This window comes from Adiantum capillus-veneris, chromosome 1 (genome assembly GCF_014529385.1).
Source record: "Adiantum capillus-veneris isolate H3 chromosome 1, ASM1452938v2, whole genome shotgun sequence".
In the NCBI taxonomy this organism is placed as follows: domain Eukaryota; kingdom Viridiplantae; phylum Streptophyta; class Polypodiopsida; order Polypodiales; family Pteridaceae; genus Adiantum; species Adiantum capillus-veneris.
Genome location: NC_140931.1, coordinates 7,723,478 through 7,795,566, shown reverse-complemented (window position 1 = coordinate 7,795,566; position 72,089 = coordinate 7,723,478). Strand labels below are relative to the sequence as shown.

At 44.3% G+C, this 72,089-nt stretch overlaps 2 protein-coding genes, 1 long non-coding RNA gene and 1 pseudogene across 3 annotated transcripts; 1 reads left to right on the top strand and 3 right to left on the bottom strand.

The window, feature by feature from the left end:
- Window positions 1–17,033: 17,033 nt before the first annotated feature.
- LOC147464269 (uncharacterized) lies at window positions 17,034–20,445 on the bottom strand. The gene is made up of 5 exons (XM_086525246.1): window positions 20,239–20,445; window positions 19,098–19,301; window positions 18,576–18,819; window positions 17,560–17,922; window positions 17,034–17,293 (listed from the first exon to the last, which is right to left on the bottom strand). Exons 1-5 carry the CDS (start codon window positions 20,443–20,445, stop codon window positions 17,034–17,036), a joined length of 1,278 nt encoding a protein of 425 aa, XP_086381372.1.
- Window positions 20,446–21,790: 1,345 nt separating this feature from the next.
- LOC147464266 (uncharacterized) lies at window positions 21,791–65,948 on the top strand. Its single transcript, XR_015187569.1, has 6 exons — window positions 21,791–21,995; window positions 22,089–22,201; window positions 64,963–65,215; window positions 65,309–65,419; window positions 65,508–65,746; window positions 65,826–65,948. It is a non-coding gene; the product is annotated as an uncharacterized LOC147464266 (long non-coding RNA).
- LOC147464268 (uncharacterized) lies at window positions 42,606–43,208 on the bottom strand. The gene has a single exon (XM_086508679.1). It carries the CDS (start codon window positions 43,206–43,208, stop codon window positions 42,606–42,608), a length of 603 nt encoding a protein of 200 aa, XP_086364805.1.
- Window positions 62,342–62,931, bottom strand: LOC147464267 (uncharacterized; annotated as a pseudogene).
- Window positions 65,949–72,089: the final 6,141 nt, after the last annotated feature.

Genomic DNA, 72,089 nt, shown 5'->3' with positions numbered 1-72,089 from the left:
AGGGAGAAAGCTACACAATCTGATGATGAGAGAAGCATGAAAGTAGAGACTAGCAAGAGGCCATCAAGGCCACGATGGAAATTAGGCATCACCAACTTCCAGTTAGGGGCAAGTTCTAGGCCCTATGATCTAACATTGGATGTGGCAAAGCAAGGACCAAAGATTACATGGCAACAGCTGCTACATCTCGCATCAAAGGTAAGGCGGTAATGGTCCAAAATGGTAAGTACAAGGTACTCCAAAGCAAAGGTAGCCGGATCAATTTTGGGTTGCAACATGGATGACATCCTTCCAATTGTCAACATCAACATAAAAGGTAAGAGGGTTGGAAACACCTACATTGATGGAGGTGCACAAATTTGTGTGATGAGTGAAGCTATGATGCTTCGGCTAGGGCTCGAGGTTGACAGCCTTCTCCATGCAAGGCAAAGATGGCAAACAACGCAAAAGTAAAATGTGTAGGTGTGGTAAGTGCTGTGAAGATAAAAGCTTTCAACACTGAGGTAGAAGTAGATGTTTTTTTGATGCCTACTAAGGGGGAGGGCTATCCATTAATCTTGGGAAGGCCATGGTTGATGGCCATGAAGGCAAAGCAGGACTAGGGCACTGGCCTTCTATGCATGACTGGTAAGAAAGGGGAGACAATCTACTACGACATGAAGACTGGCAAGCAGAAGCAAATGGACCTAGAGACATTAGTAGATGAAACCACTAATGAGTCTTCCACTTCTGAGGAGGAGACCACATCCACCGACGAAAGCGACAGTTCCATCGATGTGATGGGTATCATCATGAAGGATCCACAAAGGGTAAGCACCACTGGCGACCCGTCACCAAAAGGGCTACGCAATGAAGAGGAAAGTAAATCACCTGGCCTAGGAGAAAGTAGGTTAAAGGGTATGTTGTCTACGGAATTAACAATTGAGGAGAAAGATAATTTTTTGCAAATGTTGATGGGATTTCCTGACCTTTTCATTGACAACTATTGAAAGAATCACAGGTATTACAGTAGTGGAACATCATATTAAGCTGAAGGAAGGGGTAAAACCAGTTGTGCAAAAGCTACGACGGCTGGGGGTCATATAAGAAAAGGCACTCCTGGCTGAGGTAAGGAAGCTACTAGAAGTAGGATTCATCTATCCTATAGAAAATTCAGAGTGGGTGTCGCCTGTAGTAGTGACACCTAAAAAGAATGGTAAGTGGAGGGTCTGCGTTGACTACAAATCACTAAATGTAGCTACAAAGAGGGACCAATTTCCTCTTCCTTTCTTGGATGAAATTTTGAATGAAGTGGCGGGTTTTGAATACTACACCGTGTGTGATGGTTATTCTGGGTATTTTCAAATATGCATAGCCTTGGAAGATCAGCTGAAAACCACTTTCATTACACCATGGGGTTGTTTTGCATACAGAGTTATGCCATTTGGTCTCACAAATGCACCTGCCACATTCCAAAGATACGTCACATATGTCTTTCAACCATTCTTTGGAACATCCATAAGAGTGTTCATTGATGATTTTTGTATATATAGCCCTCGCATTTCACACCTTGAAAAGGTAACTGAGGGTTTGGAAAGGTTGCAAAGCCTAGGTGGGCAATTAAATGTGGACAAATGCCACATTGGGGAAAGTAGAGTCATTCTGTTAGGCCATGAAATTTCAGCAAAAGGTATCAACGCCGATCCAAGTAAGGTGTCTGCACTCATAGCCCTACCTTCACCAACAACCACACGTCAACTGGTCTCTTTTTTACAAAAGGTGAAATACTTGAGTAGATTCATACATCTACTATCACAACTTGTTCTACCACTGCAACAGCTCACTCAAAGATCAACTTTCACCTGGGATGAGGAGAGCGAACATCACTACAACAAGGTAAAGGAGGTCTTAGCCACCCTACCAACTATCTCACCACCTAAGTGGGATGAAAAATTCCATGTCACCTCAAGCGTGGGTGATGACTCCTTGGGTGCTGTGCTACTCCAGAAGGATACAGCAACATCGTTCATGAGGCCAATTTACTTCTCCAGTGGAATGATGACTATAGAGCAGAGAAAGGTTTCACCCATGTGGAACACCTAGTCCTAGCTCTTAGATTTGCAACTACAAAGTTTAGGTCATATTTGCTGCCTAAGCAATTTGTGATTCTAACCATGGATGAGATGTTTCCCTATGTTGTACAACACATGGATGTTTCTTCTAGGTTTACTAAATGGCTAGTTCGTCTGCAAGAATTTGTCTACACGGTACATGTGGAAAGCACGACAAGGGCAAGCTTGGGGGGACTTATGACCTACCAAAACTTTGAGAAGAAGGTGAAGCAATCTAAAGGGGAAGGAATTCAATCACTTCCAAAGCCACTGATGGTAGAAAGAGCACACTCTCTCTACTTTGATGGAGCCTACAAACGAGCATCTGACAAAGCAGTTGCATGCATAATGGTCTTTGATGACAAAGGTATCAAGGTATTTTCACTTGGCCATTTGTTAGAATCACATTCTAACAATGAAGCTAAGTATGCAGCACTAACCAAGGGTTTACAATGGTGCATCTCGCAAGGGGTAAAATGCCTTAATGTATTTGGGGATGCTCTACATTTGGTAAGGCAAGTAAATGGAGTATGGACATGCAAGAATCCTAGCTTGAGGACTCACTTAAGCTGTGTAAAAACCTTGTTAGGTAAGTTTGAAGAAGTTCCATTACACCATATCCCAAGGGCTCAAAACCATGAAGCTGATGCCCTAGTAAGCGAAAGACTGCAGGAAGTGGTGGTTGGGGCTATAAAGCTAAAGCTCCCTCTATTCCAAGGTAGTGGCGCCTTACCTGACATCATGCATTTTTTGGAAACAGGGGAATGTCCATTGGATCTAACAAAGGGACAGAAGCAATGGCTCACCCGAAAGGCCACAAGGTATCGACTTATCAATGCCGGTTTGTATTGTAAGGGTAAGGAACAAATACTTAGGAAGGTCCCTCTCTCTCATGAAATTACGGGGGTAATTGCCAGTTGTCATGACGGTGTTTAAGGTGGTTACTTTGCCCTAGATATAACAAGTAGGAAAATATTGCAGGCTGGTTTTGTATGGCCTAGCCTCAACCGTGATGTACACCACTAGTGTAAGACTTGTAAGTTGTGTCAAAAGGCCGGCCTAGGTCACTTATGCCTAAACCACAAACACCTATCCTTTCATATGGACCATTTGAAAAATGGGGTATAGATGCCATAGGACCATTGCCTAGGGCCAACTCAGGGAAATTCTACATCATCATGGGAGTTGACTATATGACTAGATGGGCGAAAGCTACAGCCACTACTAGAATCACAGCAGTAGAGGTAGCTAAGTTTGTCTATGAGCACATATGCTGCAGGTTTGGCACACCATTAGAAATCATCTCTGATAGAGGGCCAGGTTTCAGAGCACACTTGGTAGGAGAGTTAATGCAAAAACTAGGCATTACAAGGAGGCACTCATCACCATATTACCCTCAATGTAATGGCCTAGTTGAGAAAGTGAATGGAATGGTTTGTAAAATTATCACCAAGCAGGTTAACAATCATCTTGGGGACTGGGATAAGTATCTACTCCCAGCTTTGTGGGCCTACATAACCTCATTCCGTACATCTTTGGGATTCACACCGTATCATTTGGTATTTAGCAAGGAGGCAATCTTGCCCATTGAGGTGCAACTACAAAGTCTCAGAGTGATGGCAAGCCAACTTCAACGGCCCAACATGCATTTGAGAGATCACATCCTCGACTTGGAAAGACTACAGCTGGACAGTGAAGAAGCAATCAATTATTATGCGGCACAGGTAGAGCATAGACGGCTTAGTTTCAACCAGCATCTTTGGCACAAAGAAAAAAGAAAGGAATGTTGGTGCTCCACTACGACAATCGCTTCGACACATGCAAAGATAAGAAGCTCCTACTCCGATGGGAGGGCCCTTTCATCATCAGGAAAAAGTATGCCAATGGAAGTTACCAACTTATGGAAGCTGATGGCAAACTTCATAAAACCAGGGTAAATGGTTGGTGGCTCAAACTTTATTTTCTTCAATTTGATCAGGCTCCACCTATCGACATTCTTGATGAGGATACACCATCAACCTCCACCTCCAACGACAATGATCAAACAGATGAGTTAGAGGCATGAATGCCCCTAACCTTAGGGGGAGGGCTAATGACATCGGGTTAGCCGCACCGCCCTCTAGCTCGGCCTTTGAGTTTGAAATTCTCGGTTTTCGAAGCCAAGAACCGCATGAACCAACCATTTGGGGAGCCGGAGGTAAAGAAAACCACAAAAAAGAAACATCTTTCCCTATTATCACTATCACCAAACCCCAAAGGGCGCATAAAATAGCAGGGATCTCTCTATTGATATGGCAAGTCGCCGTTTTTTTTCAAAGTCTCTCTTCCTCTTTCATTATTTTCAACACTCTCTCTCTCTCTCCCCCCCCCCCCCCCCCCCCCCCCCCCTCCTGGCTCCACACACGCCCCTCTCTCCTCCCCTTGTTTTCTTTCGACCGGCAGGCGCCCCCCCCCCCTCTCTCACTATCTTCTCTCCCCCATTTTCTCTCTCTTCTTTCTCTCTCTCTTCCTTCTCTCTCACTCTCTCTCCCTCATTATCTCTCTCGCTGCATGTGAACAGCCCGCAAGGGAATAATAATAATGTACTCTCTCTCTCTCTCTCTCCCTCATTACCCACCCTTTGACCTCATTAACTCCCCCCCCCCCCTTCCTCGCTCAATGTCGGTCGAAAGCAGCAAGAAGGCCCCCCAAGCTCTCTCTCTTTCTCTCGCGTGCTCTCTGGACCAGCCTGTGCAGGCACAAAAACAGGCCCTCTCTCTCTCTCTCTCTCTCTCTCTCTCTCATCCACACCCACTCCTCACCTTCTCCCCTCCCTCGCCACCTCACCCCGCTCTCCCGCTCGCTCTGTGGCGGAGGTCCGAAGGCACAATAAACCAGACGAAGTCTCTCTCTCTCTCTCTCTCTCTCTCTCTCTCTCTCTCTCTCTCTCTCTCTCTCTCTCTCTCTCTCTCATTCTTATCCACACCCACACCCACCCTCGGTCACTCACACACTCTCTCTCTCTCCCTCACCCTCTCCCTCGTTCTGTGTAGACAGCGAGCCACAGGCATAGTTTTTTAAATATTATATATATATAAATATATATATAATCACTCTCTCCCTCATTCCCACACACACACACTCTCGATACACACACACACACACTCACACACCCACATTCAAAATTATATACATACACACACCCACCCTTGGTCACTCACACACTCTCTCTCTGTCCCTCACCCTCTCCCTCGTTCTGTGTAGACAGCGAGCCGCAGGCATAGTTTTTTAAATATTATATATATATAAATATATATATAATCACTCTCTCCCTCATTCCCACACACACACACTCTCGATACACGCACACACACACACACACACACACTCACACACCCACATTCAAAATTATATACATACACACACCCACCCACAAGAATGCTTATACGCACGTATATAAACACATACATGCACACGCATATGCACATACGACTGACACACTTACACATATACACATACATGCGCACACGTACGCACATACGACTGACACATATACACATACATGCACACACGCATATACACACCCACAATAAAAAAAAGCAAAGGAAAATACGACATCGACACCATCCGCAAAGAAGACGGCCAGCTCGCGCACCGCCAACACCAAAACAAGAAGTGGCACCGAAGGCACGTCCCGGCCGGCACCGAAAGAAGGTAACACATAACATCTCGGCTTCTCGCAACAAATACAGATTCTGGCAGCCCTAAACCTCACACCGACCACCCGAACCATCGACAAAACCCTTGTAAATACCCCAAACCCCCACTCTTCCCTAATAACCTAGCCATGGCTAGTGGATTGTAAGAAACTCTTCCCCACCCCACTCTTTCCTCTCTCTATCTCTACCTTCTCTCTCTCTCTCTCTCTCTCTCTCTCTCTCTCTCTTACTAGAGAGGCATCTAGACCTTCTAGAGCAACCAGTGGATATTAGCAAGGACCATTGGGTAAGGACCACCTCTCAAGCCTATATAAAGAGGCCTCCGCTAAGCACAAAGGGGGACACAAGTGAAGGAGGAATACACTAGCTCCATGCATTCTACATTGTAAGCACCACTAAGCACATAATGCACCCTAAGCTAGTGAAGGAGGAATACACTAGCTCCATGCACTCTACATTGTAAGCACCTCTAAGCACATAATGCACCCCAAGCTAGAGAGCTCATGGCATCATGTTGAGTTGCAAGCTTGGGCATTTTAGCATTGGCAACACCACTATTTTCCCCATTCTCCACCACACCATGGTTGAGTTACTAGTCACGGCCACTGCATGCACATAAGGTAGTCACTACTCTCCCGCAAGGCAACATGAGCACGCTTGGATTGAATGCATCGACACCATGCTACCTTGGGCTGCTCTCGATGTTGGTGATTGACATCGTCGATGGCTGCATCATCTTGATGTTTTCTCTCAACTAACCTTCCCGCTAACTCCAACTTCGCCATGCACGATATGGCGCTCGCATTCCATCATGCATCCCTAGTACCAAGAGCCAGGTTTGTAACCATCAAGACCACCATTTATAAGTATCATCATCGCCAATAAAAGGGTGCTATGTTGTATTGATCTTTGGGGTCCATTCTTTGTTCTCCTTAGTTTTGTTTTCCCACATTCGCGGGATGTTTCGTCTCCTGCTTGTGGTCCATCACGTGTGGCCTCTCCAATTAGTCAGTGAGCTCCATTCCGACCTTGCCACATATCTCCCTCGTACACACACTGCTATAACTGTTGACCAGGCATTTTCTACATGTGGACGTTTATTGTACCATCATTTCATGTTGGTTACCTAGAGGGCATCTCACTTTTGCTACCCTAGGTCATGTATGTCTGGGTCCTACCCACACATATGCTAGGTGGTGCCCCTCTCTACCTATAGGATTACTCCTACCTTGAGATGATTCTTGGGGATGTTCAGGCTATGTGTGGTGTAGAGGCCACCCCATATGGCATGTTATTTTCGGCCATCAGTGTATGGTCAATAGGCTTTACAGCCTGTTGAGCTGAACATCCCAACAATAGAGCTTCATGGCAGAGGTGCACAAGATGATCAAGAGGTATGGATGGATCGACTTCTTACACTAGTGGAGCTTGAGTAGAAAAGAGAAGCAGCTTACGAGTGGTATAAATTGAAAAAGATGCTTTATGATTGTACATGAATATACCATCATCTTGGGGGAGGGCTAATGATAGCCATTTTTAGCTCTTCGTAATTGCCATAGTGAGCTACCTCACCCTACCAAAATCACCTAAACACTGTGGCTATTCTTACCTTTTCATTGTACATAGGCGTGTGTGAGTTAGGGGACTTTTTTCATATCTTCTTAAAACCCTTAGCTAACTAGTCACTAGGCTACTTGAGCCCAAAAAAAAAAAAAAAAAAAGCCAAAGTATATTATGGCCCATTGGTGTGTAAATATTTCATTGTATATAGGGCCTAAAAATAGAGAATTGTCATAATTATTCTGGTATTTATTTAAATATTTTTACTGAGGTGTGTGTTATTTTCCTAAGTATGCTATGTACATTTACTTACGATTACCATAATCTTTCTTACCTATATATTCTTTCATGCAAGCTTCTCTTATTTTTGGTGTGAATCCACTTCAAGGAAAAACCTCAAAAATACCTTTCACCATCAGTCATTGCCTTTCACTAAACTTCCTATTTTTTAGAGGTTTTTTTAGAATCTCTTGTAAATAAATATACTTCAATAAAAACAAATGAGGGTCCCCTCATTTAATTCCTTATATTTTCATATATCTCTTTTTTTCATTTTATATTTATATATAGATGACACTATTGTAGATTCCACGAATTGTTTATATACTAACCTGTTTTTTCCATCATACCCATATATTATGTTTATGCATAATTCACTGACCATGCATATTTTCAAACCCCTAAGAATCAATTAGGTCATGCTCTCATGCAAGGAGGGGCTCACCTTTGGAGCCATATGCAAATTCAACAAAAGGGGGGCCACTGAAGAATTTTTTGTGAAGAAAAATAGGCATTTTGGTGGGATTTTTTATATCCATCTCCACTCTGAATTTGAAGTGGTGGTTTGAAAACAAAATGTGGATCAAGAGCTGAATAACACCTTAAAAATTGTCATAATTTTTGGAGCTACCAACTGGTGAGGTATGATTTTTTGAGTGGACCCCAGTCTGCCCACTTTTCTCACAAAGTAACCCATAGTCTTCTCTCACCTCTTTCCACACTTCTACACACACACACACATTCCTCTCAATCCCTCACTCAAATCTGCACCTTCCATGGTTTCTCTCATCTTCTTCACCATTAACTTCCCTCTTACTTCCATAGCTCTCATATGAGCTCTACATGTACATACACCATCTCTATGCTTCTCTCTATTACTTCCAAAGTACAATTCCGTATTATCCCTTCTCTATATACATAAAATTCAGCATATAAACGATGTTTAACCACTACAAATTAGGAGACCTCGTCAACCAAATTGCCATTTTCATCGTGATAATCAACCTTGGCGGCGGTGGCATAAAGAAGAGAAGAAGAAGAAGAGGATCGTTAGTCATTTTGAGAACCTATCCAATTTAGTCCAAAACTTCTTCAAGATTCACCATCACAAGGATTTCCTCACTTCATTTAACCATCTTACTTCAACCATCCACCTCATTCTACCCATTGTAAATATATCATTAACTTTCTAGTGATTACTAGCACTAACCATTAACATACTAACACAAAAATAGCCATTGACCTAACCATAAAAGACACATCACCTCAAGAAATGTGCATAGTAACGCTCTCTCTCTCTCTCTCTCTCTCTCTCTCTCTCTCTCTCTCTCCTTCCTTAAAACTCTACTTTCACCTTATCTACCATCAATATTGCTCTCTTTTGAGCCCACATCCATGAATCAAGCAGACAAAGAAGGCCCGCAATGTTTTGATATTTAGAAAAAATCATAATCCTGATTTGTTAGCTTGTAAATTAGGATTTCCAAATAATCTTAATGAGGGTCTCCAACCTATAAATAGGACCCTCTCCTTCTTGGAAAACAACCTGCAATATCTCACATAGCACCCCAACACTCTATGGGTGATGAGAGACTTAGATGTAGCAACCACTTTGTGAGCTTCACTTCTGGTGTGAGAAAAGCTTTCAAGCTACACATTGCAAGTGAGAGAGCGTGAGTTCAAAATCTCAAAACCAGTATTGTATATGTTCCTCCATTATCAATAAATTGAGGTTTGGTTCATCAAAGGCGTGATTCGACGTTCAAATCTTCGTCCTTCCACTTGTGCGATACGGTTTAGTGAAATCGTTTGATTTTGTTTTAGAAAGTGTTTTAATGTGTTTTCATTGCCAATTTTGTGTCCATTGTAAGAGGGTATTGTGGTGAGAGGTCTTCCACACCCTAAGACTGTGTGTGTGTGTGTGTGTGTGTGTGTGTGTGTGTGTGTGTGTGTGTGTGTTGGCAATGTTTAGCATTCACTAAGCATTGAGTTTGTTTTGTACAAGCTTTACGATAGCATCATAACGAACCATCTCCATTTGCAAGTCACAAATAAGGTATTATGCAAGATCCATCCCTCTAGCTCTCTCTGGTCCATTTGTGTGTGTCTTGGTGTGACGTTGATTGTGTGTGTTTTGTGGTGCATCTTCCTTGTTGTGACAAAATCTCTCTTGCGTCCTAGTTCGCATACCGTAACTAGGTGGTGCCCCTATCTTGTTTGGGTTTGGCTGTGGGTTTGTTGTTGTGTCGTGCTTGTGGTTGCCCCAGCCCCAATTGAGCAGTACGGGAGCCTTGAGGGGTGTTTAGAGGTCACCTCTCTTGTTGCGCGCCGCGGACCGCCTCACCATTTTGGTCATGAATGATGTACTAATGATGAACATATTGATGTACGCTTTTCAAAAATGAATTTTTTTTGTCACCTTTATCCAAATATAGTAAGTTTTGAGATGCTTGCACACAGCTAGATGTGACCATCTCGTCTAAATCCACCCCGTCCTAAATTTCCATGAAAATAGCTCTCTGCTTCAAAAATTACTAATTATAGCAGGTGTGTGCATCTGAAACCTTAGCTTGTCATCCTCAAGCATGTCTTTTAATAGCAACTTTCAGAATAAAATTCTGATAAGCTAAGCTCACTCTAGAGAATTAATTTTATCCTAGTAGTGCTAATCAATTAATTCCTAAAGTCTAAGATATATATGTGCATGTGAATGTATGGGCCTATGTAAGCATGGATAAGTACATGAGGTGTATCACCCAAAAGGTTAAAGAGGGACCTTGTGACACCTCTACACATGCTTTTAGCAAGAGGGGGCAAGTAGGGGAGGTATGGGGCTGATTTGGGCAACAAGGAGCCTCCAAACTCTATATAAAGGGTATTCCCACTCGGGTTTACACACACTTGCAAGAAGGGAGCTCTGTTGCTATGGAAAACAACTTGGCGAGTACCGCATTCAATCTTTGAGGGATCAATAACTCCAAAGCACATTTGGGTAATGTAATCTATTATTTAATCAAGTTATTATCAATCTCTTCTCTCAATTGGAATCCCCAATTGCTCCTGTATTATTATTCAATTGGAATCCTCTTCAATTTCTACTCTATGATCAAATTATACTCTTATTTACCTATCCTCAATTTGAAACCAACAATCATTATACCTAGTTTATGGTAATTTCTCTACATTACAAAGTAATGAAGGTCTCCTTGCTTGGTTACATAATCAATTGTGTTGACTTCATGCAAAGTTCTTCATCAGTGAATCCTACATGCTTGCATCAACTAGCTAATCATATTCAAGAATTTTGTCCAAATAAAATGATGGATTGTTCTTGCAAGTAGATATAAATGATTAGTCATGTGATTAGTGTATAGGTTATAACACATGTTTATCATAAGATTATGGCAAGATTAAGCAAGCATATGTTTTTGGTTTGATGTGTGGAATAACCATATATGTTTTGAAATTACAACACTTATAATCATTTACCCTACGTCCATTGGATTCTTATACTTTAGCTTACAACTTTTCAAGTTAAGTTAAGCATCTAATAGAGGGAATGGTAACCAAGATAACCCTCTATGGTGGATCACACGATCACAAAGCCAGAACCAGTGATGGTAAAGGCAAAGAAACAAAGTGATGCTATTACCCAAGATCAGGTAGGAAACTTCTTTTTTGTTTAATGCATCATGAGTAATTAGGAAGTAGAAAACTACATAAACATTGAGTTAGTACCAACTCAAAACAACATCAATTGAGCTTGTTAAATTCCTTTAAGTTGTATTAATATGGAAGGACTATTTGAGGATATACAGTGTCTGAAGTAGGAAAGAAATGTTTTCCTAGTAGGAAAACTCTCGAACCTTCTTCATTCAAAATCCTATACCGAGATAGTCAAATATCACTTTGATATCCAAGGAGGAGGGCTTGCGGAGTGAACGCTAAAGCAGTGCATATGGGTGCACACAACTTACGGGTTTGTGCCCAAGTTGCAAGTTAGTCATTGCGGGTTTGTAACCAAATTATAGGACAATTTAGTTGTATGGGCAACTAAAGACATCGAGAGATATAAACTCTCGCCAAGAGGAGTGAATTCTTGAGGTTGGGATATTTTAATGAAGAAGGGTCGTATGTTGTTTTTCTTCTAGAAAAGATTGTTTTGGTGCCGCTTTGATCATGTTTAAAGGGTTGTTTTAACAAACTTGTGATTGGAATCTTAAAAATGAATTTTTTGTATGAACAATCATGTGGTAGTAATTAGAAAACAAGCAAGAAAGTGTGAGTGTGGGGTGGAAAGTGGGGGCTGGCTCAGGTTGCCAGTCAAGGATGGGTGGTCCCGATTAGTCAAGAAACTCTCCACTCCTTCTTATTAACAGAAGCAAAATTAGAGACTCATTGTGCCAAGACTCAAGAAGTCCAAGTATACGTGCCCCTAAAAGCTATGGAGAAAAAGTTTTTGGATTTTCTCTCTTTTGGAAGGTGATAATTAGGGACGTATAAAATTCTTGTATTTGTTAATGCTTTCCCAAGACAAGGCTAGAAACCCTCTTCAATGGTTTGGACTCAAGCTACTTGGTGACAAGAGACCATCCATTGGAGATCAATTCCTTCTTGGCTATGTTTTCTCAAGCGATTAGGGCCTAGCAACCTGTCAGGTACCCACCTATTGCCAAATGAATATGGTAACAACGTGGGGACCTCACACTCTTGTCCTTGCACCAAGTGCAGATGAGCAATCCCTCGCTTGAGGCACATTGAATTAGAGCACTTGGAGAATGAAGGGATGTTTTTCTCTCAAAAAAGTTCTAGAGTTGATGGAAGTGTGGCCCCCCATCGCTTGAGGATGCCCCCCATTGGTCTGTGTTCAGTGGTGGTAGAGAGACTTGCAAGGTTGAAAGACCTACAGGAGACTTGGGTTGTGGCACTAGCTCCACTTTGACAATGCCTCCACACACGTCTCAAGGGTACTTTGAATTTGAGGATGATCACATGTTCAACATGGTGGATGAGTTGTTGGCACATGAAGCCAACATGTGCAAGGAGGATTCTAGAACTTGTACTAAATGAGCAAAGGCAATGGAGGACAGGTTTGTATTGAGTGCTTGAACGTCTCTTTACAATGGTGCCCAATACTCGATGCTTTGAGCATCCTTGGAGGTCCTCAACTTGCAAGAAAAAATCAGCTGGAGCAATGCAAGTGTAGATGCACTTCTTGGGTAAGTCTTATTTACCCATTTTTGCACATTAGAAATTCTTGTATTCCTCCCATTGCATTCTACGTACTAATTTTTTGTTTTGTTGTAGTTTGACATGAAAAATGCTTCTTAAAGATCACCACATACCTTCGGATCATTGATGAGCGAGGTCATATGTCACCACACTTGGCATGGAGTATAAGCGCATCCACACGTACATCAACGATTGCATACTATACTGCAATAAGGACGCACATGCTACCTCATGTCCCATATGCAGGGAAGCACGCTACAAGACCGGAGTGAGTGGGACGAACCTACCCTGCAAGGTATTGAGACACTTTCCACTCATCGCTCGAATTCAACACATGTTTAAAAGCAGGTCTACAATGTAGCTTTTCACATGGCACGCCAACCACCACTCAAATGATGGGATGATGTGTGTCCCTGCCGATTCACTAGCGTGAAGGCACATCAAGACTCATTGGTTGGAGTTCGGGCTAGAGCCTCTTCACTACCTTGAAGCTTGGGTTGGCAAGTGACAGTGTTAATCCCTATGGCACCAAGTCTACATCATGGAGCACTTGGTCCGTGGTGATCATCAACTATAATACTCCACCCTGGGAGACTACCAAGAAGGGAAATATACTCAAGAATATACTTCTCTCTTTTCTTGTGACAAGGAAGTACAAAGTGGAAAATATGGATGTCTACCTCGATCCCCTCAACGAGGAGTTGGAGGAGTTGAGGAAGGACATCCCCATTGTGGATGTTTCACTTCAAAAGGAGAGGAGAGAGGCGAATGTGAGGGGCATCCTTATGTGGTTATGGGGAAAAAGAACTCTTTGGGCGCTAGAGAGGATTTGAGGGCCTTGAAATGTCTCCCCACCTTTGTCTCTCCATGTCGATCCCCAAATGGGAAGATTTTGCTTCCTAAGGCCCTATGATTCTAAACAAAGTTGAGCTAGATTGAGTGAAGGGTTTCATTGCATCTAGTCGAACACCCATGGGGTACATGAGGTCATTAAAGGGAGCTTTCACCAAAGCAAAGAAAGGTGGAAGCGTTCAATTATATGGGTTGAAGACCCGTGATTGGCACAAGATGTTACAAGTAATTATAACTTTCTTCTATATCTTCTCCCTCGTTTTGTATAGTTATTGAATGGCATGCAAGACTAAAATCATATGGTATTTTAATATCTTAATATTGTAGTTCATTTTATCATTGAGTATGTGCATGTGCCGAGACAAGAAAGTGAGGGAAGCTATTTATAAACTCGGGAAGTTAGTAAGGTACCTCATATTTCTATTCAGCTAAACTTTTCAATATACACTATATCTTCTAGTGTGTTATCTTAGTGTACTTTTGTGTGTTATCTTGTAGGTTTGTGAGATCCAAAGAAATTAAAATAGATGCTCTCGATGCTGCTCAGTTGCTTGCCGTGGAAACTGTGTGATCCATTGAGGGAGCATTTCCTTGATCAGTTATTCTTAGCCAAATCCACCTCTTGGTTCATGTGATTGAGGAGATTTCTATATGTGGAGTAGTGCATGCACGATATATGTTCTTTCTAGAGAGGTTTTTAAAGACTCTCAAATATTTTGTGTGACTACGGGCCCAGTTAGAGGCATGCATGGCCGAAGGATGGATCGTGCAAGAAGCATTTGTTTACATTTCAGAGTATTTGGTACAAGTTGATCCCTCAATGCCTTGCATGTGGTCAGATGAGGAGGATGTGAAGATGACTTCACACCTACCAAGTGGAAAGGGGAGATTATTTAGCATGGACATGGATCTACGTCGAGTCTTCAACAACTTTTACATCCTAAATGCAAAGGTTATGATCAAGTGGGTAAATAGAAGCACAATGGAAAATGCAAGGTGTTTACAAGCGAGGGAAGCATGGAAGCAAGCTCATGGAGGCAGGAGGGCACCCTTAGTTCCTCGCCACCCTGTATGTTTCCCATATCTCATTAGTGCTGAGTGGATCCATGAGAGAATGACGGAAGCAAAGGCATGCGGAGAGGACATCATCAACAAAGAGTGGGAGTATGCACGAGGTTGTGTGCAAAAGGTATATACAGTACTCATATATTTATATATATATATACATATATATACATATATAACTAGTATATATTATTCATTTTCCTTGATTTTAACTTTGTAATTGAGTGTATAATTTTTTTGTCGTACACTGCCTTTCGTTTAGCTCAATGTGGTCAAAGGGTTGACACTTTCACACACGCCACATTGATGAGCGTCGAACCACCATGGATTGTGGTGTCATGGGTAACTTTGACACAGATGGTGATGAAGACAGGTATTGTGGGGCTATTGAAAGGATACTAAAGGTCAGTTTTAGAACCTTTTATACCTTCATCTTTGAGAGCAAGTGGTTTGCAAATGTGTCTATACAACATGAGAATGGGCTCTACATGGTGGACTCTAGTGTGTATCACACAATAGGTATGACAACTTAGTTTTGCTATGCAATTGTGAGCAGGTGAGTGTAAACCTTCTTTGCCCTTATTGGCTTGTAACATAATACCAATGTCACTCATTACTCTTTTCTTTTCTATAGGTCGTCTATATTGAGTCCATATCCCATCAATCCATCAACCAAAACTTTGGTTCATAGTTCGCATAACACCTCGAGGAAGAACCATTTTTGTCACTAATAAAGTAGAGACCGTCTTCAATCCTCTCCCACCTACTACTTTGGATGAGGGTAAGACAGGGGACAAAACGATTGATGATGCGAGTCCCAGCATCGCCAATCTCAATGGGGATGATTGCCATGATGGTGATGATGAGATGGAAAATGATGAAGCCAACGGATCCATAAACAACAATTCAATTTCTCTCTTTATTGATTTAGGAGCCATGGGCTTAGATTTAGATCCACCTACTTGTAGAGATCTTTTTCAAGATGATTTATAAAAATTTTGTATATATTATTCTATGATTTTTTTTTGGTCATGTTGCCCATTCATAGATTTCTCCCCCCCCCCCCCCCCCCCCCCCCCCCCCCTCTCTCTCTCTCTCTCTCTCTCTCTCTCTCTCTCTCTCTCTCTCTCTCTCTTTCTCTCATTTTGTCAACCATGATAATTTGACATCGAATCTGGATTTTGACATTGCCCCTAGAACTCTACTTAGTCAATCATTAGACAAGAAGTCAACGTATTTGAGAGTCAATTCCAACTAACCTAGCCCTTGATCACCTGTCACAATGGCTAGTCCATGATAGCAAAGTGTAGAGGCGCACGTCGAGGCTTTACATGTCGAGGCGCATGCATAATTCTAGGATGGAGCTTCCTCTTCGTATTTTCATCTTTATCCATCTACATAGCTATTGTTTAATGTTTTAATCTCAATTTTATTTCATTTATATAAAATTTAAATAATGTTCTCTAATTTTTTTCATAAACAAAGTAGAGGAAAACACAAAAATTTGAATGTTAAATCGCTAAAGCGGGTCGGTAATCAACGCGACAATGTGTGCAGCAATACCTACGATAATGTTCGCGGTAATATCCGTGGCAATACTTGAAATGAAAAAAAATGTGCTCCCTCCTCCCTCTCTCTTCTTTGGCCAACCCATTTTGGACTCTCTCTTTATGAAACACAGTAAGAGGTCGTGGTAAACATGTTGAGATTTTCATAGTAAAAGAAGGCAGGTGAGATAAGTCGGACAGGGCTCGCAACTAGGGGAGGAAATATACTTAGGTAATAGGGGTTTTTATTTTAGAGCGAGCAAGTAGGAGTGATAGATAAGCGAGAAATATGTATTGACAAAAAAAAATTACAAAATAACCCAGACAACAACAATGTTTTGTGTGTCCAATATCATGAACAACACCACTACCATCAATATATATAAGATATCAACTAAACCCCATCTAGGGTGTCACCAAGCCTGATCCGACTGCCACCCACAATAGACTTGTTCTCAAAGAGGATATATACGGAAATCAAAGTTTCAACACAACAACATACCAATAATTACAAACCACATAAGGGGGAATCCTACTTACTCCATCGCCTTGCAAGATACCTCCACCATCCCCCTCAAAATGACCGAAGCATCAAGCCATTGTGGCCGACCATGCACCATCCTCACAATCCAATGGTGAAGAAGAGTAACATCAAAGAACTGGGCTATAAATGATATAAATGTTTATGTTGATGTAATCAATATTATGGCTTATTGGCCATTTGTGCCTGAAGCCCAAATGGCTTCCCCCGTTTCCTGAAGGTAAAGGACAAGGTTCCCATCATCTTGTACAACGAGGTAGGACCAACAACCAAGTCCACTAGTGCATTGAGTAGGGGTCCACCAAAGTGGTTTACCATTACTATTATAAACAACAAAAGTCCCATCTAGGTTGATGCGAGCAAAACAATGTGCTCCATGCCTAAAGCATTTAAAATCTGGACATGCCCATATTGGTTTGTTTATACCACCTGACATGGCATGGTACAACACCAAATTGCAGTCATCTTGCATAGTCAAGTAGTATTGCTCATTGGGTGAGTATATGAGGTCCGGGTAATCAATGTTAGCATCTGCACTCGCAAGCACATTGATATCACAATGGTAAACCACCAAAGTGGTTTACCATTACTATTATACACAACAAAAGTCCCATCTAGGTTGATGCGAGCAAAACAATGTGATCCATGCCTAAAGCATTTAAAATCTGGACATGCCCATATTGGTTTGTTTATACCACCTGACATGGCATGGTACAACACCAAATTGCAGTCATCTTGCATAGTCAAGTAGTATTGCTCATTGGGTGAGTATATGAGGTCCGGGTAATCAATGTTAGCATCTGCACTCGCAAGCACATTGATATCACAATTCGATGTAAAGAGACCATTATACCATGGGGGGAAATCATTTAAGGCATCTTCTCGTGAAATGATGCTTGTTGTATTCCTAGCATTGAACGATGCTCGTGAAATGTTATTGGTTGTGTTGCTATGAAGAATATGTCGATGTTGAGAAGGACGTCTCTGATACGTGGTGTTGGTTGAAAGTGAATTAGTAGTTTGGTTCACTAAAGAGCTTCTTTTTCTTTGAGGAACACCTAAACATATATGAAAGTGTATTATTAGGTAGCCAAAATGTTTTTTAGCTAATACATAACTCATTTTAAGGAAAACTCTTTAATCAGATAAATGCATGTCAAATGATCACTCCAATCAACATCTTCTCTCTCTCTCTCTCTCTCTCTCTCTCTCTCTCTCAGTATATGTGTGTGTGTGTGTGCATGTGCGAGCATGCTAATATGGGTTTCTCCACTTATCACACATGTTTACTCTTTTAAGGAATGTTTGATCTCTTCTCTGAACCTCATCTTTGGCAATTTGAATGCAAACAGCATTGTGGGTCTACCACAATGTTGATACGGCTAGGGTCATATCTCTCTTACATTCTCTTTCTCTCTCTCTCACTCTCTCTCTCTCTCTCTCTCTCTCACACACACACACACACACACACACACACACACACACACACACACACACACACACACACACACACACACACACACAAATATTTGTCTCTCACACACGTGTTTGTGCATGAACACACTCACCCCACACAAGGGGTAGGTCACTATGTGTGTGTGTGTGTGTGTGTGTGTGTGTGTGTGTGTGTGTTTTGTGTGTGTAGCTATTCCACCTCCATTTTTGGCGAATGGAATTAAACTATATGTGGAAATTCATGCACAATTAGTACCTGTAACCACAGAAAGTTCATCATGACGATTAGAATTAATAATTGAGTCACCCTCTGCCTCTCCTGTGTTAGGGGTGGATGCTCCATCATCACTTGTACCTATCCTCTCCACCCAATAATAGAATTGTGCAGAGAGACCTTCTTCAACTAGGTTTTGATCACCTGCACCCTCCACCACAACTCCAAATCCAAATCTACTTCTAATTTGATTTCGTATGGTGTCCAGCATATTGTTGACAAATACCTATACATAAAAAGGAAAATATTGGGGATTAGTCTAACGTGTCAAAGCTTAACGACTATTAAAGGTATGTAACTTAAAATGTTGGATTTTTTTCCCCCTTTCTACCTCCAGTAAGGACTGTGTTTAGAAGTTGGATATTATGTAATTCAATTTCATAAGGCCATTTTAAGGTTCTATATGCTGGACTAGTATAATTCATGATGTTAATGAGATTTGTGTACAATATACAAGTTGGAGCGTGTGTCATAATTGTGAAGAGAGGAACATAGTGCCCATGCCTGAACAAGGCCGTATCCAATAATCGCTCCAGCACCTTGTCCAAAGCATTCACCAGTATTGTGAAGCATTAAACTGGTATGAAGACGTAGTGTATTCGAGATGTCGGTGTCTATGGCAGATATAAATCCTGGTGCATAGTATTGATCACTATCAATAGGAGCTGTCATAAGGTCCTCAATGTCGTTAATTGCCTCTTCCTGTGCCTGGACATTAAAAGTGAGTAACTTTAGTAATGATTGTATCATCATTTTAAGCACACACATTTACTTTATTTCGAAGGTTGGAACCTTGCATGGTGATATAATTCATTCTTTATTTACAAGAATGGGTCCTTTTTTTTTTCAAAACTCACAATGGTGAGTGTATTATATTAGCTTTACCAAAAATTTACAAACTCAAGTCATGCTTCAACCGAGCCATGATGTCTCCCAGTCATAGGGACATCGACTAACATAGGAGCCACTCTACAACTCTTTAAAAAGGACCTCTACTTTAGCAAGGACCCAATAATCTATCAAGTCAATGTAGCATCAATGCCTTATTTCACTCATTAGAATTCATATGTTTTCCTATGTCTTCAATCGCTTCCTTGCTTTTTTGTATAATCTCAAGAATGGGTCTTATCGGAAGGAATGGCTCTTATTACAAGTATTATCAATAGGAAGTTTGAGCGCAAATAAAAAGGCACATAGAACCGTTTTGAGCTAAGGAGCGGGTTCCTCTCACGGGAGCCCTTGTTTTCTTGGGGAAAACTCGTTCACATGTAGACCCTAGTTTATTAACCTTGCCTTGTTCATTGTTTACAAAAATTGACAAAGTTCAAAGATTGGGCGTTGTATTAAAAACCTTGCACCAGTTCTTTCAGATAAGGACATGATGACTGAAATTAAACCCCCCCCCCCCCCCCCCCCCCCCCCCCAAAACAACAAGAAAAATCAACGAAAAAGAAAATATTGCTCAAATCCTCGTGCTTTGATAGTCACATTAGCCTATCGAATGCTTTCTTGGTTATCACCACGATGCTAAGATTTTTACGTCCGCTGGAGTTGGTCATGATTCAACTTTGCATAAAAGACTCTCTCTCTCTCTCTCTCTCTCTCTCTCTCTCTCTCTCTCTCTCTCTTAAAACGCATGGCTTACATTGGTGTCGGAGAGGTCGCCCTGCCTGCCCTGCTCGTTAGAGAGTGCATGAGCGTGCAATATTATCAAAGGGAGCGTTATCATGAGCAAACAGAGGCGTGCGATATTATCAAAGGGATCACAAAACTTGTAAGACTCCCTGCTATTATATATGTATCCGGCATTGACCCCTGCATTTGTCATGCGCCTCCACGTCCTCTCCGCCATTCCTCACCCTTAGCTATCTGCTTAGTTTCGTTCACCAAGTGACCCTTTTTTCTTTAACAATGAAGCCTTGTCGTGTATCACTTCATCGCTATATATCAATAGAGTCAATCTATTAAGAGTTGGAGTTTTTTGTGCAAAAATTTATTTCGCTTCCTAACGCCTAGTTAAAGTATGAAACAGAGTCAAGTATGAATCTTTAACAATAACAAAGGATCCAGGTTCGATACCCAGCGGCATCTTTTAAATTTCAGTTGTGCCTCTATTTGGTTGGGTATGTAACCAAGATAGTCTTTTCTGCTTGATGTTGGATCCACTCACAAATTCATATTCTATCAAGAGGTTTCAATCAACTAACTTTTGAGTGTATCTAGAACTAGGTTCCAAGCAACTAACTTTCGAGTGTATCTTCTTGGTTCCAATCAACTAACTTTTGAGTGTATCTGAAACTAGGTTCCAATCAACTAACTTTCGAGTGTATCTTCTTGGTTCCAATCAACTAACTTTTGAGTGTATCTGGAGCTTGGTTCCAATCAACTAACTTTCGAGTGTATTTGGAACTTCCAAGGCTTTATCTGGAACTTTCATCTCACCTACTTGGATCCCTAAATTTAGTGCCAAGGCATATAATACGAATTTTTGAGTGGATCCAAGATCAAACACAATAAGGCTATCTTGGTTACACACCCCATGCATAGCATAAAGAAAAGGAAGGGAAAGGGGGACCGTCCCCAGGCGGGGGGGGGGGGGTGGGGGGGTGGAGGGGGGGGGTTGGTTGTGTGGGTTCACTCTATGAAAACTTACTTGTTCTACAACTATTTCAAAATTCCCTTATGCAAGGTTTTGAATGAATATAATATATCCTTTTCTAATCAAATCTTTGTTTTTTCAAAATACATCTAAAAAATCAATCTTTCAATATATTTCTATAACAATCCCTCAATTTTGTGTGTTTTGGAAAAAGGTTTTAAACATTTAAAATGTCCTTCTATTTCACCCACATGATAGGCATATGTTTTGCAAGTGAACACACACACAAACAACCTTTCCAAACACCCCCCCCCCCCCCCCCCCCCCCCCCCCCCCTCTCAAAAAAAAAAAAAAAAAACAAACAAACAAACAACAAAAAGGGGCCTATACACTACTAGCCATTGGGGGGGTTTTGAGGGGCTAATAATTCAGAGACGTCGTTTAACGATGACGAATGCGTCACATAGACGAGGCACATCTCGTATAAGCGAGGACATTCTTTTAAAAAAAAATTGGTCGTCGCATAAACAACGATAGGCCTTGCATAATCTACGCAACATAATCAAAATCGTTGCCTAAACGACGTTATGACTGCGCCTTCCTTAAACGATGAAAAACAGCGAGGCTGGTAGCGCCGGTTGCACACTGCCATGGCGTCTTTCATGCGAGGCACTTTCATAATACTCCCTCGCGCCTTTCAAAACGCTCGCGGGAATCTTCACACAGCAGCGCCAGTGAGGGGTTCCCCCCCCCCCCCCCCCCCCACAGTGTTCATGACTTGCTGTGTGTGTGCTCATGTGCAGGTTCGAGGTCTCTCCCTCCCGCCCCCTCTCTCTCTGTTATTTTTTCTTGGCTATCCTCTTGCCCACGTTTTCTTAGGAATGTTTATTTTGTAGGTTCTGGCATCCGAGTGCACCTGAGAGGCCTCCTTTCAGTTGGCCTCTTGGCGGCACCCAACGACAGGTTACGTGACATGTTCAAGAAGTTCCCGAGTGTGGAGGAGCTGAAGGTAGTGAAACCCAACTAGCTAGCTAATACTGGCGGCGCCGCCGGTGATCTGTAGCTCAGGATGATAAGAAATATGTGCATACACCGAATAAAGGAGGTGCTCGTGCGGTTGCTTGTGTCCGCATTTGCACATACTGCATTTTCAAGCGCATGTAAAAAGTGTGTAGGTACACAAGGTTTTGAAGATTAATCTAAGATGACTATCGAGTTTGCATTAAGAACAGTATCAATCCCAAGTTTTAATTGTGCTTGGTGCGGCAGCTTGCAAGAAATTAGGTTTGTTTTCAGTCGAGCCGACATACAAGCACCCATATTGTCGAGGGGGTAGCAGAGCTTTGGAAATTTGACCCAATTAGCATTTCCTTGAGCTGGTTGTAGCAAATCCTCGTCGCATGAACTTTGAATTTTCTCTTTTAAGCAAAGAAAAAAATAGTCTGCTTTTGCAAATGTGCAAATGCTAGCAAACCCTTGCTATGGTTGTAGACAATAGCATTCAACCCAATGATGTAATGACCTAGATTCACAATTGGTGGCCTCTTGACGGTTCAGCTCTCATACTTACATGCCTCAAGGACTCAACTGATGAACAATCCCGTCAGGCTTGTTTGTTGATCTTCTATCAACATACATCGACTCACCCACATTGTTGTCAACATACAAGCTCTTTCCCAATATTTCCATCCGACACCGCCCATGAGATAAGTGTGTATCCATGTATTTGAGTCTCGTCACAAAGCCGTCCTCCGTAAGTTGGAGAATATGTTCTCTATAGATGTCACGTGACACATCCAACCCTATGTGTCCGTGGACAAGCTACAACACGACAAGGGTTCAGTCAGTCCAGTCAGTTTAAATTAGAAGTGATCTGGTACTTTTGTGAGTCTATTCGTAGACCGTGCATGCCCAATCACTCAGTGTAGATGCATATCCTCTGGTTGCACACAGCATGATCATAAGCATTCCCATCAGAATTCTTCAAGGGAATTTTCCAGTGCATTTAGCCTATTTTTGACATTTTTCACTTATTATTTTTAAGCGACTTTTGTTGGAAAGTAGGTAGGGCAAATTGTGTATAAATAAAAACCTAGCGCTAGCACTTCATGGCAGAAGAGGCAATAGGAGCACCTTGCTCAACAGGCAACTTCTCAGCAGAACCCCCAAGAGGCCTAGCGTTTTTGCTCCACAGCATAAACCTAGCGTTTTGGATCAGATCAGCCAACGTTTTTGGATCTTGCAGATTCCTGGCGATAGCAAGAAGCAGAAGCCCCAACGTAGAAGATTCACCACAGCATGACCATTTTTAGCCCTAGCGTTTTTGCATCTGCCAGGCATTTCAGCGTTTTGCAGATCTACCGCGACGGAACCAACACAAGCACCGGCGTTTTCAGTTTTCAGTACTTAGACATCGCAGAACAAGTCCCGAACCTCGTAGATCTCACCTTCCCGCAGCAGATCCTCGCCGCACGGTCAGATTCCGCAAGGTTTATAGTTTCAGCCCGGAAAAAGCAGATTTCAGCATCTACGTTTTCAGCGCGTCGTCGTCGCATCGTTGCCATCGACATCGTCACCGACATAGAGTCAGAATTCAACAGATAAAGATTTGCAGATTTCAGCCATTAGCATTTCCAGATTTCAGCCCGTCTCATCGTCTTCCTCATCGTCGGCAAGTCCAAGCATTGTAGAGATTTGTGCAATCATAAGTAGACCGCTCTTGCCATAGAGAGTGGGGCCTTCGGAGGAGGGTTATACAACGTCTCTGGTGTCGTATTCTCTTCTCTCTCTATCTCTCAGTCTCATACACTTGCACGCACAGTGTCCATTCACTTTGTTTGTGATCATAGCACTCTCTCATTAAGAACGGAAGGCTCTCCCTTCCATAAGAACAAAAAGGAACCTTGAGCACAGTTCGGAGCACTTATCTTGAGCAAAGTTCAAACATTCATTCCGTTGCACCTTACAATAGAAAGTGTCACAAAACGGGAGCGTGCATGAGCACTTAGAAAATCTGAAAATTATAATTCTTTGCAAACATGAGAGAAGGGAGAAGATCGACACAGTATTGGGGACCAGAAGATGGGCTGGTTCCCTCCCGTAAAGAGTATTCTTTTATTTAGGGAGAATTCTTATACAAGCACGAGAACCCGAGGAAACCCCTCCGTTCTGTAATCTTAGACCCGAAGGTCGTGCTTTCCCGTAAAGGGCTTGGGCACAAGGCCATTCCTTCCCGTAAGGGACTTAGGCGCGAAGCCGTACTTTCTCGTAAGGGACTTAGGCGTGAAGCCGTACTTTCCCGTAAGGGACTTAGGCTACTTTCCCGTAAGGGACTTAGGTGTGAAGCCGTACTTCCCGTTAAGGGCCTTCCCGTAAGACGGGAGATTCCTGCAAAACAAACCACACAAACACGCGACAACAATTCGTATGGCGAATCCACAATAGATACCTGTCGCTCTTGCGCGGGAAAAAGCGACTTCCGTGCTTCGTAGTCTCGCGGTCTCTTGCGGCAGAGTCTTCTCTTGCTGACGTTGGTACCCCCTTTGAGTGAGGGCATGTGGTGCTTTTATAACTCAATAAAACCTTATAAGTTAAAACCAATGCATTTCACAACACTTCCCAGGCGTCCCTGGATGCAACCACATGCACGAATGCAATGCAAACATAGATTCCTTGCGGGAAAGCGTCTGCCTTCTCGCGATTGTTCCTGCTTTTTGTAAAAAGCTTCATTGAACCCATCTTTATTCTTGTGCTTGCGTTCTTACGCGTATTTTCTTACTCAGTTCGGATTTCCTCCTTAGCCTACGGAATGCCCTCTTTCTGATGCACCTGTCACCCATCTTGTGACGCATCAGGGGCACCCGTAACCCGGCCCTTTCCACCGAACTTACGGAAACTCCTTCGCGATGTTTACCGTCACCCATCAAATGACACATCAGAGTTGTCCGTTCCTGATGGCATTTCTTGTAGCTACAATCTTTTAACAGTTCTTAGTGTACACATTAAAATATCCTAATTTTATAAAAAGAAATTAATCATTAAAAATAAGAAATAGTCCAATTAGCAACAGAAAGTCATCTTTGTGCCCAGCTCTAGTGTCGACTGTATCCATATGCTCATGGTATCTAGCTGAATTCGATCTTGACAGATGAGTCCGGTGATCTCTGTCCCTGTAAGAGATAGGAGGGTGCATCTAGGGAGTACTGGGCCATGAGCTCTAGATATGTTCCCAGTCATAGTGCCCAGCTCAATATGGTATCCAACTCTCTCATCATCTCCTCCATGCGGCGTGGTGTCATAGAAGATCGTCAGAAGGCTGCCCATCCGGGCATTAAAGTCTCCAAGAAGGATAATCCCTGGATGTAAGGTGCAGCGGAATGATGTTGTACTTTTCTCAAGATGAGTGCTCCAAAGTGTGCTCAAGGTTCCTTTTGTTCTTATGGAAGGGAGAGCCTTCCGTTCTTAATGAGAGAGTGCAATGAACACAAACAAAGTGAATGGACACTGTGTGAGAAAGTGTATGAGACTGAGAGATAGAGAGAGAAGAGAATACGACACCAGAGACGTAAAACCCTCTTCCGAAGGCCCCACTCTCGTTGGCGAGAGTGGTCTACTATTGATTGCACAAACTCGTACAAGTGGATGAATGAGAACTGATGCAAGTCTAGGCTATGTCGATGTCGACGACGGGGATGACGAGGGCTGAAAACTGATGCACTTCATCTGCTGTCCAAAAACGCCAATGGCTGAAATCTGCTGCTGCCAAAAACGCTGTTTTGCTGCTCATAAAAACGCTGATTTGCAGCCTTGAAGTTTTCCAAAAAAAACGCTCCTCTGGCTGGTCCGGAATGGCTGAATTCTTGAGGCTTTAGTTGCTGATTTTCTGCTGCTGTGCACTGCTGAGATTGCCAGGAAATTGGCGATAATTGCCCGCTGAAAAACGCCAGCAAAGGGGGGAACTGTGGCGATGAGGCTATGGATGGAAAACGCAGGAGATAGGAGTCTAGGCGATGATGCTTGCTGAAAACGCTAGGTACTGGGGTCTTAGGGCGAAGAAGACTTGCTGATGAAAAACGCCAGGGGATGGGAGGTCGCTTGCTTGGAGGAAATCACCCAAGAGGGAAAGTCTTGCTGAGAAAGGGAGGGGGAACTTGCTGCCTGTGGCCTGTGTTCTCCTTGCTCTTCTGCCAAATAGTGCTAGCCTTGGTTTGCTTATATATTATCTTACCCAATTTGCCCTACTCAGTTCCCAACAAAAGTCACTTAAAATAATAAGTGAAAATTGTAAAAAATAGGAAAAATAGGTTAAAGACACTAGAAAATTCCCTTGAAGGATTCTGATGGATTCTGATGGGAATGCTTATGATCATGATGTGTGCAACAAGAGGATATGCATCTACACTAAGTGCCTGGGCATGCATGGTCTGTGCGAAGACTCACAAAAAGTGCCAGAACACTTGCTAATCTAGACTGACTGGACTGACGGAACCCTTGTCGTGCTGTAGCTTGTCCACGGACACATAGGGTTGAATGTGTCACGTGACATCCCCTCCTTTTCAAAGTAAGGTACTGGTACCGAATTGTATGGCGTCGAGGGAGATCGCCAACAGCATCCGAAATCTTGGAATAGACTCTTCGCTGGCCTACTCTGATGTGTGGGTCGTACGGTACTTGAACTTCATAAAGGTCTGCAACGCTTGCTTCTTTGGGCCGCGCCGAAAGCGACACAAAGTCTTCTGAGGCTCCTTCGATGCTTCAACTTCAGCTAGAGTCATGCTTCTTTCTCCTTCAAGAATCTCCATGGTTGAAAATTCTTGAAACCATTTCCAACACAACCATGAACATACCTATTCCATATAAAGTTACTAGAAAAAATCTTGACTTCCTAAAAGACTGTGCATGCAATGTAGATGAACCAATAGACGGAGTGCCAAACCGTTCACCACACACATGCAAACAATGAGATCGAATCTTGTCATGCTGATCCAAATCAATCAACTCTGGCAATTCACAACGGAAATGCCTATGCTTGGTGCTCATACTTCTTGTGCTCGTTCTACGAATGTCATGCCAAGGAAGAGACCATAGAATGTGACTTCCTTACATACATACTTTTCAGCTTTTCATGAACAATCCGCATACATTCATGCTCATTCATGAGTGAAATGTGCTCAACGTACAATATGTCATGCCTAGGAAAAGGGATCACATAAAGACGCTGACGAAAATATAGGAAATGATCACGAATGAAACACTCGAACAATGGGTGCGTACTAATTATGCGAACACATAATACTTCCTGTGAGGATTCTTTGGACCGAGGCTCGTGAGCCAAGATCGGTTGTTCCTGAAGGGGTGCTTTGGACCTAGGCTCGAGAGCCAAAATCGATCCTTCGTTATTGATTGAATCTGCAACGAGGTTAGCTTCACTAGAAAAAGCATCAACTAACTCATCATCCTTGTGAACAATCACGTCATCTTCATGTAAATCATCATGCTTGTGAGAAATCACATCTTGATCATGCAAATCATCATGCTCATCATTATTATTCAAATCATCATGCGTATCATCATGCAAATTCTGTGTGTCATGCTTTGGAGAAGAAGAGACTGAGAGAGTCTCCTTCTCCTGAATCTGTTCAATCTTTGCCTGCACATTCGCAATGAGAGAGGGAGAATGAACAACTTGCTCTCCACGAATGACAATGGGAGAGTCACTTTTGGCATTGAAAGTGAACGTATTTTCCGCCCAATTAATGAGAGGGTTATGCTCACGAAACCATCGAATGCCCAAAATCATATCACATCCTGAGAGAGGAGAGACAAAAAATTTTCTACGGAAAGCAGATTGTTGAACTGTAAACAACACATCAAGGCACTCTTTCGTGATGAGAGAGTCCATACCAGAAGCGAAGCCAGAGACCTTGAGAGGAGATTTTTGACTAACCTCTAGGCGGGCTCTCTCAACAAGAGAGGGACTGATCACATCATGCATACTGCCTGGGTCAAACAATATGACAAAACGTTGTCCCGTCATATGACCATAACATTTAATGAGAGACTCATCAATGGGAGGGTCATGAGAAACTTCGGGCACACTCATGTTGTCATTGATTGCATTGACAGAGGAAGTGGGTTCTGTGGATTCTTTAGATTCATTAGACCCTCGGAGTCATACAAAATCTCTCCCAAGCTACCAACTCAACTCCGTGCACAGTAACATAGCTACCACCAATCCTGTCAGAAGGGTCCTCCAACATATTGAAGTCACTCCCTATGCACCAATGTTCTGCATGCGGTAGAGACTCAACAATCTGTGATCAAAACTCTGCTCGTGCACTCGCCACATTAGGCGCATATATGTTCAGGAAGCCCACAAGGCAACCCTGAACCTGCATAGTGATTTACTGATCCTGCCTGGCACAATAATCCCTCTGTCCACAATGGCTTGCTGCAAAGAATCCACAATAGTGATACATACCCCACGCTGGATGCCTCCGGGTCCAAAAGTAGTTGACCAAAAAGTATCATATCGTCTACGCAAGAGCTGACCACAACGTCTAATGCGGCTCTCACACAGATGATGCTCCTGTAGCATAAGGAGATCAATCTCTCCTCCCACAAGGTAGCGCTGAAGCTCCTGACGCAGTCGGCCCCGCTGACACTGAAACTGGGGCCCACCAAGTCCCTGCACGTTCCATGAGACGATCCTCATGGGGAGCAAGAGAGAATAGACGCTACCGCAGCAGCTAAATGTGCTATCTTCGAGGTTGACTTGGATGGGGAGTAATCCGCATCCGAGCGTCCTCTAGATAGGCGTGACTGCAACGAGTGCCTGGTCCAAGCCCAAGTAGAGCGATCCGTACATAAAGCAACCTCCTCTGTCCAGGAGTCCTCATGAATGTGTACATAGCATGCCAAGCATTGCGTATCAACAAAGAAGTGAACCACAATGTGTCTACATCCTGCTGTATCTGGAGGGGTCACCGCAAACTTGGCCAATGGCCACAAAGTCTAAAGCATGTCTGTGACTCCTAGGTCTCCCATGTGGTGAGAGAACTCTAGGACTTGTGTATGCAACCACTCAAACACCGAGTCGAGAGTCCACTCAGTCTGGTCCCTGCTGCAAAGGGGAAAAGAGAAGCCAACCATTGAGTCCAAGGCCTCTATCCCCCTAGTTGCAAGGAACACAACATGAACCTTGAAGCAGGCTGCTTCATGGTCTGTTGAGGGGTCGCCGAGAAAATGTGTAAAGTCGTAGTCAAAGAAGTCCCATCGGCGCCGAATGTCGAAGCTCGTCAGACCACGAGGGGCTGCTACAAAGGGAGACGTCTGTACCTGTAGAGGGGGTCGCAAGAAAGGCTGTCCCTCTCTCACTAAGCGACTCGTGGCAAAGGAGCTGCCAAGAGATCTCCTTGCAGCCGGAGATGGCCCTGTCCCCTGGGTCGACTGTGGAATTGGAGCGGGAGGGGGGGGTGTAGGAGCAGGGGGAAGAGGGGGAGAAGAGGGGCGGGGGAGGGCGGCAGAGGTAGAGGGGCGAGGGGAAGAGGCGGCAGGAGCAGGAGGTCGGGGGGGGGATGATGAGCAGGAGGGGAACTCTGGGGGAGGAGGGGCTGTCGAGGGTGAAGCTGAGGTGGGGGCTGGAGGAGGGACCTCATCCTGCGCAAGAGGACCGAAACGGTTTCCCACGGGAACCCACTGTTGTTGGGCAGGCGCCTGAGGACCACTCTGAGTGCCAGGCTGTCGCTGTGGCCCCTGCTATCGTCGACCACGAACTTGCTGCCATCCCTCCTCCACTGGAGCCCCAGGCTCGGAGGGTGGCTGTGCATGTGTGCTCTGTGTCTGCCTGTGGCTGCTGGCAAGCCCTTGCAGGCTAGGGCTGAGTCTGTGGTGTAGGTCGAGGCCTCCTTCGTGGACAGGCTTTCGCAAGATGGCCCATCTGTCGACAAATGAAGCACTGGTTCGGGAGGCCCGAATACTTCACGCTCTGTCTAAACCAACATCCACTCACACAAGGCAGAAGAATGATCTTCGGGAGAGTGTGAGTGTCCCTAACCAGAACGCGAACTGAGGAAATGCCTGCCACCTTGGCAGCTTCTGAGGCTGCCATGCGAGGTGTCTCCAGGACAGTCCCAATCGCTGAGCCTATCCTGGACAAAAGTGGTAGGTACTCCCTCCGTAAACCAGGAAAGCAGACGGAGATGGGGATGTCTGCCTCCTCTACAAGAGCATCTGAAGTAGGATCAAAACCATGTCTCCACTGTCGAAAGTGGGCTTGAGCTGCTCGGATGGTCAATGGACTCATGGCACTGACCTTGGATGCCATCTCGGGGGTCTTGAACTCGATCTGGTAGTAGCCTCGTCCGAGGATTTGAACGTCCAAGCTCTTGCCCACCTTTGCGAGAAGGCGGGCCTGGAGAAGATCACGCAGCTCTCCTCTGCTGGGTCTGGTACCGAGGATCTTGCAGATGATAGAAGTCGCCTGCAGGCGCTCTACCTCTGCGGCTAGGCTCGCTTTCTCTGTTGGTGATAGAGCAAGTCGAATGGTGGGCTCAGCGGGTTCGGACGAAGGGGCTTCAATGGAGTTCTTCTGTGGCGGAGCTTGAGCCTCCATCTGTGTCCATTGCTGTGGCTAAGAAAGAGTGGGTAAAGCAAATTTTTTGCAAAGGGACCCCAACTAGCACTGCCAGAGCCAATTGACAGAAGAACCTCGGCGTGAGAATAGGTAGAACGAAATGAGCCACGGGCGCGGGGGGGGGGGGGGGGGGGGGGGTTTAGTGAGTGAAGATAGGTGGAGGAGGGCGGGATAAGGAAGCGTAGCGTGGCGTGGGAGAGGGCAGCGAAAAGGGGGGCAGCGGGCAGCGCAGCGGGGGCTGAGGGCGGAGGCGGGCAGGGGAAGCGCAAGGGGGGGCAGGCGTCAGCAGAAGCGAGCGGGCGGGTAGGATGGCAGCCAGCGGGAGGTGCAGCGCAAGGGAGTGTGGGCGAGGGAGCAGCGCAGGGGCGAGGCTGGAGCGAGGGGGATGGAGCGCAAGGACGCGGGGGGGGGGGGGACTGCAGCGAGGGGGCAGCGCGAGGCAACGTAGGGGGGGCGGCGGGACAGCAGTACTGAGCAGCCTTATTTATCTCCAGTCTTTTGGCAGTTTTTAGTCCAAATGTGCTCCGAGAGTGGTCTACTATTGATTGCACAAACTCGTACAAGTGGATGAATGAGAACTGATGCAAGTCTAGGCTATGTCGATGTCGACGACGGGGATGACGAGACCGACTCTAGGGCTGAAAACTGATGCACTTCATCTGCTGTCCAAAAACGCCAATGGCTGAAATTTGCTGCTGCCAAAAATGCTGTGTTGCTGCTCATAAAAACGCTGATTTGCATGCAGCCTTGAAGTTCTTGAGGGTTTAGTCGCTGATTTTCTGCTGCTGTGCATTGCTGAGATTGCCAGGGAAATTGGCGATAATTGCCCGCTGAAAAACGCAAGCAAAGGGGGGAATTGTGGCGATGAGGCTATGGATGGAAAACGCCAGGAGATAGGAGTCTAGGCGATGATGCTTGCTGAAAACGCTAGGTACTGGGTCTTAGGGCGATGAAGACTTGCTGATGAAAAACGCTAGGGGATGGGAGGTCGCTTGCTTGGAGGAAATTGCCCAAGAAGGAAAGTCTTGCTGAGAGAAGGAGAGGGAACCTGTTGCCTGTGGCCTGTGTTCTCCTTGCTCTTCTGCCAAATAATGCTAGCCTTGGTTTGCTTATATATTATCTTACTATGCGCGTATGCTGCACTTGTCAATGCAAGGAACTTGCCAACACACTGTGTGCGAGCCACAAATGGCTCCAAGCACACAACAAGCCTAAACTAGTAAGCTCAAAGATGGCGATGGTGTGTCACTCACCGCTCTACGCTTGCTGTCGTGGAGGATTCCTCGCCCGAAGAAGAGAGAGACGTCGCTACGCCGCGCTCAACCGCCTTGCCGCCGTCATGCTGCCGCAATGCTCGATCGCACACTCTCTCTCTCTCTCACGCATACACACACACAAGGAGATGAAGAAGAAGAAGATGGAGATGGAGCAAGAGCACTCTTCAATTGCAAAATGAGAGAATGAGTGAATTTTAGGTTTAGTTGATTTTTATATGAGCTCGCCCCATTCACACTTGGGCGCCCATGCTTAGCCAACTAATCCCTTGAATGTTCCAGTTAGAGTGCGCCTCTCATCGGCGATCACTCTTATCCTTTTCCTACTGGACTGACAAGCCCGGTACGTGACTCTACCAAATAAATAATACAACGTCCGTCGTAGGTGAAAGGAATGTGTGTGAGGGTTAACATGCCTCCCTTCCTGATGTAGATTCCGTCGTCGGAAGCTATTGAGTTGAAGCTCGTTCGTTGAGGTGGAAGAGCATTTGAGATGAATATCCTTAGCCTTCTTCAATCACTGCAAAATCAAACAACATTGGCACAGTAAATGCATTCTCATATACAATTAAAAAGCATATGCAGTTTTAGGCAGACAAATTGATTGGTAGCATAATTCTAAACCATTTATCAGCAATAAACATTAAATTTTAATATAATCAAACGCATAAACAGTTGTAAAGGTAAAAATTAAACAAGTTTGGGGTCGCTAATTTAACGGTCGAAAGGCACTAAAGATCGACTATTAATACCATGGGCGAGCTTCTCAATTTTCTCTGGTCAATTAAGTTGTTTAATTGCGAGAGCCAAGTATTTCATGTCCGAGGGTTGACTAGAGACTATACCTAGAAGACCTTGTAGTTAAGCTACGATAAAAGGAATTTCTCATGAAATCATCGTCTGATTGATTACCTTTTTTTTTGACCCCCCAAAGTCTTTTCACAGTGATTCAATTTTGATGTGTGTGCTTATTTTGTATGCCTTGGGTTTTTTGCTTTTCAAGGAAAAGCGTCCACACTGGGAACCTCTAGGGCTCTAGTACCATAGGCGATACATGTGAGTGGAGTACCAAATCAAGCTGAGGTTTCTCTTCCAGCTTAAGATTTTACATTGTGGCACTTTGATTTTTTGTTTGTTTGTTTTCTACATTTTAATTTTGTAACTTTGGGGGTCATATAACACTGTTACCCTCCCCAGGTTCATCACACTGGTAAACTCCCTTTATAATACTTAATCTAAAGGTCAATAGGGACTAATCCCACTAGAAAGCTCTAGTACATTTCACACAATGCTGCCTAAATCGGATTAAGAACTTAAGTAACCACTGATTATTAGGAAGGCATTCCCCATGGTATTAAGAGCAGATCTCTAACACCTAGCTTGGTCAGGCTAGCGTAGTTGGATTGCTTGATTTTTAAACCTAGACAAGTGATTATGATAAAAAATTACATTGAATTTAATGTTTGATACTAAGTAAATGTGTTGAATATTATGCTACAAATCACAATTAAAGCAGACAAACATGGATGCAAAAAGATAAGGGGCAATGCTAATGGATAAGAAACACTTGTTTGTGTTGATGGCCGTGCTTGATTTGAAGTATGAACGAGAGAAAGATTCCATGAAGGTCCAAATCCTAATAACAGCAACACGTTCCTGTACACACGAGGAAACACAAAGAATACCTCTAGGAGGTACATCAGTGGGAAGAAAGAACTTTGCTAATGACTAAACTCTAAAATAGAAACACTCCTATCGTACTAATCCTACCTACCCTCCATCACTCGAGTGATGAGGATCAAAGGTGTTTGATAACATAGGTTTCTGTTTCAGTGTACCGGATGTGAATGTGTAGGTCTGGTCAATGTTTTGACTTTTATTGTGTATACTCGTTTGCTAATTGCTCTTGCTCTTTATTATTTTAGTTTTTTGTAAGTATAAGGCTTTATATACACATTCCCTAAGATTGGGAGATTGAGAGGTCAGGGAGAAAGGCTGAGAGGGAATCAAGTGAATGATGGATGTCAGCAAACACTCCCCTCTTCCTTGGGTAGATATACCTTTTGGAATGATGTCCTCACCTTTTGAAACCAATTGTTCCAAATTGTTATGGGTGAAGGCTTTAACCAATAGTTTTCGACCGCCCTATGCATTTCATGTAGTTGCAAGGGTGGTAAGGTACTTTCCCATGATTTTATTTGCAAAGTTGTTGTAGGTGGTGAACTTACAACGGGAGGTGCAAACTCTTTCTTGTTTGTATGGATATGTACAATGGTGGGTGGAGGTTGTGTCAAAGCTTCTATTTCCGTATAGGAACTACATGAAGAGCAAGAAGCTTCATTTGACTTCCCTGTTCTTGAGTTAGGTGGAACAAATCGTTCTTTCTTCGGTACCCAAACTAGCTTTGGAGCAGGTGTGTAGCATTCCGTGATTTTTTCCTTTCTGCGATCTTCAATTTGTTTTGGAGCCATGGGATTGAGCTTACATGGGCCCGGTGACAAGTAAGAGCACAATTTACGTTTTGGCACCCAGATTTGATCATTTCCTTCATAATAGCCTTGGGCTTCCAATAGTTTTTTAGGAATCCAACGCAACGTTTCCTTATATTTCTGGGAGCGAATGGTACGTTTCTTACAAGGCTTCTGTTTTTTAGCACTAGCTATGGTCGCTAAAGAAGCTTTAGGGACCGACTTGTATGTTTTCTTCATTACATTAGGATGAGTCTTGTCAGAAGCTATATGCATGGCTTGTAGCATATTTAAGGGTACTTGCATTTCATCTCCCTCAGGTGTTACCCAGGTCGTCCCCTTATTTCCCCAAGTGTCTATGGTTGCTGCTAGGTGGACCCAATCCACATTGTCCGACTCAGTCATCCCAGGTAGTACATCCATATAAGGAGAATCTTTCTCAATATCAGTGTCCGCTTTACACTTGTAACAATACTGCAATGGGGCCGAGAGAACTGTGGTGTCAAATCTATGATCAATTATAAACCTGTTTCCTAAAGGATGTGCTCGACCAGTCACAAGATCCACTCGAATGACAGAATCTTGGAATTGCAAGTAGACATGGTTTTTAGACCAGTCATGCACCATTTTTGCTTCCCTCATGAAAGGACGTCCTAAGATCATCTCCGATACCATAGTGTGTTTGGAGAAATCCATAACGATGAAGGTAATCCTTATTTTATGTCCAAAGACCTTGATCTTGAGATCTTCTAGCATCCCAATAGGTTTAACAATAGACCCATTGGCAATCTTCACTACTATGGTTGTGGTCGCAAGGTGAGGTCTTCCCATAGTTTCCCATCAATTTTTAGTCACAATGCTAACCCCAGCGCCACCATCAAGGATTCCCTTCACAGTTAATCCCTTAGTAGTGATTGGTATGGTCGCATTGGATTCATCACCCTCAAAGTATTGTCCCAACTTGTTAACAAGTATTTCTATAACAAGGTTCTCATCTAAGTTGGGTTGTGGATCTAAGTGTTCCTCCTCTATTGGCATCTCCCCAGCTCCATCTATCTGGGCAAATTGTGGTAGCCCAAACTTCAGTTCTCCATTGAGGAAGGCTCGAAGAGCTGAGACTAGCTCAGGGTCTTTATATAGTTTGGACATGATGGTGGTTCTAACTTCTCAAGACATGAAATCTATCAATTTGGCAATGTTTAACGGCACCTTTTGGACTTTAGTCCCTTGACGTGGGGAAGATGGGATCTCCATTTCTTCGATAGGATCAGGTAGTCCCTCTCTAAACATTCTTTCCATCAAGAAGTGAGTACACCCACTTTCCCATGACTTTAAGTCACTTTCTTCTTGGATGATATTAGGTATGGCTAAGGGTCTATGGACTTGGTAAGGTTGTTGTTGCGTAGGGAACACGGTGTCTGTAATCTGGGTTTGCCTAGGTGTTGGTTCTAGATCTCTTTGGGTATTTTCTACCAAACTCCTTAATTGCTTGACTCGCTCGATTTCCTCTGTAGGGTTTGGATAAGTTCCTATCTTCTTCTTGGATCCTTGCCATCGTGGCTCATGAAGATCTTTCTTGTTGGTTTCTATCTTAGTGGACGTTTTGGTCTCCATGGTTTCACCTGAATCAGAATCCTCTTTAACGTCGTTCATATATACGGTGTCGTCACCAGTCCCTATGTTGGTCTTTGAACTGGGGTCTGACTTGGCTACTTTTTGCGATCTCTTTATTCGTGTTTTTTTTTTTTTTTTTGAGATTGGGTAATTGATGCCGTGTCTCTTTCCTCAAGAATATAATTTTGTTTTTGGAGCATTGATCGTTTGAGTACGTTTACTCGTACCACAGGTGTATTTTGTGATGGCTCCTCGGTAACTTCAATCAAGTTTAATGGCATGATCTTCGGTGCATTTGTATTATGTGGACATTAGGCAATCAAATGATATATGTCACATCGATTACACATGAGTATCGGCATTGTAGACATGCTCGCTTGATTGTTTTGCATTAGGGTGGCATTCTTTTGTAGCTTAATAGGACACTCGGCTACACGATGTGGACCTCCACACTCATAGCATTGAAGAGGTGGTCTCTTAGCAGTGTAATTGATATTTTGGCCTCTTGCAGCAAGAGCAGCTACTTGATATACAGGTTTGACTTGTCCTCAATAGTCCTCCATGTAGTATTGTGGACTTTCTTCAAGCGTATCCATCCCATAGGCAATATTAGGATCTATATCTTCCTTAGAGCCTTCCAAACAAGCAATAGATGACTCACAACCTGCTTGATTCACAGAAGTGATTCTCGGATGTGTGGTTGCGGTCCTAGCACTGGAGGTGGTAAAGGTGTTGTTTGAACAACATTTTGGGCCCTAGGGACAATGTGTTGTGCTGTTTGTTCAAGAGGTGGGGCCAACATCAATGCAGACACTCGAGGTGTGTCTGTCCATGCTAAGGTTGGTCTATTGGCCATCGCGCGCTTAAATACTATGCAATCCTTAGCTTGATGACCATACCTCCCACAGGCATTGCAGTTCCCATTGAATTTTACTCTAAAAGTAGAGCATTCGCTGGTACTATGCGGTCCATAGCATACTGAGCACCATTGTTGCTCCCTTCTTGGATATATATGATTGTTTTGTGGAGCACGATTGTCTCTAAGACTCTCTTGAATAGCCTTCGTGAGATCTGCTAAAGTCATCTCAGATATCTTTGGCTCTTTAGCAATAGGCTTTAGGGTCATTGGCTGATGCCCTAATGCTTGCGAGCTAATAGATTTAGGCTCAACAGACACTCTTTCTCCTTGAATCATTAAATTATCCTCCAATTAGATCGCATTGGTGGTGACTGCTTTCCAAGCGGTGATACCTCTAATGACTAAGCCATTGTAGATATCCTCATGTCGTAACCCCCTAATGAATCTATCAAGCAATTGATTATTATTGAAGCGCTCATTTGGATTACAACGAGAATTCAAATGCTTCAAGCGACTAATAAAGTCTCTCACCGACTCTCCTTTCTCTCGTTGGGCTTTCTCGAGCTGAGAGGTTACACCCCAAAGCACTCCCTCTTGTATGTATTCTTTCAAGAACAATCTCCTAAGAGTAGAGTAAATCGTTTTTTCTTCCACCCTTAGGGTTGTATACCAATCCCCTGCCTTCCCACTTAAGGTTAATCTTAAAGCATCACTCTTATGCAGGTCATTGTGTTCTCCTAGAGAATCGCATATTTGTTCAAACACTTCGATATGCTTTCTCACATCCCCGTCTCCACTAAATTTTTGTGTGAGCTTGGCTATTTGTATTGCCTTACTTCTAAGCTCTCTATCAGGCATGTTACACATATTCTCAGCAATAGATCGACCAATAGCTTGAGCAAATGTTGCCAAGTCACCTAAGTGAGCAGGCGCCGTGGGTGAAAGCGCTCCAGAGACTACATGTGGAGTAGGTATTGGCATTGAGCTTGGCGCATAGGAAGCCCTTAGGTTCGACGTTGGGTACGATGTTGTGCCATGTGGTGGCCCATAGTTCATATGTGTGGCCATAGGCATAGCAGACGCCGGATGTGACATGCTAATGCTAGCCGGTATAGTCCCATAGAAATAAGAGCTTGGGTGTTGTGGTTATGGAGCATAGGTAGTTGAAACAATGGGAGGGGTAGGGACTACATGAGTGCGATGACCCATAGGTGCATACGATTGGTACACACTTGTAGGTACTGTTGCAGGCATTGAGCTACCATGTAGTGGTGCTTTACTAACAAATGAGGTCCATGGCGTGTTTCTCGGCATGCCCATTATTGGGGTAGGCATGGTAGTCGTGGTGTGATCAAGGGAAAGATGAGCTAGACTTGGAAAGGTAAAGCTATCACTTGTGGGCTCAAATTGCACCGAGACCCCTGGCGAAATAACATATGGGGGATCCATCGGACTTATCGAGGGAGTCTCCATTTGCGATAAGGTTGGTTGTTTAGCCTTCCCTGTATCCAAGAATCTCATGAGACCCGTTGAAGGCATGCTGATCCCCTTGTTCTGTCTCTCTAACTCGATGACCCTATGGATGACCTCACAAACTCTTTGTTGTTGATCCTCCACACTAGTAGCACCCATTGTGGATTGTAGGACATCTATGATCTAACCAACCCACGTGATAGGTGTGACCTGTGTATAGGTCGGTTAGAGTTTCTGTTTGTAGTTCGTACTCCCAGTTCTCATTTAAGAACGCTCCATCTAGGATTGAGGTGTTAGGGGTGTCCTTTGAGCCAGATGCAATGTTGCTTTCTAGGGGTTTGCCCTTAGCGGTTGCTAAGTCAGGAACACTCGATTGCTCTCTTAGCAAGGATATTGACATAGGGGCTTTCGCTTTTAACTCTCTTCGTTGCTCCGCGTTGCGTAAGCTCTCGACTTCCTTTTCCCTAGCCGCAGTGATATATCGCTCAACCTCTTGCACTTCAGCAAGGCTTCTACCATCGGGTAATATGACCTCGGAGAGGAATAGCTCTGAAGAGTCAGGAGGTGTAGAGAATGAAGTATTCACGTGCACATTCTCTAAGGGCATAGGATCTACGTTGGTCATGAATGGAGAATTTACTTCCCCACCCCCCTCATTTACATTATCAGCTCCATGTTCGGAGCGAGTGACTCTACTAAAGGTTTCTTTCAAGCGGCTAAGCACGCTCGGCCCGAACCGTGGACCCATGGCTCCATGACGTCGTAGTCAGAGGAAGAGTCACTAGCCGCTATGTTCGGGTCTTGGTTTGTACTACCTTGGGTCTCCGCCGAGGGCCCGGAACCTAAGGTAGGTGGATATTGAGAACTCGCGTAAGTCGAAATTCTCTCTAGTTGCTTGTCTTTAGCACACGACCAGAGCGCAGATGCATGTGCCTTTGACACCCTACAAGCGTCGGCGAATAATCTCGAATGTTAACCGCTTACATTTTTAGGCGTCCGTTTTTACTTTTTTTTTAATTTTTTAATGTTTTTTAATGATCGATTTTTTTGATTAAAGTGTGTGATAGCTCAAAACGAGCGTATCACTCAGAGGGTCGTGGTGTGCTTTACAACACAACGTTCAGTCACCTGAAGCTCCGTTGGTCCTCAAAAAAGTCGATTTTTAACTATGTGTGAAGTTAAAATACGTAATTTTAAAGAGCGAGTGAGGCCTGAGCCTGAGCCTGAGCTTGGGCTTGGGTCTGGGAGATATTCCCGATCCCAGTCCTACCTTTATTTTATTTTTTTTGGATAAGGTCGCTACGGCCTGCGCGCGAGCACACACACACTCTAACTACCTACTTACAACTGATACACCTACTGTTACAGACTAACACACTTCATTAGCTGTAACAGATCTACTTCCTACTTACTGTACTTTGCATTACATAGAACTAACAACCTTAATACTAAGACCTTATCACAGAGGAAACACAGTAACCTTTCAAAAATTCATTAACAAAAAAATACACAGTAGCAACACAAAATCCTTCTTCTCAACAAACACACCTTCCTTCCCTATCTTTCTTACAATTGAAATTGCACCACAAAAGAAGCACAAAGTGCCATTCAAGCTTAGTGTATGGCATTCCCAAGCAATGGCGCCAAAAATGTGCGCGTGTGTCGCACTTGTCAATGCAAGGAACTTTCCGATACACTGTGTGCAAGCCACAAATGGCTCCAAGCACACAACAAGCCTAAATTAGTAAGCTCAAAGATGGCGATGATGTGTCACTCACCGCTCTACGCTTGCTGTCGTGGAGGATTCCTCGGCGCGAAGAAGAGGGAGACGTTGCTACCCCGCGCTCAACCGCCTCGCCGCCGTCGTGCCGCCGCAATGCTTGATCGCATACTCTCTCTCTCTCTCTCTCTCACGCATACACACACACAAGGAGATGAAGAAGAAGAAGATGGAGATGGAGCAAGAGTACTCTTCAATTGCACAAATGAGGGAATGAGTGAATTTTAGGTTTAGTTGACTTTTATATGAGCTCGCCCCATTCACACTTGGGCGCCCATGCTTAGCCAACTAATCCCTTGAATGTTTCAGTTAGAGTGTGCCTCTCATCGGCGATCACTCTTACCCTTTTCCTATTGGACCGACAAGCTCGGTACCTGACTCTACCAAATAAATAATACAGCGTCCGTCGTAGGTGATAGGAATGTGCGTGAGGGTTAACACTTACCCAATTTGCCCTACTCAGTTTTCAATAAAAGTCACTTAAAATAATAAGTGAAAATTATCAAAAATTAGGGAAAATAGGTTAAATACACTGGAAAATTCCCCTGAAGGATTCTGATGGAAATGCTTATGATCATGCTGTGTGCAACCAGAGAATATGCATCTACACTAAGTGCCCGGGCATGCAAGGTCTACGAACAGACTCACAAAAAGTGCCAGAACACTTGCTAATCTAGACCGACTGGACTGGACAACTCCCATATATCATCATCTAATACAACAAATGTCATGTGACACTGGACAACTCCCATATATCATCATCTAATACAGCAAATGGAGACTACCTTCTAGGTGCAGCATACTTCTACAATATTAACACTACATCTCGCTCAATACCTAGTACGAGTTTTACAGGTTCATCTTCAAGATGGTGTAGGCGTATAAATATGCTGTCAGTAACTCGATACTATGCACGAACAACCAACTGCTACCCTCAGTCGATATTAAGCTTGAAAATATGTACCTTGAGTCCTGATTTGTTTACAGGCATGTTTAAGCCATTAAGAAGCCGCGCCTGCATGAGCATGAAGCTGCCAATTCTTGATTCAATCACCATTCCTGATTTAATCACCAAGTGGCACCTGGGGCGTGTGAAGCAAAGTAGTGCCGTAGTAGTAGTAAGAGCGCAAGTAGAGCATAATATACATGAGCAGGGAGACAACGACAACTTGGAGCTGAGTGAGCATGGCAACAGAACATCCAGCGGGCTCGAAAGGAGGCCCTTCTTCTTGCACACCGACTTGTTGGCTCCCACCATCCCTTGCTTGCCCTTCTTCACGACTCTTCTGCCATCCCTGCCATTGCTCTCACCTTTGTCGGCATCAAGCTCACACCTTGCGCGATCTCATTGAAGCCTACAACCTCTACGAGATCGCCAACGATCTAAATCCGGCTCATGATCCTGCATCAGCTGCAGGTGAAGCTGATCCTGATCAAACTGACCTTGCTCTGGAAGCAAAACCCACGCGAACATAAGTGCAGAGTCAATGTGGACGTGAATACTTCAGTCAGCTGCTCCAATGCTATTGTAGGCCTGCATACATGGGATTGCTGTGTGTATCCCTTAAACCAAGATATAACATCCCTTACAATGAGCTCATTAAGAATCCGTCCTAATTTTACATTTGCATCACACTTAGCATACATATCTACTCAAGCCGATGTTGAAGCCACCCTGTGCTGGAGCAGTCAACAGAAGACCACAATGAACACCACCGGGTAGTGTCCTGCCAGGAGGTAGCATCATCCTCTGTGGAAAACACAAGCTGAGGTGGGAAGTCGATGGCAATGCACCAGATGCAAAGCTGGGAAGTCGAAGGCAAGATCAGAGGAAGAAAGCCCAGCATCCTCCCCTCCAGCCCTAAGATCTTATTCTCCATGTTTTTCCCCTCTCCAATTGCGGGTTCTCCTTCACGTGCTCCAGAACAAGCATCCTTTCGTCGAACTCGTGCTCGTATGCAATTAGCGCAAGGGATGAGAGTTAACGCAAAGGTGCAGAATAGGCAAGGCTTGTGTGTTGGCCGCCAAGAACAAGATCTTAGGATTGATCTGGGGTAATCCCTTCGGGGATGAGAGAGAAGGGAGGAGCGATGCTGATCTGGCTCCATAGCACAGAAAATGCAGCTTGAGAGGTGAAAATGCTGGCTGTTTGTAGAAAACACAGCCACCAAGGAGGAGCGATCTCAGTTTTGAGGGAGTTCTTCGTGACGGAAGCAATCAACAGGGGATCGCTGGCTTAGGAGAAGAACCTCAGCATCTAATACCATGTGAGAGTGGGCAGCGGAAGCAGAAGCGGAAGCATGAGCATCAACTATAATGCTGCCAACAACAGTATATAGCTCAGGTTGAGTCCTTTCCACGAATACATGAAGATCTGCTTCATTTTGTCCACATCTGCCATACGGTTATAAGCTTGTGCTGCATTCGACCACAAACCATCAAATCGCTCATGTAGCTTACTCTTGCATTGAGCTCCACCTGGTTCAAAAGGAGTTATAAGAAACTTCTCAAACTTATAGTTGAGATTACATCCTTCTTCATTTAACATAAGCTGCAACCTCCCGGATCTGACATTAATTTGCAACAAAACATCATCACCCCCTCTATCTTTACAACATATGATAGGCATCTCTAGACAGTCAAACTCTATGGCATGCTTTAAAATCCCCAATCCTTTGCAAGCATATCTACTCTCCTCATTGTAAGGTTCTATTGCACTTTCAGGTCCCTCATGACATGTGTCGTCTTGAACCTGGTCTTGCAAACCATCTTTGTTTGTTTCTAGAACCTTGTCCACAATAAAATCTTCATCCAGCTTCTTTGAAGTGATGTCAACATTAGGCTCATTGCAATGCGCATACATATTGTGCTCATCGGAAACAATGTTATTGCCGAATATGGCTGATTTTTGCATTAAGCGCCTTCAAGCCATGTGGCGTTGCTCCAAGAACTTTACATGGGTGAGAGAACTTTGTCAGCTGGGCTCATACAGAAGGGTTGAGGCATAAATTTGTCTTTGACATGTTATATGCCGAATTTGGCAACCATGTGTTGCATATGGTGCTTATTAATGGGTATGGCGAATGTCACGTAACACATCCAACCTTATGTGTCCGTGGACAAGCTACAGCATGACAAGGGTTCAGTCCAGTCAAGTCAGTTTAGATTTAGCAGTGATCTGACACTTTTGTGAGTATATTCGTAGACCGTGCATGCCCAGTCACTGAGTGTAGATGCATATCCTCTGGTTGCACACAGCATGATCATCAGTATACCCTTCAGAATCCATCAGATTCAGTCAGGGGAATTTTCTAGTGCATTTAGCCTATTTTCCCTATTTTTGGTTATTTTCACTTATTATTTTTAAGTGACTTTCCAACAAAAGTAGGTAGGGCAATTTTGCTAAGTTAATATATAAGCAAACCCAGGTTAGCACTTTCTGGCAGAAGAGGCAGCAGGAGCTTCTCGCTCAACAGGCAACTTCTCAGCAGTACCCCCCAACACCCCTAGTGTTTTTGGATCCCCATCCTCGCTGGGCATTTTCCTTGGCGTTTTTCCCAGTCTTGCATGATCGTTAGCATCATCAACAGCATAGCCATTGTAGATTCCTCCCATCGCCAGCAGTAGACAGCCCTAGTGTTTTTCAGCCAAAAACGCTATAGTCATCATCAGCGTTTTCAGCCCAAAAACGCCAGCCAGCCTGCAAGTCCTCAGCGTTTTCAGCCAGCGACATCAACAGTAAAAAACACAGAATTTCAGCAGTTAAGAACGCAGGTTTTCAGCTATAGCAAGGTAGCAAATACATCCTAAGTGGTTGCAGAAGATCCCCCATTTTCAGCCCATGAAAACGCAGCCAAAACAGTCATCTTCAGCCATCGAAACAGTCCCAAAATTCAGCAGTTAGAAGACCTCAGATTTCAGCCATCAAGTCGTCGTCGTCATCACCGTCGTCGTCATCGGCATAGTCCAAGTTGCATCAGTCCATTGCATACGCATTGTACCACTTTGTGCAATCAAAAAATAGACCACTCTCGCCGGCGAGAGTGGGGCCTTCGGAGGAGGGTTTTACAACGTCTCTGGTGTCGTATCTCTCTTCTCTCTTTATCTCTCAGTCTCATACACTTGCACGCACATTGTCCATTCACTTTGTTCGTGATCATAGCACTTTCCATTAAGAACGGAAGGCTCTCCCTTCCATAAGAACTAAAAGGAACCTTGAGCACAGTTCGGAGCACTCATCTTGAGCAAAGTGCAAACAATCATTCCGCTGCACCTAACATTGGTATCAGAGCTTTGGTAGTGTTCTGTATCACTCAAGGAAAGAACCACAAGAACCACAAGAACCACATAAATTTTTTTGCTTGTTGAGGTCGCACGAACCCAAGTTCGCTTGGACGTGTCGATTCCTAATCGTGTTTTGTTGAAGAGTGACAGGAATCCCAAGAAAGAAGGGCTTGTTAAGCCTCCCCTTGTGTCTCTTTTCACTCATTGAGAGGGGACCGTGTACTTAGCGGCCGGCCAATCGACGTGAGGTGGGAAAAAGCAACCTTGGTGTGAGCGCAAGGCCGCAAAGGGGTGCGCCCGCAGAAAGGAGTAGAACTCGGGTGAAGAGAAGATCCTTCTCCAACGCGATTTGCAAGCGAAAGAACACCTCAAGAACCTCAAGATCCTCAAGAACCCAAGAACCCAAGAACCAAGACCCTCAAGAACCCAAGTTCCTCGTGAACTTAAGAACCAAAGATCATAGTGCATGGTCGTCACCTGAACCGGAATGGATACTTCGCATACAGGTGATGAGCATGAGAGAGGCGTCGAAGATTTTTCCCCACCAGGAGACTTTTTTGACCCTCCCCCTTCGCCATCTACGCCACGAGTTGCACTCACTCCTATGGAGATGATGGTCAAGTCGATGTTGAACATGATGGCACAACAACAAGAAACGAATCGAGTTGCATTGGCACCACTCGCCAGCAAAGCAGAACAACAAGAAGCTAGGGACCGTGAGCGCGACGACAGAATTGCAAGAATTGCCGCAAGCCAAGAAGCCAAGGACCGTGAGCGCGACGAAAGAAATGCTAGACATGCCGCACAACAGGAAGACAAGCGCCTTGCTTTAGAACGCGAGTGCGACGCAAGAAAAGAAAGAAAAGAACTAAGGAAGGAGGAAGCGGCAGCACGAGCCGCGGCCTTGGAGGCCGGGCGTGAAGCTCGAAGGGAGCTATGCACTCAAGAATTGCTTGCCCAAGTCCTAGCCTCGAAGACCGAACCACCCAAACATCGTGGGAGTTCATCAAGTGGCGCAAACCACGACGCGGATTCCAACCATCCAGTCACAGAGAAGTTGACTTTCAGTAAGTATGACGGTAAGATGGATGCTACGGTTATTCATTCTTGGTTGCATCAATTTAATGCTTATTTTGCGACAACTAAGAAGACAGGAAATAGCAAAGTTTTGACGGCAGCTATGTACCTTGCCGGTGATGCCATCAATTGATACCCGCATGGCAAGAGGCACAGCTAGCCGTGCACCTAGAGGCAGCCGACGATTTCACGTCCCTCTCTTTTAGTTGGGTTGATTTCCAAGACAAGCTCAAGGCACGGTTTATGCCACCTCAGTACCTCGCACGATTGAAGGACGATTGGCGCTCTCTCAAGCAAAATGGTATGCCAATTATGTCTTTTTCTAACTGTATTTTGCAGCTAGGCACTCAATTACGAAAATCGGATGATGAGTGCAAAGAGGCTTTTCTCTTTGGATTGAACGAGTATATCAAGTACGATGTCGAGATACTCGATCCAATCGATTTCAACAAGGCGGTAGCGATTGCTCTCGCCCAGGAGATGAAGCACAACAAAGAAAAGCCTAAGGAGAACAAGACTTCCACAAGTACCTCGCAGACTTCTCAGAACGGTAAGAACGGTAAGAATGATAACTCTTCTAACCAATCTTCCAACAGTCTCTCATCAAAGAATTCTTCCAATGAATCTAAGGGTAAGGCTAACACAATTGCTAAACCTAAGCTTACTCCAGATGAAAAGGTAGCACAAGGAATTGTAGGAGGATATATCACGTCGGAAGAGCAAAGCACTTATTCTAAGGAAGGTCGTTGTTTTCATTGTTACATTAAGGGTCACATAAAAAGAACATGTCCTAAGCTTGAATCGAATGAATCTAAAGAACCCACAACACCCACTTCCTCTGTCAATGCAATGAATGATAACACGAGTGTGCCCCAAGTTTCTCAGGACCCTCCCATTGATGATTCTCTCATTAAATGTTATGGTCGTACGTCGGGGCACCGTTTTGTCATATTGTTTGACCCAAGTAGTATACATGATGTGATCAGTTCCTCTCTTGTTGAGAGAGCCCGCCTCGAAGTTAGTCCGAGATCTCCTATCGAGGTCTCTGGCTTTCGTCTCGGTATGGACACTCTCATCACGGAGGAGTGCCTTGATGTGTTGTTTGCAATTCAACAAACTGCCTTCACTAGAAGATTTGTTGTTTCTCCTCTCTCAGGATGTGATGATTTTGGGCATTCGATGGTTTCGTGATAATGACGCTCTCATGAAATTTGCGGCTAACACTATAACTCTCAATGCCGACAGTGATTCTCCTCTTGTCATTCATGGAGAGGACATTGCTCCTTCTCCATCTCTCATTGCTAATATGGAGGACAAGGTTGAAAGGATTCGGGATAAGGAGATTCTCTCAGTCTCTTTTTCTCCACAGCATGACACACAGGATTTTCATGATTATGAGAAGCATGATGATTTGAATGATAATGATTTGCATAATGATTTGGATGATAAAGACAAGCAAGATGTTTTGCATGATCAAGATGTGATTTCTCACAAGCATGATGATTTGCTTGAAGAAGATGTGATTGTTCACAAGGATGGAGTGTTAGTTGATGCTTTTTCTAGCGAAGCTAACCTCGTTGCAGATTCGATCAATCACGAAGCACCGATCTTGGCTCTCGAGCCTTGGTCCAAAGAGCCCTCACAGGAAGTATTATGTGTTCACATGATTGATACGCACGCATTGTTCGAGTGTTTCATTCATGATCGTTTCCTGTATTTTAGTCAACATCGTTATGTGATCCCTTTTCCTAGGCATGACATACTATATGTTGAGCACGTTTCTCTCATGGATGAGCACGCATGTATGCAGATTTTTCGTGAAAAGCTGACAAGTATGTATGTCAGGAAGTCACATTCCATGTCTCTTCCTTGGCATGACACAGTTTCCGAACGAGCACATGATAGTATGAGCACCAAGCATGGGCATTTCCATTGTGATTTACCACAGTTGATTGATTTCGATCAAACAGAAAAGATTCGACCTCATTGTTTGCACGTGTTTGATGAACGGGTTGTCACTCTGTCTCTATGTTCATCTACATTGCATACACAATCTTTGAGGAAGACAAGATTTTTTTCCTTCACTTTACATAGAATGGGTATGCTCATGGTTTTGTGTTGGAGATGGTTTCAGGAATTTTCAGCCATGGAGATTCTTGAAGACGAAGGAAGCACGACTCTAGACGAAGTTGAAGCATTGAAGGAGCCACAGAAGACTTTGTGTCGCTTTCGGCGCGACCCAAAGAAGTAAGCGTTGTAGACCTTTATGAAGTTCAAGTACCGCACGACCCACACATCAGAGTGGGCCGGCGAACAGTCCCTTCCAGGATTATTTAGCAGTGATCTGGCACTTTTGTGAGTCTATTCGTAGACCGTGCATGCCCAGTCACTGAGTGTAGATGCATATCCTCTGGTTGCACATAGCATGATCATCAGTATTCCCTTCAGGATCCATCAGATTCAACGAGGGGAATTTTCGAGTGCATTTAGCCTATTTTTCCTATTTTTGGTTATTTTCACTTCTTATTTTTAAGTTACTTTCCAACAAAAGTAGGTAGGGTAATTTTGCTAAGTTAATATATAAGCAAACCCAAGTTAGCACTTTCTTGCAGAAGAGGCAGCAGGAGCTTCCCGCTCAACAGGCAACTTCTCACCAGTACCCCCCAGCACCCCTAGCGTTTTTGGATCCCCATCCTCGCCGGGCATTTTCCCAGATCCTTGGCGTTTTTCCCAGTCTTGCATGATCGTCAGCATCATCAACAGCATAGCCATTGCAGATTCCTCCCATCGCCAGCAGTAGACAGCCCTAGCGTTTTTCAGCCAAAAACGCTATAGTCATCATCAGCGTTTTCAGCCCAAAAACGCCAGCCAGCTTGCAAGTCCTCAGCATTTTCAGCCAGCGACATCAGCAGTAAAAAACGCAGAATTTCAGCAGTTAAAAATGCAGGTTTTCAGCCTATAGCAAGGTAGCAGATACATCCTAAGTGGTTGCAGAAGATCCCCCATTTTCAGCCCATGAAAACGCAGCCAAAACAGTCATTTTCAGCCACCGAAACAGTCCCGAAATTCAGCAGTTAGAAGATCTCAGATTTCAGCCATCAAGTCGTCGTCGTCATCACCGTCGTTGTCATCGGCATAGTCCAAGTTGTATCCGTCCATTGCATACGCATTGTACCACTTTGTGCAATCAAAAAGTAGACCACTCTCGCCGACGAGAGTGGGGCCTTCGGAGGAGGGTTTTACAACGTCTCTGGTGTCGTATCTCTCTTCTCTCTTTATCTCTCAGTCTCATACACTTGCACGCACATTGTCCATTCACTTTGTTCGTGATCATAGCACTTTCCATTAAGAACGGAAGGCTCTCCCTTCCATAAGAACTAAAAGGAACCTTGAGCACAGTTCGGAGCACTCATCTTGAGCAAAGCGCAAACAATCATTCCGCTGCACCTAACAGTGAATGTGGCTGTTAGGTGCAACAGAAATGAGAGCTTTGCTCAGGATGAGTGATCCGATCGTGCTCAAGGTTCCTTTTACTTACGGAAGGGAGAGCCTTCCGTTCCTTTAATGAGAGAGTGCAAGTGTACACAAACAAAGTGGTAAACACTGTGCATGAAGGTGCTGAGACTGAGAGATAGAGCGAGAAGAATACGACACTAGAAAAGTTGTCAAACCCTCCTCCGAAGGCCCCACTCTCTATTGCGAGAGCGGTCTTCTATTGATTGCACAATCTCTACAATGCTATGGACTTGCCGACGATGTCAACGACGATGAGGGCGACGATGGACGGGCTGGATATATGAAAAAACGCTCTCACCTCTGCCGGCATGAAGCTCACACCCTGCGCGATCTCACTGAAGCCTACAACCTCTACGAGATTGCCAACGATCTTATTCCGGCGCAAGATCCTGCATCAAATGCAGGCGAAGCTGAGCCTGATCAAATTGGCGTTACTCTGAAATCAAAACCCACGTGAACATAAGTGCAGAGTCGTCGTGGACGTGAACATGGCAAGAAAGCCCGTCCGCCGTGCATCTACGGAACATATTGTCAAACATCGTCTTGCCTATAGCACCACCTTTTGCCCCGATCGACAACTTTGTGAAGGTTACCTTTATGGCAGGATGGCTCACCAAAAATTTTCTAGTCTTCATGCTGCTACAACTGAACCTAGCTAACATACCTACTCAAGCGGATGTCGAAGCCACCCTCTGCTGGAGCAATCAACAGAAGACCGCAATGAACACCGATGGTGTCCTGCCAGGAGGTAGCATCATCCTCTATGGAAAACACAAGCCAAGGTACTACTGTCCACCCAAAACTATAACTCCGAGGGGCTGAAAACGCTGCTGTAACGCAGATTTCAGCGGGCCCGTTCGCCCCCGATAGATGTCGGACCGAAGCAGAGGCTTGATGGGGTGTGGATCTCTCGTACCACAGCCGTTGGAGGGCCGGCAATGCACCGGATGTGTTGGGGTATAAAGCCCAATGTGGTCGCCCAGGTAAGTGGGCGGGCCGCCAGGTATGTACACATATTCTTTTGTAAAAACCTAATAAGAACTCACTATGCTCTACACATTACAGTAGAGCGAGTTCACCATATTGTCGTGCTCTTCTTCTCGCACTCTCTCTCGCGTTGCACTTCCGCTCGTACTCCTTCAACGGGTATCAGAGCTCAGATCGAGGCTCGGGGCAGCACTGTAGGAGGCTAGAGTCACCAGCTCAGATTGGAGTGAAATTCGACAGGCAAAGACACGGCCCCAAATCTTGTGGGTGAGCCCGTAGGACTCGGTGTGCTCAGAATTTCATTCTGAGGTCATCTCGGTCACCGTTCGGCTTCGACAAAGTTCTGCGCTGGCCATTTTCGATTACATGGTCTCAGCGGGTGCAGATCCGACTCTGCAAATTTGGGTTTTTCGGCCTACGACTGCAGGTGCTGAGGATATCGACACTCCCAGAGTGTTGATTTGTGGCTGTCTACACATAGAAGGACGGCTCACAGTTCTTGGAGGCGTGTCACATACGACACGGGCGCATCTACACACAGACTGTAGTCGACATCCACTAGTTCATCAGGTAGCTTGTGTTTGCTGCTTGATATTCCAGATTTCATCCTGACATTGCAGGTACTTCCACATGGGATGTATTGTCAGAGATGATGTATGTCTGTTGAGGGTTTGCTGGCTGTGAGTCACGCAGCAAACAACCGCCGCAGCGGTTACAGCATACAGTGGGAAATTTGTGGATGTATGACTTTGTGGGAAGTCTATGTACTGTCAGATTTACTGCAGCCTTTGTTGAGGGTCGAGTGAGGTTTTATTGAGCTGGGGGATTCTCGAATGTTGAGATCCTTTCGGTGATATAGGTCTTGGAGCGATCCCTCGAGCACCCTTAGATAGGCAGCTAGGATGTATTGACTGTGAGTTAGACAGTTGGGATTGCATCTTTGCTTTACTGCCGTTGAGGCATTGTCGTAGTCTATGCTTACAGGACAGTGACAGGACAATCAGAGACAGTACAGGTGCAGGATAGGTTTACCCACAACTTATAGTGTTAGAGAGACAGTGGTTTTTTGAGCTGTTTTTTGGTGTGTTTTTAGTACACCTCTGTCAAAATTTCTGCAGAATCTGAAGCTTTCTTGGTTCATTTGACAGGGTGATATTGGTTCAGAGGTCAGTTTACAGGGGAAACTCTGTCGAATTTTTCCCAGAAAAGTAAACTACTGTGAAGCGTAGCTATGGCTGGATCACAGGACACTGCTCTTTACAATATCAAGAAGCTGGATGGAACCAATTTTCCATTGTGGAAGAAGTAGATTTGGCACGGGTTGGTACAAAAGAAGCAGATAAAACCTATAAAGCTCAAGGGGATAAAACCAGAAGATATGGACGAAGATGAATGGAGCGAAATGGATGAATTGGCACTTTCTACCATTATGCTGACTTTGGCAGAAAGCGTTTACTTCAATGTAGCAGACGAGATGTCGGCTTATCAAGCATGGTTAAAGCTGAGTGATCTTTATGAGAAGCAGAGTGCAGCTTCACAGGAATACTGGCTTAAGAAGCTTGTTGACTTGAAGATGAAAGAAGGGACACCTATGTCCAATCATCTGAATGAATTCAACACAATCTAGAGTCAGTTGTCAGCTCAAGGTGTCAAGTTTGATGAACCTGTTAGAGCTATGTTCCTGTTGATCACATTGCCGGAAAGTTGGGACACTTTTCGCACAGCTTTGAGTAATTCTGCACCTCCAGATGGTTTGAACATAGCAGGTGTAGAAGGAAGTCTGCTTACTGAAGAAACCAGTAGAAAGACAATGGACAAAGGCAAAGGAACAGCCTTAGTTGTCTGGGGAAGGACCAAAGAAAAGTACAAAGGTGGAAAGAGGAATCAGTCTCGTAGCAAGTCCCGCAGTGCTAAAGGCAAGAGTGACATAGAATGCTACCATTGTGGCAAGAAGGGTCACATGAAAAGAGACTGCAGAGAATGGAAAGCAGAAAAAGGCAAAGAGAAAGCTGAAGACCATGGTGAGAAGAACAAGTCCTCAGTGAAGATTCAAGAAATAAATGTGACAAACACTGTTGCAGAGGATGACAGTCTAGTGTCAGGAGACATCTACTTCTTGAAGAATACAATGGACTCAGCTCTTCTTACAGCATCTGATGGAAATGCACTGAGTGACCGGATTATAGACTCAGGGGCATCACTTCATGTGTCTCCAAACAAGGAGTGGTTTACCTCTTATGTGATCACTAAAGATCATGTTCGGCTAGGCAATGGGCAGACATGTGAGATCTTAGGTGTTGGAGATGTTCAATTGAAGTTTCAGAATGGCTCTTCTTTCACGCTGAAGAATGTGAGACATGTTCCCGCAATTACAAAGAGCTTGATCAACACAGGTTTACTTGATGATGCTGGCTACGTCACCACTTTTGGACAGAACATGTGGAAGATATCCAAGGGTTCCATGACAGTAGCACATGGAGTAAAGTCTGGAGGACTTTACATGATTTTTGTATCAAATGTCTCTAAAAATGTAATCAATGTAACCGAGCAGCCGAACGTTTCTTTGTGGCATAGCCGGTTAGGACATATGTCCAAGAAGGGAATGGAAATCTTGTCTCGTTCAGGTTATTTGCCTGGCTTTTCATTTAATGATTTTGAATTCTGTGAACATTGTCTGTATGGTAAGCAAACACAGCAGCCACATAAGCATAGAAGCAGTAGAAGAGATACACAGTTGGCACTTGTTCAGAGTGATTTGTGTGGACCTATGCCTAACCTATCTCTAGGGGGAGCTTCTTACTTTATGACATTTATAGATGATTACTCGAGAAAAGTATGGGTTTACTTTCTCAAGCACAAGGATGAAGCGTTTAGTGTTTTCAAAACGTTTGTGACACTTGTGGAGAATCAGAGTGGCAAGAAGCTTAAATGCTTACGCACTGACAATGGTGGAGAGTATGTTTCAAAGGCCTTTTAGGACTTTTGTGAGTCAAAAGATATAAAACGTGAACTTACTGCTCCTTACAATCCTCCTCAAAATGGTGTTGCTGAGAGGATGAATAGGACCATACAAGAGAAGGTCAGAAGTATGTTGTCTAATGCACGGCTGCCAAATGGGTTTTGGGCTGAAGCTGTATCAACAGCTGTTCATCTTGTAAATAGATCTCCTAGCAAGGTTTTGTAGAAGGATTCAGTGCCAGAGATGGTATAGTCAGGCAAAATGCCCTCATACAAGCATCTCAGAGTCTTTGGCTGTGAGGCATATACTCACGTTCCAAAGGAATTTAGGAACAAACTTGAGCCAAAAAGTAGAAAGTGCATCTTTCTAGGCTATGGTAATTCTGGTGAGATGGGGTACAGACTTTGGGATCCCGAATCCAGAAAGGTTGTCCGCAGCAATGATGTTCACTTTAATGAATCCAAATATCATTCTAAACCAGAGAGGGTTGAGGAGATTAGAAGAGTTGTCTTCCAAGAAGATGGACCCGCACGTGCAAGACAAAATGTCAGGGCTCAAGAGGAGCAAGGACAGGATAGAGTGGAACCACAGGTTGTGGCTGAGCCTGAGCCACCTATTGTGCGTAGATCTGGACGTGTCACGCGACCTCTTGATAGGTTTGTTCCATCTATGAACTATGTCATGTTGACTGATTGCAATGAGCCTTCATGTTACAAGGAAGCAGTGTAAATGAAGGACTCCGGGAATTGGCAATTGGCCATGCAGTCAGAGATGACAGCTCTGCATAAAAACAAGACATGGAAGCTAGTTAAATTACCACAGGGCAAAAAGACTCTACCTTGTAAATGGGTGTACAGGTATAAGATCACCGCTCATGATAGTCAGCCAAAGTACAAAGCAAGGCTTGTTGCCAAGGGCTTTAAGCAAAAACAAGGCATTGACTTTGATGAAGTCTTCTCTCCGGTGGTCAAGATGACTACATTGAGATGCTTTCTTGCATTGGTTGCCATATTAGATTTGGTGTTGCACCAAATGGATGTCAAGACAGCGTTCTTGCATGGTGATTTAGATGTGGAAATTTACATGCAGCAGCCAGAAGGGTTTGTTGAGAAAGGCAAGGAAGATTGGGTATGCCAGTTGTTAAAGAGTCTTTATGGCTTAAAACAATCACCGAGGGCATGGTACCATAAATTCCACAAGTTTATGCTTTCTCAAGGCTACAAACGTAGTGAGTTCGATCACTGTCTATATACAAAGAAGGCTAAGGATGGTAGTTGGCTGATCCTTATTTTGTATGTGGATGACATGTTGATTGCTGGCAAGCACTTGGAAGAAATTTCAGCTTTGAAGTCAAAGATGGCAAAATCGTTTGACATGAAAGACATGGGTGAGGTAAGTCATATACTTGGTATGCGCATTGAGAGAGACAGATCAAAGAAGTTGATTTGGTTATCTCAAACAGAGTATATTGACAAGGTTTTGCAACGTTTCAATATGGAGAAGGGAAAGGCACTGAGTGTTCCATTGCCACCATATGTGAAACTTAGCAAACAAGATTGTCCTGTGTCTGAGGAAGAACAGACTGAAATGGGTAAGATTCCATATGCGTCTGCAGTGGGTAGTTTGATGTATGCAATGATTGCTACTCGCCCAGACATTGCATTTGCAGTGGGAGTAGTAAGTCGATACATGTCAAACCCAGGCAAGAAACATTGGGAGGCAGTGAAAGGAATATTGAGATACCTGAAAGCTACAAAGAGTATGCGTATATGCTATGTGAGTTAGGAGCTAAGTGTAAAGGGTTTTACAGACTCAGATTATGCAGGTGACTTAGACAACCGAAGGTCTACGTCAGGGTATGTCTTTACATTGGCTGGTGGAGCAGTATCATGGCGTTCTAGATTACAAGATTGTGTTACTCAGTCTACTACAGAGGCTGAATATGTTGCAGCATCAGAGGCATGCAAAGAATCAATTTGGCTTAATCGACTAGTAACAGATTTGGGAATCAAAGAAGAGATGCCTGTGTTATATTGTGATAGTCAAAGTGCTATACAATTGGCTCGCAATCTAGTTTATCACTCAAAGACAAAGCATGTGGATGTGAAGTATTATTTCATCAGGGAAATGCTCGAGGATAAGCAACTTCAGCTTGTCAAAGTTCACACCACAGAAAATCCTGCTGATCTACTTACAAAAGGACTTCCCTCAGAGAGCTTTGCGCATTTTCGCAAACAGTTAGGTGTAGGGTAGTACATCACTTCTCTACATCTCTTGTATATTAGCTTGTATAGTAGCTTCTCTCACACTTAAAGTACCACATTGGACTTTAAGTGGGAGGTTGTTGGGGTATAAAGCCCAATGTGGTCGCCCAGGTAAGTGGGCGGGCCGCCAAGTATGTACACATATTCTTTTGTAAAAACCTAATAAGAACTCACTATGCTCTACACATTACAGTAGAGCGAGTTCACCATATCGTCGTGCTCTTCTTCTCGCACTCTCTCTCGCGTCGCACTTCCGCTCGTACTCCTTCACGATGCAAAGCCGGGAAGTCGACAGAGGTAGAAAGCCCAGCATCCCCCTCTCCAAGCTAAAAATGCAGGTCCCTTGTGCCGCCTGATGGGGTTGCTTTTCCCCTCTCCAATTGCGGGTCCTCCTTCACGTGCTCCAGAACAAGCGTCCTTTCATCGAACTGGTTCCTGTATGCGATTAATGCAAGGATGGAGAGTTAACGCAAAGGTGCAGATTAGGCAAGGCTTGTGTGTTGGCCGCCAAGAAGAAGATCTTAGGGCTGATTTGGGGCAATCTGTCACAAAGTGATGACGTGTCTGCCCTAGAGCATGCGGGACTACTGCTGAAAACCCTAATTTTGCAAACCCTAACCCTAAAACCTGCAAACCCTAAAATCTGCCAAAAACCCTAACCCTAAACCTAACCCTAACCCTAAAACCTATCCTAAACCCTAACCCTAACCCTAGGCAACAGGACATAATTCCCGGAAAATGCGCTGGCATGCTGACGTGTCACCGTACGGAAATAAAGCGTATTTTGTGCTGATTTAACAGCCCAACGACGCAAATTGCCAGCTTTTGGCTACGCAATTTGGAGCTTGTGAGAGAGAGAACTGATTTGGTTTATTTTTACTCTCTTGAGAGAGAGAGAGAGAGAGAGAGAGAGAGAGAGAGAGAGAGAGAGAGAGAGAGAGAGAGAGAGAATTTTTGCTTTTAACTGAAGCTTTTGGGGCTCTGCTTTTGGGCATCCCTTGTAAACTTTAAATAAGTGGTGAGGGCTCACTCTGTAGAGCATCTGGATGCAAAGTCTGAGAGTGAAACCCTAACCGCTCTCTTGTACTTTGAAGATTAATTAATACATAAAGAAATACCGAGAAAAAAAGGGGCGCCAGTCTTTGGGGCCAATATCTCTAGGCACGGAACTCCGCCGGGCCAGTGCAAATCTATTGTGATCTGTGAATTGTTTTGAAGTGGTTATATGGTGCTATCGTGATTGATTCTTGACTTGGAGTGTCCAAGTCTGTTATAGTGGTATCAGAGCACGGCCAATTTCTCTTCTACAGGAAATCCGATCCTCAATTTTTTTTTCCACGGCACCTATGGCTTCACGCAAGGATCAGTAGACTCCCTCTGCATGTGGAGATGCGGGCAGGGATCACAACGAAGATTCCGGCAGAGAGTATGACCCGCCTCGGCCTACTCAGGCGGAGCAAAGAGAGATGAAGCGTCGTCAATTGATCGGCGATGCAACAAAGATGATGCTCAGTTTTGCGAAGGATCCGAAACTAGCAAAATATATGAGCGAGACTTCTTTTCAGGAAGTGCATGCGCAGTGGCAGAAAACCACAACACCACCCCCGAAACCCGCTCTCAAGAAACCTTCTGATCAAAAGAAATATTCAGAGAAGGAATTAGAAGAGGTGGTTGATGCACGGATTGCTTAGCTTTTTGACGCGCAAAAGAAAGCCAAAAAGCACGGCAAAAAGCAAAAGAAAGGCACCGACTTCCCGGGTTATTTGGGTCGTCAGTCGACATTTGACAAAGCAAAGAAACAGAAGAAGCGTGTTCACTTTGAAGGAGTACCCAGTTCTTCTTCTTCTTCTTCTTCTGACAATTCTTCTAGCTCTTCTGATTCGAGCGAAGAAGACAGAAAAGGCAAAAAGCGAAGCAAAAAACAACGCTTCGGAAAGGGCAAGAAAAAGGCAAAGAAGTCTAAATCTCGCTCAGTGACTGACAGTTCTACAGAGGACTCGTCTATAGACAGTTCAGACTCCGATGACGGAAACTTTTATGCGAACAAGAAGAATTTTTATAAAGCCAACCAATATGACTTTCTGGAAGATAAAAGCAAGAAAGTCCGAGAGTTTAAGGAAGGTGGACAGTCGATCAAATTTGACACTTTTTCAGGATACTCAGATGAGGAGCCCAGGCCAACTTCATTTCACCGGAATTGGCGGCACGGCTCGAATCACTCCCGATTCGATGGGACCACTTGCGCTGGCAGTTCTAGCGGCACCCGGCAGGGACGTAGCCATTACACCTGTCATTGGCAAACTTCGGTTGCATTGTCAGGGGTATTTGGGACATGAGGACTTTTTCATAATGCCTTTGGAGGGTAGTGATGTTCTTTTAGGGATTCCCTGGTACCACAAGAACAATGCCGTGGTCGATTATTGGGCGAGGAAAGCGACATTGACTACAGAGAAGGGAAGAACAATTGTACTTGATATTAACCTGAAGGGCGAGTCTGTCCCTATTGTATCGGCTTCGGCCATTTCTAAATTAATGAAATCCAGTCTGTTTGTTTACTCGATCTTTATGAAATAATTGAGTGAAAAGGATAGGAAAAATATGTCTAAACTTGATAAAGAACGCCAAGATTTTCTCCACCTCACGCCGATTGCTTCTCAGAGGGCCTACCAGGCGAGTTACCACCTACTCGTCCCGAAGATCATACCATTGATCTGATACCTGGAAGCACACCACCGAACCAGCCACCTTACCGTGTGAGCCGAGCACAGAATGAAGAGATTATGAACCAAGTGAAAGACCTTTTGGAAAAGGGTCTTGTCCAGCCTAGTACTTCACCGTACTGCTCTCCAGTGTTGTTGGTTTTGAAGAAAGACGGATCTTGGAGAATGTGCATCGATTATAGAGCTCTCAACAAAATCACCATCAAGAACAGATTTCCGATCCCTAGGATCGATGATATACTCGACAGGTTACAGGGATCCTCTTGCTTTAGCTGGATTGATCTGAAGAGTGGATATCATCAGATCAAGATCGCGTCGGGAGAGGTCTACAGGACAGCTTTTCGGACTACTTTTGGGTTATTTGAGTTTTTGGTGATGCCTTCTGGCTTAACCAATGCTCCTACGACATTTAACCGGATGATGGACAGGATTTTTCGAGAGTACAGGCTATTTGTTGGCACTTTCTTTGACGACATCATTGTTTTCTCCAAGAATGAGGAAGAACACAGAGATCATCTACTTCAGGTCTTTCAGGCATTACGAGATCACAAGTTAGTGATTAATGCAAAGAAAAGTGAAATTTTCCTACCAGAGATACACTTTTTTGGGACACATTGTCTCAGCAACAGGAGTGCAAATGGATCCGGCAAAGATAGAGACTATCCGTGATTGGCCCGATTTGAAGAATGTCCATGAAGTTAGAAGCTTCTTGGGACTGTGTCGTACTACAGGCGGTTCATTCGAAAGTTTGCAGAGGTTGCTTCCCCTTTGCATATCTTGATACAGAAAGGAGTCCCTTTCTCGTGGGGATCCAGAGAGGTGACTGCCTTTCAGACATTGAAAGAGAAATTGACTACGGGACCAGTTTTGACTTTGCTGGACTTGCAGAAGCCATTTGAAGTATATTGTGATGCTTGTGGTCGTAGTTTGGGTGCGGTCTTAATGCAAGAAGGCCATGTCATTGCTTACGAGAGCCGATTGTTCTCAAGGCGGGAGATGACAGCACAGATTTATGAGAAAGAGCTTTTGGCGGTTATCCGTGCTCTTACTCAGTGGCGGCATTACCTACTCGGAGCGGATTTTACTGTCTTTACAGACCATCAGAGTTTGCGCTACTTCTTGTCACAGAAGCAGCTTTCGGAAAAGTAGATGCGGTGGGCGAACATCTTGTCACAGTTTCACTTCCAGATTGTCCATTTTCAGGGACAAAAGAATGTGGTGGCAGATGCTTTGTCTTGGAAGCCGTTGGTTCTGGCTATTTCCGCAATACATCATAGGAGCTTCGAGGATATGGTCGACCAGTATGCCACAGATACAAATTTTGCCGATATTTTCACATGGATACGGGATGGGGAGACAGTAGCAGGATACTCCATTCGGGAAGGCTACTTGATGAGAAAAACCATGTTGTGCATTACACAGCCGTTGAGGGAAAAGGTTATGATTGAATGCCACTGTCCACCTTTTACGGGTCACCGTGGCATTGCTACCACCATGAAAGGGGTTGAGAGATACTTCTATTGGTTGAGACTCAAAAAGGATGTGGAAGAGTTAGTGCGCAGTTCCGTAGTATGCGAGAAGGTCAAGTTTGACAGGCATAAGGCACAGGGATTGTTACAACCTTTATCCATACCCACCCGCCCCTGGGAAAGTATTGCAATGGATTTCATTTTTGATCTCCCGAGAACACAGAGTGGTCACGATGGTATGTGGACTATTATTGACAGATTTAGCAAACAGGCTCATCTCATTCCAGTGAAGAAAACAATCAAGCCGGATCACTTAGCGAGACTGTTTCTGGCCCATATCTTCAGATTACATGGCATGCCTGAGACGATTGTCTCCGACAGAGACCCCAGATTTATGAGTTTGTTTTGGAAGGCAATTTGGGAGAACATTGGCATGCGGTTGCAAGTTCTCGTCATCGTTCCACCCACAGACTGATGGGCAATCTGAGATTGCAAATTCAATGGTTATATCTCAAATCAGAAGACTCAATGGGAAAAGTACTTACCTTTGGTGGAATTTGCCTACAATAACATGATACACTCTTCGACAGGGAAGGCGCCATTTGAGATTGTTGAAGGTGCTACGAAGGTTCCACCCTTCCTAAGCACGAAAGATAAGATTTTTGAAGCGGATGAATATACGCGAGACTTGGATACGGCTTTTGCCAAGGTTCGCGAGACTTTGCAGAAGTCTCAAGAACGACAGAAAAAGGCAGCGGATCGCCATTGTCGCGACTTGAAATTGAAGGAGGATGATTGGGTGCTCTTACGTTTTGAGAAGGTACGCCTAAGAAAGAAAAAGGGGAAGGAGAGGCTTTTTCCAAAGCTTAGTATGCGATACTACGGACCTTTCTAGATCACTGAAAAGATAAATGATGTCTCCTTCAGATTGAAACTGCCAGATACTTGGAGGATTCACAATGCATTTCATGTGAGTCTCTTGAAACCTTTTAAGGGTGATGTGCCTGATGATGGGGAGCCTGATGAGCAACCTGAAGTGGAAGAAAACGAGGAGATCCTTGTTCCTGAACAGATTTTGGCACATAAGGATGTGAAGAATAAAGGTAAAGTCCGAAGGCGGTTCTTGGTTAAGTTCAAGAACTATCCCGCATTGGATGCGAAGTGGATGGAGGAGGAGGACCTAGCAGATACTCCTCAGATTGTGAAACTTTACCTCGATGCTTTTGGTTTAGCATAGTCTACTCCAAATGGAACCCAGAATTCAGCTTGGCCGGAGATCTGGTGCAGTGGGATGCACAAGAGGAGAGTCACTCCGCTCCTTTGTCAACAGATGCCTTGATTTAGATACTAGAGTCACTGATGTCTCTTTGAGCTTCAGGGATACTGAAAGCTGACAGTATTCTGCTGTTTGACTTTATGAAATGGAATTCCTGATTATGATACTGATTTGTTCTCGACTTCTCTTAAGTGCAGGAATTGATAGACAAAATGACTGCAGCATTTTGGTTTGATTGATCTCGAATAGACATGGTTGCAATAGGGGTTAGTCAATCGGACATCGATGAGGTCTCGATTGGATCTAGATGCGATTGCTAGCTACATTGCCGATAAATCATGGTCTAAGATCCGAATGAATGTTGAATGTCATGTGATGTTCTGTGATGTCGAGTGATGTCCTGTGATGTCGTGTGATGTGACTGTCGATTTAGTACATGTGCTAGATGTGTGTTCCTAGTACGTAGGTACTAAAAGTCAGTGTCTGCTAAGACGGTTTATGGCCTCCGTCTGTTTTGCAGGCGTAATCGAGGGCGATTACAATGCTTTCAAGAGGGGGGTATGTCACAAAGTGATGACGTGTGTGCCCGAGAGCATGCGCGACTGCTGCTGAAAACCCTAATTCTGCAAACCCTAACCCTAAAACCTGCAAACCCTAAAATCTGCCAGAAACCCTAACCCTAACCCTAACCCTAAAACCTGTCCTAAACCCTAACCCTAACCCTAACCCTAGGCAGCAAGACAGAATTCCCGAAAAATGCGTTGGCATGTTGACGTGTCATTGTACAAAAATAAAGCGGATTTTGCGCTGATTTTACAGCCCAGCGATGCAAATTACCAGCTTTTGGTCACGCAATTTCGAGCTTGTGAGAGAGAGAACTGATTTGCTTTATTTTTACTCTCTTGAGAGAGAGAGAGAGAGAGAATTTTTGCTTTTAACTGAAGCTTTTGGGGCTCTGCTTTTGGGCATCCCTGGTAAACTTTAAATAAGCGGTGAGGGCTCACTCTGCAGAGCATCTGGACGCAGAGTCTGAGAGTGAAACCCTAACCGCTCTCTTGTACTTTGAAGATTGATTAATACATAAAGAAATACCGAAAGGGGTGCCAGTCTTTGGGGCCAATATCTCTAGGCACGGAACTCCGCCAGGCCAATGCAAATCTATTGTGATCTGTGAATTATTTTGAAGTGGTTATTTGGTGCTATCATGATTGATTCTTGACTTGGAGTGTCCAAGTCTGTTACATAATCCCTTCGGGGATGAGAGAGAAGGGAGGAGGGATGGCTGATCTGGCTCCATAGCATAGAAAACGCAGCCTGAGAGGTGAAAATGTTGATTGTTTGCAGAAAACACAGCCACCAAGGGGGAGCGATCTCAGTTTTTGAGGGAGTTCTTTGCTATGGAAGCAATCAACAGGGGATCGCTGGCTCAGGAGAAGAACCTCAGCGTCTGATACGATGTGAGAGTGGGCAACGGAAGCGGAAGCATGAGCATCAACTATAATGCTGCCAACAACAACATATAGCTCAGGTTGAGTCCTTTCCACGAATACATGAAGATCTGCTTCATTTTGTCCACAATCTGCCATACGGTTATAAGCTCGTGCTGCATTCGACCAGAAACCATCAAATCGCCCATGTAGCTTACTCTTGCATTGAGCTCCACTTGGATCAAAAGAAGTTATAAGAAACTTCCCAAACTTATAGTTGAGATTAGATCCTTCTTCATTTAACATGAGCTGCAACCTCCTGGATCTGACATTAATTTGCACCCCCTCTATCTTTACAGCATATGATAGGTATCTCTAGACAATCAAACCCTATGGCATGCTTTAAAATCCCCAATCCTTTGCAAGCATGTCTACTCTCCTCATTGTAAGGTTCTATTGCACTTTCAGATCCCTCATGACATGTGTCGTCTTGAACCTGGTCTTGCAAACCATCTTTGTTTGCTTCTAGAACCTTGTCCACAATAAAATCTTCATCCAGCTTCTTTGAAGTGATGTCAACATTAGGCTCATTGCAATGCTCATACATATCGTGCTCATCGGACACAATGTTATTGCCGAATATGGCTGATTTTTGCATTAAGCGCCTTCAAGCCATGTGGAGTTGCTCCAAGAACTTTACATGGGTGAGAGAACTTTGTCAGCTGGGCTCATACAGAAGGGTTGAGGCATAAATTTGTCTTTGACATGTTATATGCCGAATTTGGCAACCATGTGTTGCATATGGTGCTTGTTAATGGGTATGGCGAATGTCACGTAACACATCCAACCTTATGTGTCCGTGGAAAAGCTACAGCATGACAAGGGTTCAGTCCAGTCAAGTCGGTTTAGATTTAGCAGTGATCTGACACTTTTGTGAGTATATTCGTAGACCGTGCATGCCCAGTCACTAAGTGTAGATGCATATCCTCTGGTTGCACACAGCTTGATCATCAGTATTCCCTTCAGAATCCATCAGCCTCTGGAATATGAAAAAAACGCTCACCTCTGCCGGCATCAAGCTCACACCTTGCGCGATGTCACTGAAGCCTACAACCTCTACGAGATCGCCAAAGATCTAACTCCGGCTCATGATCCTGCATCAGCTGCAGGTGAAGCTGAGACTGATCAAATTGGCCTTACTCTGAAAGCAAAACCCAAGTGATCATAAGTGCAGAATCGACGTGGACGTGAACATGGCAAGAAAGCCCGTCCGCCGTGCATCTATGGTACATATTGTCAAACATCGTCTTGCCTATAGCACCACCTTTTGCCCTGATCGACAACTTTGTGAAGGTTACCTTTATGGCAGGATGGCTCACCAAAAAATTCCTAGTCTTCATGCTGCTACAACTGAACCTAGCATACATATCTACTCAAGCGGATGTCGAAGCCAACCTGTGCTGGAGCAGTCAACAGAAGACCGCAATGAACACCACCCGGATGGTGTCCTGCCAGGAGGTAGCATCATCCTCTATGGAAAACACAAGCCAACGTATTGCTGTCCACCCAAAACTGCAACTCTGAGGGGCTGAAAACGCTGTTGTAACGTAGATTTCAGGGCTTCCATTCGCCCCCCATAGATGTCATAGCGATGGAGAGGCTTGATGGGGTGTGGATCTCTCGTACCGCAGCCGTTAGAGGGCTAAAAACAGATGAAAAATAGCAAGGTTTTAAGGCTGGGAACAGTGTCGTGTGAATAGGATACGGGCCGACAATGCACGGGATGCAAAGCCGGGAAGTCGAAGGCAAGATCAGAGGTAGAAAGCCCAGCATCCCCCTCTCCAGGCTACAAACGCAGGTCCCTTGTCCCGGTTGATGGGGCTGCTTTTCCCCTCTCCAATTGCGGGTCCTCCTTTACATGCTCCAGAACAAGCGTCCTTTTGTCGAACCGCTACCCGTATGCGATTAAAGCAAGGGATGAGAGTTAACGCAAAGGTGCAGATTAGGCAAGGCTCGTGTGTTGGCCGCCTAGAACAAGATCTTAGGGCTGATCTGTGGCAATCCCTTCGGGGATGAGAGAGAAGGGAGGAGCGATGGATGATTTGGCTCTATAGCACAGAAAACGCAGCCTGAGAGGTGAAAATGTTGACTGTGTGCAGAAAACACAGCCACCAAGGGGGAGCGATCTTAATTTTGAGGGAGTTCTTTGCGACGGAAGCAATTAGTAGGGGATCGCTGGCTTAGGAGAAGAACCTCAGCGTCTGATACCATGTGAGAGTGGACAATGGAAGCGGAAGCCTGCCAACAACAGCATATAGCTCACGTTGAGTCCTTTCTGGGAATACGTGAAGATCTGCTTCATTTTGTCCACATCTGCCATATGGTTATAAGCTCGTGCTGCATGGGGCCACAAACCATCAAATCGCTCATGTAGCTTACGCTTGCATTGAATGTGTTCTTGAGCGTTTTTCTCTTTCAGTTTTGCTACCTGATCTTGCATTTGATTCATAACCTTTTGAAGCATCTGTAGCATTGTTGTTTGATCTATTTTGTTGTAGTCCACTCCATTCATGGCTGCTTCGACCTCATCTGTAGATTCTTGATCTATTAATATTTTTACTTGCATTGACGTTACTTGCAGATACGATGTTTGTGTAAGTCTCACATATAGTTTGTTTTAAATATACAGATACGATGAGTGACCAGGGTCATAGAGTAAAGTTGATGTTCATCAAGACTTTGCTACATACCACTGGACTATCAGGAGAGGCTTTGACGGAGGCTATGTTAGATTATATGGAGATGGATGACGCCAGTTTAGACAGCTCCATCGAGTTTCTTGGGCGATTCAGTTTGCCCGTACGTCCTGGAGAGGGTACATCCTCCCAGCCACACACAGGAGTGGAGACTTCTTCTCATGCAGATCAGACCATAGCACATCGGTAATATTCTCGATTGATAAAGTAGTAATGTCATTTCTTTTTTGATATAGAAATCTTAATATATGTATTCCCTTGATGTCTTTGTTTGCTTAGGACTTCTATTCCAAGTACATCGCATCATGAGAGTTAGCGGCTTACTCCTAATGTACCTCTTAGTACCTAGGTGACACCTGATTCACAGGCTATTGGTCGTCAATCTCGGAGGTATATCTATTATGGTGATTATGGATTAAATATCAAGTAGTTTTTAAGAAATCTCATCTCATCTGCCGTATGTTTATATTGCATGTAGACATCATCGGCAGAGTAGCACGCCACTAGGCCGATCTACTCGTGAGACACCGCCTCAGCCGCCAGCACCCCCGTCACTGCCCCCACCTCCACAGATGTGCACCTGCATTGGCAGCTTGGGTGTCACATGGACATCTTGCCTGACATGGCTATCCTCCAGATCGGAGCTGGGAGCGCCCTCAAACGTCGGATGGGAGACCTCTGCTCGTCTTACCTAAAGCAAGTTCATATACCATGGGAGTAAGTATTAATTAACATAAAAAAATATAAATTTTAGTTTGTTAGTTGAATTACTAATCGACTTTATTTTGCACTGTAGTGATCAACATGAATGTGACAAGAAATATGTTATCAACACACTAGAGACGGAGTATGGGACAGGATAGAGTCACAAGTGGATGGTCAAGCAAATGTGCAAACTCATGGGTTATCAACGCGACGCAGCACGGTAAGTAGAATGTCACGTGACACATCCAACCCTATGTGTCCCTGGACAAGCTGCAGCATGACCAGGGTTCAGTTCAGTCAAGTCGGTTTAGAATAGGAAGTGATCTGGCACGTTTGTGAGTCTGTTCGCAGACCGTACATATCCAGACACTTAGATTAGATGCATATCCTATGGTTGCACACAGCATGATCATCAGATTCCAGTCACATCCCATCAGTAGCATTTTTACAGTGCATAGGCCTATTTTCCCTATTTCTGACATTTTTCACTTATTATTTTTAAGTGACTTTTGTTGAAAAGTAGGTAGGGCAAATTGAGTAAGTTTGTATATAAGCAAACCTAGACTAGCACTAATTGGCAGAAGAGGCAGCGGGAGCATCTTGCTCAACATGCAACTTCTCAACAGAACCCCAAGCCCTAGCGTTTTTGCTCCACAGCAACCACGTAGCGTTTTTAGACCAGATCAGCTAGTGATTTTTACTTGCAGATTCCGGCGACAACAGAACATCAGATCAGCCTAGCGTTTTGCATTTGCAAGACAACCGACGACGGATTTGCAGATTTTCAGCCCTAGCGTTTTTGCATTTGCATCATCACCCAGCGTTTTGCAGATTCACCGCGACGAAACATCAAGAAACCTCAGCGTTTTCAGTTCTCAGCCTTTAGACACCGCAATCAAGTTCCGCACCTCGCAGATCTCACCTTTCCGCAGTAGATCCTCGCCGAACGGTCAGATCCAGCAAGGTTTACAGTTTCAGCCTGGAAAACGCAGATTTCAGCATCTGCGTTTTCAGCGCGTCGTCGTCGTACCGTTGTCATCGACATTGTCACCAACATAGAGTCAGAATTTAGCAGATAGCAGATTTGCAGATTTCAGCCCTTAGCGTTTTCAGTTTTCAGCCCGTCTCATCGTCGGCAAGTCCAAGCATTCTAGAGATTTGTGCAATCATAAGTAGACCGCTTTTGCCATAGAGAGTGGGGCCTTCAGAGGAGGGTTTTACAACGTCTTTGGTGTCGTATTTCTCTTCTATATCTCTCAGTCTCACACACTTCCATTCACAGTGTCCATTCACTTTGTTTGTGTCCATTGCACTCTCTCACTAAAGGAACGGAAGGCTTTCCCTTCCATGAGTAAAAGGAACCCTTGAGCACAGTTCGGAGCACTCATCTCGAGCAAAGTTCAAACACTCATTCCGCTGCACTTTACATTGGTATCAGAGCTTTGGCAGTGTTCTGTATCACTCAAGGAAAGAACCACAAGAATCACAAGAATTTTTTTTTCTTGTTGGGGTCGCATGAACTCAAGTTCGCTTGGGTGTGTCGATTCCTAATCGTGTTTTTGAAGAGTGACAGGAATCCCAAGAAAGAAGGGCTTGTCCAGCCTCCCCTTGTGCCTCTTTTCACTCGTTGAGAGCGGACCGTGCACTTAGCGGCCGGCAAATCGACGTGAGGTGGGAAAAATCAACCATGGTGTGAGCGCAAGGCCGCCAAGGGGTGCGCCCGCAGAAAAGAGCAGAACTCGGGTGAAGAGAAGATCCTTCTCTAACACAGATTGCAAGCGAAAGAAGAACCTCAAGACCCGCAAGAACCTCAAGAACTCAAGAACCCCAAGAACCAAGACCCACAAGAACCCAAGTTCCTCGCGAACTTAAGAACCCCAGACCACAAGAACCCACAAGAACCCACGACTTCAGAATGGTCATCACTCGAAGCGGAATGGCTACTTCTGCTTGGAGGTGATGAGCATGAGAAAGGCGAAGAAGAATTTTCCCCACCAGGAAGTTTTTCCGACCCTTCCCCATCTACTTCAAGGATTGTACTAACTCCTATGGAGTCTTTGGACCAGATGTTTATGGAAAGGAAGTTAGAACGCGAAGCAAGAAGAATAGAAAGAATGGCAGAAATGGATCGCAGACACATAGAAAGAAAAGCAGAAAGAGAAGCAGAAAGAAAGGCAGCCACCATAGAGCGTGAGCATGAGCAAGCGCGACACATGCAAGAGTTGTTGCGACTCTTTTCTCAAGTGCAGGCACAAATGCAAGAGATTTGGGAAAAGGAGACTCTCTCAATCTCTTCTTATCCAAAGCATGACACACAGGATTTGCATGATGATTTGAATGACAATGATAAGCATGATGATTTGCATGATCAAGATGTGATTTCTCACAAGCATGATGATTTGCATGAAGAAGACGTGATTGTTCACAAGGATGATGTGTTAGTTGATGCTTTTTCTAGTGAAGCTAACCTCATTGAAGAGACGATCAATCACGAAGACCCGATCTTGGCTCTCGAGCCTAGGTCCAAAGAACCCCTTTAGGAAGAATCAATCTTGGCTCTCGAGCCTAGGTCCAAAGAACCCTCACATGAAGTATTATGTGTTCGCATGATTAGTACGCACGCATTGATCGAGTGTTTCATTCGTGCTCGTTTTCTGTATTTTAGTCAGCGTCTTTATGTGATCCCTTTTCCTAGGCATCACACATTGTACGTTGAGCACGTTTCACTCATGAATGAGCACGGATGTATGCGGATTATTCATGAAAAGCTGAAAAGTATGCATTCCAGGACGTCATATTCCACGTCTCTTCCTTGGCATGACACATTTGTAGAACGAGCACAAGAAAGTATGAGCACCAAGCATGGGCATTTCTGTTGTGAATTGCCACAGTTGTTTGATTTAGATCAGAAAGACAAGATTCAATCTCATTGTTTGCGTGTGTGTGGTGAATGGTTTGGCACTCCGTCTCTTTGTTCATCTGCATTGCATGCACAGTCTTTGAGGAAGACAAGATTTTTTCACTCACGTTACATGGAATAGGTATGTTCATGGTTTTGTGTTGGAAATGGTTTCAGGAATTTTTAGCGATGGAGATTCTTGAAGAAGAAAGAAGCATGACATTCGACAAAGTTGAAGCATTGAATGAGCCTCAAAAGACTTTGTGTCGCTTTCGGCGCGGCCCAAAGAAGTAAGCGTTGCAGACCTTTATGAAGTTCAAGTACAGCACGACCGACACATCCAAGTGGGCCGGCGAAGAGTCTCTTCCAGGATTTTGGATGCTATTGGCGATCTCCCTTGACGCTATACAATTCGGTACCAGTACCTCTCTTTGAAAAGGAGGGGAGCTCACGTGACACATCCAACCCTATGTGTCCGTGGACAAGCTACAGCATGACTTCAGTTCAATCAAGTCAGTCTAGAATAGGAAGTGATCTGGCACGTTTGTGAGTCTGTTTGCAGACCGTGCATGTCCAGACACTTAGATTAGATGCATATTCTCTGGTTGCACACAACATGATCATCAGATTCCAGTCAGATCCCATCAGTAGCATGTTTACAGTGCATAGGCCTATTTTCCCTATTTTTGACATTTTTTCACTTATTATTTTTAAGTGACTTTTGTTGGAAAGTAGGTAGGGCAAATCGAGTAAGTTTGTATATAAGCAAACCTAGACTAACACTAATTGGCAGAAGAGGCAGCAGGAGCATCTTGCTCAACAGGCAACTTCCCAGCAGAACCCCAAGCCCTAGCATTTTTGCTCCACAGCAACCACCTAGCGTTTTTGGACCAGATCAGCCAACGATTTTCACTTGCAGATTCTGGCGACGGTAGAACATCAGATCAGCCTAGCGTTTTGCATTTGCAAGAAAACCGGCGACCGATTTGCAGATTTTCAGCCCTAGCGTTTTTGCATCTGCATCATCACCCAGCGTTTTGCAGATTCACCGCGACGGAACATCAAGAAACCTCAGCGTTTTCAGTTTTCAACCTTTAGACACCGCAAGTCAAGTCCCGAACCTCGCAGACCTCACCTTCCCGCAACAGATCCTCGCCGCACGGTCAGATCCAACAAGGTTTACAGTTTCAGCCCGGAAAACGCAGATTTCAGCATCTGTGTTTTCAACGCGTCGTCGTCGTACCGTTGTCATCGACATAGAGTCAAAATTCAGCAGATAGAAGATTTGCAGATTTCAGCCCTTAGCGTTTTCAGTTTTCAGCCCGTCTCATCAACGTCGTCCTCATCATCATCGACATCGTCGGCAAGTCCAAGCATTGTAGAGATTTGTGCAATCATAAGTAGACCGCTCTCGCCATAGAAAGTGGGGCCTTCGGAGGAGGGTTTTACAACGTTTCTGGTGTCATATTTCTCTTCTCTACCTCTCAGTCTCATGCACTTCCATTCACAGTGTCCATTCACTTTGTTTGTGTCCATTGCACTCTCTCACTAAAGGAATGGAAGGCTCTCCCTTCCGTAAGTAAAAGGAACCCTTGACCACAGTTCGGAGTACTCATCTCGAGCAAAGTTCAAACACTCATTCCGCTGCACTTTACATTGATATCAGAGCTTTGACAGTGTTCTGTATCACTCAAGGAAAGAACCACAAGAATCACATGAATTTTTTTTGCTTGTTGCGATCGCACGAACCCAAGTTCGCTTGGGCGTGTCGATTCCTAATCGTGTTTTTGAAGAGTGACAGGAATCTCAAGAAAGAAGGGCTTGTCTAGGCTCCCCTTGTGCCTCTTTTCACTCATTGAGAGTGGATCGTGCACTTAGCGGCTGGCCAATCGACGTGAGGTGTGAAAAAGCAACCTTGGTGTGAGCGCAAGGCCGCCAAGGGGTGCGCCCGTGGAAAAGAGTAGCACTCGGGTGAAGAGAAGATCCTTCTCTAACACAGATTGCAAGCGAAAGAAGAACCTCAAGACCCGCAAGAACCTCAAGAACTCAAGAACCCCAAGAACCCAGACCCACAAGAACCCAAGTTCCTTGTGAACTTAAGAACCCAAGACCACAAGAACCCACAAGAACCCACGACTTCAGAATGGTCATCACTCGAAGCGGAATGGCTACTTCTGCTTGGAGGTGATGAGCATGAGAAAGGCGAAGAAGAATTTTCTCCACGAGGAGGTTTTTCCGACCCTTCCCCATCTACGTCAAGGATTGCACTAACTCCTATGGAGGTTTTGGACCAGATGTTTATGGAAATAAAGTTAGCACGCGAAGCAAGAAGAGTAGAAAGAATGGCAGAAATGGATCGTAGACATACAGAAAGAAAAGCAGAAAGAGAAGCAAAAAGAAAGGCAGCCATAGAGCGTGAGCATGAGGAAGCGCGACACATGCAAGAGTTGTTGCGACTCTTTTCTCAAGTGCAGGCACAAATGCAAGAGATTCGGGAAAAAGAGACGCTCAGTCTCTTCTTATCCAAAGCATGACACATAGGATTTTCATGATGATTTGAATGACAATGATAAGCATGATGATTTGCATGATCAAGATGTGATTTCTCACAAGGATTTGCATGAAGAAGACGTGATTGTTCATAAGGATGATGTGTTAGTTGATGCTTTTTCTAGTGAAGCTAACCTCATTGTAGAGATGATCAATCACGAAGACACTGTTTTGGCTCTCGAGCCTAGGTCCAAAGAACCCCCTCTGGAAGAATGAATCTTGGCTCTCGACCCTAGGTCCAAAGAACCCTCATAGGAAGTATTATGTGTTCGCATGATTAGTACGCACGCATTGATCGAGTGTTTCTTTCGTGATCGTTTCCTGTATTTTAATCAGCGTCTTTATGTGATCCGTTTTCCTAGGCATCACACATTGTACGTTGAGCACGTTTCACTTATGAATGAGCATGGATGTATGCGGATTATTCATGAAAAGCTGAAAAGTATGCATTCAAGGACGTCACATTCCATGTCTCTTCCTTGGCATGACACATTCATAGAACGAGCACAAGAAAGTATGAGCACCAAGCATGGGCATTTTCGTTGTGAATGGCCACAGTTGTTTGATTTAAATCAGAAAGACAAGATTCGATCTCATTGTTTGCGTGTGTGTGGTGAATGGTTTGGCACTCCGTCTCTTTGTTCATCTGCATTGCATGCACAGTCTTTGAGGAAGACAAGATTTTTTCACTCACTTTACATGGAATAGGTATGTTCATGGTTTTGTGTTGGAAATGGTTTCAGGAATTTTTAGTGATGGAGATTCTTGAAGAAGAAAGAAGCATGACATTCGACGAAGTTGAAGCATTGAAGGAGCCTCAGAAGACTTTGTGTTGCTTTCGGCACGGCCCAAAGAAGCAAGCGTTGGAGACCTTTATGAAGTGCAAGTACCGCACGACCCACACAT

What these genes read in the sequence shown, in the direction of transcription:
- LOC147464269 (XM_086525246.1), bottom strand. Translation starts at nt 20,445, where the DNA reads ATGGCGGAGAGGACGTGGAGGCGCATGACAAATGCAGGGGTCAATGCC. An exon ending in GCGACCTCTCCGACACCAAT is followed by an intron (nt 19,302 to 20,238) that starts GTAAGCCATGCG and finishes TTTAATGTCCAG; the next exon opens with GCACAGGAAGAGGCAATTAA. An exon ending in GTACCATGCCATGTCAGGTG is followed by an intron (nt 17,294 to 17,559) that starts GTATAAACAAAC and finishes ATGCCATGTCAG; the next exon opens with GTGGTATAAACAAACCAATA.
- LOC147464268 (XM_086508679.1), bottom strand. Translation starts at nt 43,208, where the DNA reads ATGCAAAAATCAGCCATATTCGGCAATAACATTGTTTCCGATGAGCAC.